The sequence below is a fragment of the Catharus ustulatus genome, chromosome 1, assembly GCF_009819885.2.
Source record: "Catharus ustulatus isolate bCatUst1 chromosome 1, bCatUst1.pri.v2, whole genome shotgun sequence".
Taxonomy (NCBI): Eukaryota; Metazoa; Chordata; class Aves; order Passeriformes; family Turdidae; genus Catharus; species Catharus ustulatus.
In genome coordinates, this window is record NC_046221.1 from 133346031 (window position 1) to 133418119 (window position 72089).

Below are 72089 nucleotides of genomic sequence, written 5' to 3' on the forward strand. Positions count from 1 at the left end.
AGTAAGGCATCTAATGCTGACACAAGTAGGATAATAATGTTAATTTTTTACCCAGGTAGAAAAGAGTGAGTGAGCAGTTAATAATGCAGAGAAAGAAATACTAGTTCTGGAACACAAGCTTGTTACAATTCAGACTTATGCTTAACCCCAGAAAATCTGAGGGTTCTTTGCCCAATATCTCAGCCTATCACAGAATTTCACAGTGAATGCAGAAGCTTTAATTTAGTGGCAGCTTGATGTAAAAGCATATAGCAAAAGAGATTTCTCAGTATCTTACTGTATGTTTTTCCTAGACAGAAACTTGAACAAACCAACAGATGTTTTGTCAAAATAAAACTCAACCATTTTCCCAGGAACTAAAATATGTATGCATTATGTCACTACTTCATCGATTTATTACATATTTGCAAACCTTGGCATGTTTCATTGCTGCTTTTAAACTATCTCCAATTCAGTGACAGATTCACACTAGCTAGCATTGTCCAGTTCAATTTGCAGTATTTCATTGGAACTAGAGGCCTTAGGTGTAGACAAAAAAAAAAAAATATTCCCTTGTGACATGACACTTGGAAGCTTTGCACAGTGCAGTCTAACTCCCACCCTGGGGCAACTGAGAGCTTCTGTGGAAGATCTGGGTCACTGCTCTGCACACAGTTCATCAGAGAACCTAACAGAATTACTCAGGTTCATACAATTATTAATGTATATGAACATTAATATGGTAATAGTTGACACCAAGGTAAATACTAAATTTTCGCACAAATCTATTTTCTGTTCTTTCTTTCAGCTGTACTTAGAGGTAAGATTCAATCCTCTTCCCATAGCTGTCTCTTAGCATGGGTAATTAAATAGTCCTCTTTTTTTTTGTTTCTATTTCTCTCTTCCTTAGTTCAATTTCATAAACTGATTTCCTACTTTTTTTTTTTTTTGAAAGATGCAAAAGCTTACTAAAAGCTTACTTTGGAACTCTCTGTTCTCTGTCTTTTGAAAATTCCCTTCTCATTCATGGCTGCACTCATTTTAGTGTTCCTAATTTGTAATTTTTGGTTAGTCCATATATGAGTATGTGCTACATCAACTACTTGTAACTAGAGCAGAGGACCAGAGGAAAGCCTTTCTTTTTCATCAATCAGTGTACCAGTACAATAAAAATGTTTTGTGTTCTAGCCAAAAGTAACTTTTTGGTTCCTGAACTTACTGAGGATCTCAGAAGGAAGAACCTTTTGGACGCTAGTAACTTTTTAAAAGAAGAATCTACAACTTGCTGACCTTGGTGGGCAGGAACTCTAGAGATAACACTATCTCCTCTATCTTCCAAATAGTGCTGACATCTCTTGGCAGAGGAATAGTAAGTGACTTCCCTGTGACCAGCTGGAAGCTGATGGCTTTGATTATTTTATAAACCAGTTTTAAATCCTTCGCATGTGCAGTGTTGTACTGTCAGACTGGTGAGCTGCTGCTGTTGCCTTGCAATATGCTCATGTGCATCCTGGCAATAGGCTGCCAGTGAGAGTTGATGCAAGTTTACCTCATTGCAATGCCACTTGCAGAAGGGAGGTTTTCAAAACATTATGGAGTGTATTTGCAGAAAGTTACATAGTGAGAAGTCGGGATCATGACCACGGACACATTCATGTGTGAAGAGGAAGGCACACTATCACATGAACAAGGAGATAGCACCTGAAACTGTAAAGAACAGACACCTAAAGGCCAGGTTGTGAGACAGTTCAAAGCATCATGGCAGCTAGTGAACCAGAAAATTAGCCTGGTATGACAAGACCCATACACAGAGATTTCCCTAAAGATGCAGGGCTTAACTAAAATGTCCTTATTGACATTATTTTTACACTGCACAGGGCTTTATCAGGTGGATGTAAATTCGCTGAATCATGACAAATAGCTTTTGTCTGGAAACAAGTTTATTCATGTAGTCAATGAAGCTTGTTCATTTTTACAGTAGAGATTACTTAAGTATGGTCTATTTCAAAGTGTATATGTGTATCTCAAAATGCATTAAAGTGGCTTGTATCAGCAATGTTTAGAACTCAGCAAGAGAGGCAGTCTCAGGCTTTTTCCACTGCACTGACATGTCACAAAGCATGCTTTGCTAGTACTTGCATTAGCCTCTCATTAAAAATCAGTAGGTAACCATCATTTCTGTAATACCAGAAAGGACTCTAACCTGACTGAGGACCAAGAACTACTTTTATTTTTGTAATTGCATTTAACTTTCACAGAATTGCTAGAACGAATCAGAGCACTGCAAGGTTCTTCTGCGTCTTGCTCAGCACTGAACAGTAACATGACTGTTGGTAAGAAAAGACTGCAAACAGATTTTCATAGTTGAAAATCTACCATGAAAATTAAAAGGTAGATTTAACCATAATCATTGAAGGCACTTCTGCTGAAAATGTCTAGCAGTGCCTGTGTGACATATCATCACTCTTGCACCTGGAGTACTACTAGAAGTTGGTAATTTATGAAGGAAAAAAAGACTTTGATATGGAAGAATCTGTGCCATTTTCCATCTGTACTGACATTTTCTGTGCTTCACAAGTAATAATCACAATAAAAATATATTTCAGGAAATTTCATGAAACATATAAAAACAGGATGTGCCCTTGGAGTCAACAGCTGTTCTGTGACATGTAAAACTTCAAAACAGAATTCAAGTGGGGCCTAAGTGGTGTGTAAGCTTTGTCCTGTCCTTTGCCCACAAATGAGTACCATAAACAACATGGAGATATTTGAGTGAGTGAAGAGCTTGCACTTACTGAAGCTGTTGATGCTGGTTCTATTTGTATTTAATATGATTCAAAAGTACCATCAAATCTAGAAAGACCAATTTGTTTACCACATTCAGATGTGATCTGACTCTAAGAAATTGAGGAGAGACAAAAAATAGCACCTGGTTTTATTAGTTTCTAAAAACCTTCACAGTATGTGGTACTGGTAGTGACAGAAAAGGGAGACAAGATTACACTGGCATCTTTTCTACCCAAAATGTCAATGGCAATCACGAGTAACCAAATGGTTACAGTAATTATCTAATCTGTTCTCTGTCTCTGTATTGCTTGAAATGTATTTATAATGCTTCTGTTGCCACAGGATTTGTGAACATGTGCTTTAGGATCTGCTCCTACACATTCTGTACATGCAAGTAGGCCTCACAGGTGTGTGTCATTCCGACTTCATCACAACCGTGGCAGAGAGGAGCAGCCGCATGGAGCATAGTTTGGATTTCTGTGAGAAGCCTGAACTGCTGCAGGCACTGAACTGCTGCAGGCACTGTATTGTGTCCTTTTGCTGCTAGCATGCCTTGAGCTTCACCCATGTGTAGTGTTATTTATTGTACCGTTCCTAGTATCTACGTTCCTCTCACGGCTAGCTTGTGGCTTAGTCTGAGGAACTGCATTCTGCCATAAAACCACAGTCACAGATTATGAGTCTGATGCAGGTGGGAGACAGAAAAGAAAGAGGCTGGAATCAACAAGCCCAACTCAATGCCAGGCTCTCATTAGTCCTCTTGGCATGGGCTCAAGCCTGCAAGTACTGCTGAATGATCAAAGAAAACAGGTATTTGATTTTAAGAGCACTGGACTTTCTATTTGTGGATGTATGTCTGTGTGCTTAGCATGTACTACATATCTACTCATAAGAAAACGAAGATTCAAGTAATTAAAAATCCCAGTCCCTTGGTGATGCTGGTGACTGACTTAATTTCCCTGGTAAGAATCCTGAGATCTTTTAGGAAGCCTACCATGCCAAACATTGTGTCATGTTTAATCCTGTACTTGTCCTTTATATGGAACTCCTATTGACGTCACTGGAAACTTGACTTGTGAGAGTACAGAAGAATCAGGCTGAATGGATTTTTTCAATAGTAGAATTGAATGGAAGGAAATCTTCTGAAAGGTACCAAAATCTTACTCCTTCTTACAACAAAAAGGGATTTTTTTTTCTTTGTTCTTCAAGGATGTTTATCTATATGGATTTGTGTATCTCTCTGCATTTACTGATTGTTGATATCCTGGATAGCACGACTGGCAGATTTGAAAGTGATCGATAAGTATCTATAATGAGCAAACAAGGAATGACTAATCAATGTGCGACATGCATTTGGTATTCTATATCACATGCCACAGCCATTTCTAAGTAACTTCTGTGTGTACAGTTTTGCCATCACATTTCCATTTTGTGGTCACTAAACCATATTGAGGCATGCAAATGTGAGGACACACACTGTGTTAATCACTAATAAGCTTTAAATATTTTCTGCTTATATTCTAAAGGGTCTGAGAAATGCTGGCAATTTTTGTAAGCAATTTCCAGCTGGTTACGTTTGCTGTTACCCAGAGTACCCATTACACAAATAGACTTTTCTCCCTCCTCTTACAACTACAAACAAAAGACACAGATTTTACAATGCTGAATGTAAATGATGAAGTCATTCTGGTGTTGTTATTCTAGATTTAGAATGACCTCACTGAAAGCAGAATCTAGACCCCTGTGGTTAAACCACAACAGAACAATATTAAAACCAGATTTGAATAAACCATCTTATGAAGAAAATGGGGTTAAGTTACAATATCATTTCCATACCGACAACTGCTCAGAGCGAGACGCAGCAAAGCCTTCAAACAGAAGCACCTCGGGCAGGAGCTGCCCCACGGCAGCGCCGGGCCGAGGGAAGCCGGCACGGCACGGAACGGAGCCGCCGCTGGAACGGCTGCCAAGCTCCGGTCCCTCCTGTCCTGCCACGGAACACCGGAGCGTTGCGCAACAGGAAAACATCTAAAATATGTATTGCACAGTTCTGTTCTCGTTAATCCAGCCTCCACAGCGGTAGCTGAGCCGCACTCGCAGTTCAGTGTGTAGTGCCCCAATGGTAAGGATTACACGTAAGCGCAGCAGGAGCTGCAGCTTCTCCAGAGGCGATCAGGAAAAATGCGCTATGGAGCAATGAGCGGTGACGTCCCCGTTCTTCTGAAGCCCCACCACAGCTGTTCTCAACTCCGCTGATCTCCGCCTCCAAACCCTGGCACCCATGCCAAGCCCAGGCTGCAGGACCCTCCACACGGCCGAGCTGCCCTGCCGGACTGCCCCGTTCCCTCTTTTCCTCGCGCTCCCGGCAGGGAGCAGCACCCGACCGCCGCGCGGCGCCGCGCACCCGCACGTACGCACACACACGAGCACACACGGAGGCACACGCGGACGCACACCCGCTCCCTGCCTCTCACCGCACCCTCGCTCCCGCCGCCCGCCCCGCACCGGCTCCCGGCGCGCTGCTCGGCCCGGCCGCCGCCACCTCCCAAGGTCACGGCGCCCGCACCGCCCGCGCAGCGCCCGCAGGTGCGCGATGCGCGGAAGGAAGGCGGTAGCGCGGAGGGAGGGCGGCAGCACGGACGGGGCGCGGAGGGGGCCTGGCACCTCCCGGCAGCCCCCGGCACCCCTGCCCCGCCTGCGGCCGCGCCGGGCCGCCTCGCACCGCCCGCCCGCCTGCTGGGGGCGCTCTGCGCCGGGCCCGCCGCAGCTCCGCGGCCCATCGCGGATTACAGGGACCGCTCTCTCCGCCCCCAGCGGAGTCTCCCTCCGCCCTCGCCCTCACTCCCCACCCCTCCTCCGGCCGCGGAGAAGGGCATGGAGTTGGCGGGAGCCTATAAAAGCCCTTGAGAGCGCGCTGGGGCCGCGGCGCTGTGAGAGCCTCCACGGACGGAGCAGGGCCTCGCACCATGTCCCACCACTGGGGATACGGCAGCCACGACGGTGAGTGCCCGGCGCCGCGGGACACCTGCCGGCAGCTCCCCGGCAGCCGCGCCCGGGACGTGCCCGCTGCCGCCCCGCGGAGCCCTCGCCCGCAGCGGCGGTGAGCTCGGTGGCGGCTTTTTCTCGTAACCTTGAAATGCACCTGCGCCCGGGCAGCGTGCCCGGCGCTCCGCACGCTGTGCCGGAGCATCTCCTGCTTCCCCGCTGGCATTCCTTTACTTCGGGAAGGGAGAGACGAGCGCTGCTCCACAGGACGGGGTGGCCCCGAGGGCTCGCCGGTACGAGCCCCGCCGGGCTGAGGGGCTGCCGGTGCCTCGGTGCCCAGGTGGGATCTCCGCTCGCCTGAGCTGCCGCTGCCGCCAGCCCGCACAGTGGTATGCAGTTAAAGGCTGGTGCGGGTGTCCGAACATCCCGATCTCCAGAGGGAGGGCTATCGCTTGTATCCCCCGAACTTTGTGTCTTTTCCCACTGAGTTGCTTTCCGCTGTCTTTCAGGACCCGCTCACTGGCATGAGCACTTTCCCATCGCCAATGGAGAGCGCCAGTCCCCTATTGACATCTGCTGCAAGTCCGCCAAGTACGACTCCTCTCTGAAGCCTCTTAGCTTCAGTTACGATGCCAGCACGGCCAAAAGCATCGTCAACAACGGCCATTCCTTCAACGTGGAGTTTGATGATTCTTCTGACAAGTCAGGTGAGACCTCACCTTCGTGTGCAGGAGGGGAATGGCAGCAATTGCTACTAACACTCCTACTAAAACGTATACTAAATCCATAAGGGTTTTTTAAGGATGAAAACATACCAAAATGTTCTGGCTTCTGTAAGGTGAGGATTCAGCAAAAGGGAAATTGAGATCGCATTAGAAGAAAACTAAGGCTTTCTAGGCAGCTAAACTCCAGTTAAGGGAATTGGTTTATTTTTGTATAAATCAGAAGGATCTGGCTAAGGGCTTGTCTGTGGAAAGAAAAAAAAATTAAAAGCATTTGACAGGAATAATTTTAGACATAGGTTATCACAAGCTGCTGATCAAATGGTTAAAAGAGGCAAAATGTAGGAAAAAATAGCAAAGGAATAGAATAGCAAAGGATTACAAGTTAACAACTTGAAGTGGAAATAGTTCGGAAATAGTTTCTTTGGTTATCAAAATATTATTTCATATTTCTGAAGTCAGTATGAAGTATGCTCCCCTCCCAGGTTAGTACAGAAACAGAGGAATGATTAGAAAATACCTCTTTGTTCTTCTGTAATTCAAAAAAGCATTATCCCTGGCATTTCTTAATGTTGGGCTTTCTAGATAAAGTGTCTGAGCATTCCTACAAAGTTTGCTAGCAGGCATTTGGTCCGCAGTGTCTTGCTGTTCTTTGTACTCTGTGATGAAATTAAGCACTGAATCCTGCAAACCCTTAGTAATCCTTACTGAAAGGAATGGCTTTTTTGATGGACAGACTGATCCAAGCTGTTCTTGCAACAAGGGTTCTGTACATTGTCTTTGATTGTAGATTTTCATAGGGCTGCATTTGCAGAAATCATCACCCTGTCACAATGAATGTGCCTTTATTTTAAATTTAGACAACAAAACCAGTCCTGTTGTAAGTCACTGACTTCTCTAGACACTGCCTGATTTAACTTGCTTGGGCAAGTGTCATGCTTTTCCTAAGTGTTTTGTTGGCCATGTCGTTTAGGGAATGGTGCTGAAACCAAATGATCTGTGCCTACTGAAAATATGAGGTTTTTGTAACAGTATAACAGACATTCAGCAGTGCTCTAAGAATTTGTGTTTAATTATAGTCTTTACACTGAACATTACTAAGTGGTCAGATATAAATGTGACAGTGTATAAATGCACATAGGTCCATATACAATTTACAAAAAGCATCAATGTTAGTATTTGTACGGTTTTAAAAAGGAGAGGAAAAAGATTCTGACCTCTGTTTATTTTTCTGAATCACTGGGCAGCTAAAGGAGCTGCATCATGTTCAATTTAATAGTGTCATGGAGAATAAGGTAAATGATCCAGAGTACAAAAATAAAGTATTCTTTTCTTACCATATAAGTCTGCTTTTTCTGCCATCCTGTTCTCACTGAGCCCAAAGGAATCAGGTTCAGGTCTCCACAGTGTAAAAAATCTATTGTGTTCACTTTGTGTATACTGAAGTCTGGAAAGAAATGTGAAAATCAGGTTGTGAGGAAAAAATGGCAGGAATATAAAATAATTTACAGAAATGTCTGTAGGAAGAATGTTTTTTATGAGAAGTCAGTGCAGAGCAAGAACATCTGTGATAGGGATCCTTTGACAAATATGCAGTGCCACAGCTTTCAGAGTGGGAGGACAGGAAATGCAAGTAGAAATACTCTCAGTATCTCTATTAGTGAATCAGAAAATTATTATTCTTTAGAAACAAAAACTACTAAGCAGATTTCTGTGAAGTTAGGTAAGGGTGGATCATTCACTGCTAGACTTCTTCTATTGACACTTACAGTGCATAGAATCTACCTGGCAGCACACTTAATAGCTTCATTTGTATGCAGTTAACTAGGTAACCTACTTTCCTTACACAAAATAGAGCTGTCTTTGACTTGTATCTGCTTGATTCTGAATCTGAGTCTCAGTTCTTGGTTAGACATCACACAACACTCACAGGGAGAAGCTGTGTGAGGTTATGTGATGTGCTGGTATGTTTTACAGAAGACAACGGAATAATATCCTGTAAATACTTCCCACGGGCTGTATTGCTTGTTTCTATGAGCTGTCCCATATGTGGTAATGAATTATCTGTACTAGTAGGCGCAAAGTGAAGTAATAAGATCATTGTTTGTGAATAATCTTCAAGATGAGTAACTGCATGCAAAGTCAATCCATTTCATTAACAGTCAGTCTCATGACTAATGACACTGGAGCAAACTGAACAGCAGTTCTAGGTCTTACTGTCTGTTAGATAACTCTTCCTCTTCCCAATATACAAAATGAGTTTCTTGCAACTAAAAACAAACCCAAACATGTAGTGATGGCATAATAAAAGTAGGTAAAAAAGCTAAGATGCATGTTTGGATAGAACTCTGTGAAATAAGCTTTTACCTATTTTGGTGTCTTTGCTGCAGAATGTATATTTTACATTACATGTATCTGTCAGGAAAGTTGGAGGAAGCTTCTGCCCATATGTGAAAAACAAAAATTTGGATTCCTTGAAATGATACCTATATTACTCTAAGTAAGAAAAAAAAAAGTTCAACTTTTTCAACTACAGTAACCTTGTGCGCAATTTATGTGACTGATGTAACTTCACATAAGAAAATGTTTTCTTCTTTGCTTTCAGAAGATTTATTTAATTGGTGGAGCTTTAAAGACATAACTGATAATTCAGATTTTAATTATGCTTATGACTATACAATTTTCTTTTACAATGAGTTTCTAACAGAAATTGTATTAATTCTTTGTGATAGCTGTAGAACTCAACTTTACTTTCATGTTAGTTTTTTTAGATCTGCCTAGATGCTACTAACAGTGCTTAGAAAAACCCTCTTCCTAAGTAATTACCTCCAAATCTTTGATTTCAATTCTTGTAGCAACTGTCTTGGATTGTGTGACAGCTGAGCAAAAACTCTCTTAATTCCCAAAGTGAATACCCTTCACATTTCACAGTCGAAAGTTGGTAGAAATGGTGTATGGATAGGATATTCAAAAACCAGCTTTTCCATGTTAATGAACCTTTTTGGTCTGGAAAAATTCTGTTTTTCCCTTACATAAAATAGTATTTTCTATTTTGTGTCCTTGGAGCATTTTAGAGTGCTTTCTTGAGTTTGTATGTAGAAACTGAACTGTGAACTTCCCCATTCAGTTGTTACTTAGTCTTCACCTTCAGTTGTTGCGGTTGGTTTCTTAATTTTCCTGTCCACTGTCTTTTAATAGTAGTGGAACATAAAGTATTTGTAGGCATTAATCTTTAAAATTCTTTAATTTTAAAAGTTTCTTCATTTTGACAGCAAAAAGTCATTATAAAAGTGTCAATCGGAATAAAACATTGCATTCAGGTTCATCCACTCTTGTGATGGAACCAGACCTTATATGTACGAGTGAAGCGATGATGATAATTCTTAAAATAAGGCATGTTACTATAACCCAGACATTTAAAAGCAGAAGAGTCTCCTTAAGGGTACTTCTTTTATTGTATTAAACACTGCATATTCCAGTCTTCTGTAAGGACTTGTGTATCCCTTCCCTCACTTCAAAAGACAGAAGTAAACAACGACCTCTCAGAGCCATAAAACCACAGGATGTGACTCTGCTCAGAAAAACCTCAAGAGCTTGAAAGATTTTGTAACATATATGAAGTGTGTTCTGAGTTTTTCCAGAAAGTCTTTGAGAATTTATCTAAGTTCTGAAATTCAAGTGAGACGTGTTCACAACAGTAGACTATGTACTCTGTATTTTCTGATCAAGTGTTTGATGAATTTATAAAAGAAAGAAGTCAATCAGCCATGAGTTTATTCTATAACAAGAATGTTAAAATGTCATGTTTTAGCTGTAGAACCTGACAGAAGTGAATTGCAACTATGTTGTAAAACTCTAGAGACTTTACAAAATGTGCTGGTAATTTATGCTTGTGGGTAAGTCTCTTAGTTTCCTTCTCCTTGCTACTGAACTAGAGTACTGAAATTCAAATTTCTCGAGTAAACCTGACATTTTTGCAAATACTAAGTCATAGTAGAACTTAAAAATTATGAGAAGACCTTGAAAATTAAAATACTGTATTTGCCTTGATGCTAGCTCCCCTTGAGAGTCTTTCAGTAGTTGTAATCCAATATATTACCTGAGTTTTTCTATAATTGTTAATATTAATGCATGCACTTCAGCTGTCTTGAATTATGACTAACTGTAACCAAAGTAATCTATTTTGTTACAGTAGTTATTGAAGAGCCAGTGCATTAGCACTGTTCAGTTGGCAGTGAGTTTCTTTGAAAAGAGTGCCACTGTTGCTCTTCTCCTACACTTCCACCTCAGCTAGTCAGTGGAAGAAGAAACATGTAGGTCTGCTGTCTTTAAGGCACAACTCTTAATCAAAGTCACTGCTACTGGTCTATTTTTAGGCTTCCCAGATCTAAAGATATAATATTAGCCATGCCAGAATAATATTGCATGTCATCAGTATAGGGTCATGGATTGATGGTCCACAGTGCAGTGTAGCTTAAGCAGTTAAGTGTAGCTTTGGATCAGAAATCGGAGAACTGATTGATTATAGATTTAGGGGACTGTACTCAGACACCTGCCTATGTCACAAGTCATGTTGTTCATGGCTTGGCTAAAAAGTCAGGAGTTTCAAGGACATGTGATCTTTAAGTCATTTTTCCTGTGAACTGGGATCACCAGAAGCTGCAAAGTCTGTATAAACAAGTGACTTGAATAGCTCCAGTATTTCCAGGAACTGGAAAGCAAGATGAGAGGGCATGAGATTAGTCCTACATGTTTCAGGTCTACGTTTCTTTACAGAAAAGTGTCCTTCTTCATTTACACTGGGGTGGGTTTTTTTTTTTGGTTTGAGTTGTTTTTTTTTAATGTTAACATGCAATTTCTGAGCAGAAACTTGACCTGGACTGTATATTTAACAGTCATGGAAAGGCCTCCCCTTTTGCTAATCCCTCCTCTAGAGGCACTTTTAATGCAAAACCAGGAGAAACTTGTCAGCTGTTATCAGCTGGGGCCACTTGGAAAAGTTTATTTTTAAGATGTGTGCCAGATGTCACGATTACCACTCTTCTCAGCTGATAATTTGTTTATTTACTTACAGGCATGAGGGACTGCTGCATACTTAGAGGCAATGCTCAAACCTTGAGTTTGTTAGTTCTTCATTAGATCTCAGCATAGTATGAACACTGTCCAATACACAATTTTCAGTACACTAAGCAGATTAGTATTTAAGTATTACTATTAGAAATTAAATTAGTTCATACTTTCAAGAGAATTTTAATGCTTCCAGCTTGGTTCTTAAAGCTGTTGTCAACCTGTGTGAAATGTGAGGGCTGAAGGCTTGTCAGAGTCTCAGCACAGCATCTTATGATTCTCAGAGAATTTCTGTTTAAGAGACTAGATGAGAAATAAGCTCTACTGGTCTCAGGGAGTTGGAGGAATGTTAAGAACATAAATGACTTGGTATCCTGAAGCAGGTCAGAGTCTTTCTGGCTGCTGCCCAGTCTGGATGAAATAGTTCAACTGAGGTGAATTGGAGCCACTGACCTGCTGCAGATACACATGTCTTCAGACTTGCTGTGTTTTGGCAGCTGTTTCATTCTGGTCTATCTCTGTGGAACATCCTTGTAGCCGTATCAGGTTAAATTTCTAGCAAGGTCAGAGGTTTGTTTTGTATTTTTTCCTTACAATATACCGATTTTTTTTTTTTTTTTCCCCTCATAGTGAAAACCATTACAGATGCTTTCTGCAAATATGAGCCCTGTAGTCAGATGCTTCAGTGCTGTCTTGCTCTTGTTGCTTGTCATGTTACAATGTCCTAGGAGGAATGTCTGAAAGAGATAACATAAAGAAGGAAGCATCTCACAAAATGTGACTCTCTGTATTCCACGTTTCAGAGAATTGACAGCTCACCCTAACTGAACTCTGGTCTGTCAGATGGGAAGCCCATCCTTGCATAAGAACACAAGGCTAATTCCTGAGCATCCTCATAAGAGCCTTTTTCATGTCATTAATAGTACATGGTGCTCAAGTAGGTTTTTTCTTGTCTCAAGTAATGCTTCATCTGCTTTGTCTCTTCATGTCCTGTTTTCCATTGTACAGATGTCTGTGTATACACAAAAGCTTACCAAATATTAACATGAATGTATGTACTATGCATATGTTTACATAAGCATACACCTAGAATGTTATTTAAACATCACATTTACTTTAGGCTGATACAAAATCATGGTTTTCTTTGTGCTAAAGCCGTGTGTGTGCAAGAGGGCTGATATCAAAGGTAGATGCTTGAAATGTCCTGCTGCTGGGTTTTTGTTTGGTGGAGACTCAATTGGAATTCATTCTCCAAGTTTGGAGCTTTTGGACATGTACTGTGCTCTAATGGATGCATTTTCTCAGCTACTGGAAGGAGGTTTGTAGTAAGTGGTTGTCATTTGTAGAACATTTCCTCATTCTGCATTTTTCTCAGGTTAACAAACTTTACAGTAGTATTTTTTCTTGTCACACTAATTTTTATGACAGGAAGGAGTTCAGTCTAACTCATTACATTGTGATTCCTCCATTTTGATTAATGCTTTGACATGTCTATTGGCTTGATGTTTATTAGTCTTCTGCTCTGTATAGAGAGAACATTCCATAGGAGTTACCTAAATAACAGTAATTCCCACAGTATTCCTGCAAAAATTCAGATGTGGATGCTGCCACTTTCTGAAAAAAAAGTATGAAGTGGTCCACAGTATATTTTTTTACAAGGCTATTCTGTTTCACATGGGAAGGATACCTGCCCACTGACTTGCCTTTAAATAGAACAGTGAAGGTGTGCAGCCTCAGTAAACAGCTGTACCAGATGCAGCAAAGCACCCTTTGATTTCTGTGTGTTTTCAGAAATCCCAAAAAGTGTAATGGAGTCAAAGCAACTTCACCCTCTGTATCCAAGAAATCCCACAGTTGGTATAAGTCACATAAGTGGAGGAGTTTGTGTGGTTATTTGACTTCCTGAATTAGTGCTGCTAATACTAGTGTTCATCTAATTTAGACCATGTTATAAGATCATTTAACAGTGAAATATAGTTACTGGATGTTACTGGTGTAATTTTCCATTAAAGGGTAGAAGATAGAATGGTAATGGAAAAAAAAATACTATTTCTTAATTTAAGGAAAGTAACTCCAAATTTGTCTAGTAAGTGTCTTATAGTGGAAAAGAAGAAAGAGCACTGTCAAACTGTCACCTCTTGGGCTGTAACACAAGACCAGGTTATGATGTAAACTGTCTGATGGAATCTGTGAGAAGAGAAAGTTTATTCACTTCTTGTGCTGTCTTCAGACAGTGTTGTACCTGAAGCTGTGCTATAAAACAGAAAGGATCACAGCTACATATGGTTTTCAACTACATATGATTTTCACTCGTACCGATTTCAAAAGTAATGGAGCTAATGATGAAATGCTCAAATATGGATCAGAACTTCTCCATCCTTTTTAAAAAAGGGATGGAAAGGTTGGACTTCTTTTCAATGTAGCCTCAAGTTGATATTCCTGTCGTGTGGAGCAAAGACAGGAAAGTTGGTATGAATGTTGTTCTGATTCTCTGTGAACTTTTATATTGGAAAAACTGGCAGCATTTATTTATGGTTTAAAAAGCTTGTTCTGAATTAAAAAACCAGCTCTATCATTCCTACTTAGCCTTTTGAGTTTTAAGTTTTGCTTTCTTGGAAGGGCTGAGAATTATTAAAAATAAAATAACTGCTTAACATAGGGTAGAACAAGAGGGCCGTTCTGTAATTAAGCCTGCTGAATTTGTATTCATTCACACTAATCTAATTATTACTTTCTTTGAATGCTCTGCTGTGAGTCAAAATAAGCTAGTGCTGGATTTGAGAACCACAGAATGAGAAAAGTAAGCAAAAACTGCAAAGAGATTTTTCTGCATCTTTTGGGGTTTTGAGATTATAACAAACTTTGTGTAGAGAAATAACACTGCAAATGAAGTCAAGAACATTGCATGGTTCTGCTTTTCAGCATGCTTTCCATTGGTTAGTAATGGCAGATTAACCTGTGCTGTGCTAGTGCTCTCTGAGGTCAAGGAGTGGTAGAACTTCAGTCCATTTGTACCTGCAACAACTGGCAAGGCAATGAGCTAAAGGAACTGAAACTGAAACATTGCAACTCCGAGGCATAATTTTAAAATGAAACACTATATTGAATGGATTCAATGATTTTGCACCTGTAAAGACACAGCAACCAGTTGCTTCATTTCCAAAAAGAACTAATGCCTTTTTATAGCTGCCATTCTGAAAAAGTACTCAGATTTGTAGTCCTGTGCTTGAAACAGTTATGTTTCTTGGCAACTGGCACATGCAGAAATGTAAAAGTAAAATATGTTCCTATTCGATTTAAGTAGCTATTATTCTTTGGATCACATAGCTTGGAAACAGGTAGGACAAGTCCTAGTCTTTTGACTACAGTATTGGAAATTACGTAGGTTGTTGCTGTGGAACATCTATTAATGTGTTTCAAATAAAAATACATGTTGCGAGACTTCTAAACTAAATATATTTAGCAAAGGAACTCTAAGCAAATGCTAGATTTATCCAGTGAACTCAAATTTTGCATGCATAGGGAACACTGGTGGAAACTAATGTGTTTTTAGGAAGTCTTACTTCATTTTCATGTATTGCAAATTTTTAGTGAAATCCTTCTCACCTTATTGTTTATATCCACGGCTGGTGCTGTCCATGCTTGTATATAACGGGACTCTTTTGAACCTGAACATGCAGCCACCTTTTCCAGTCAGCATTTGATGTCTGTTTTCACACATGCACGTATTGTGCTAGTGTCTAGACTAACTATAGACTTAGAGGAAAGCATCTTTACTCCACAGAATCATTTTGTGGCACATATACATATTAGAGCACACTTACATGTAATATCTGATGGTAACACTCTTCTGTCACTTTATTGTATATATATTTGTAGAGAGAAATTGGACTCTTAAAATATCTAACACTTCAAGTTACTTTTTGTTTCTAAATTTTTTAATATTAACAACTTAAAGATTTAATTTTGAATTTGGATTTGAGATGCTTGCAGGGGAAAAATAGGAAAAAGAAATCCCCAACCAAACCACAAACTGGTATGAAACCTTGCTCTGATAACTTCAATAAATAGCTCTATTTAATAGAACTATTTGTTATTATTCTGTGCTTTATGTTGCACTGGAGGAGACATTCTGTGCTCTGAGCATTTTGCAGTGATAGGGCTTGATCCTGCATATCATAGTGGTAATTGGTTGCTGTTGGGGTAGAAGGGTAAAACTAACAAGCAGAGAATAAGGGAGCTTGCTCTTGTATAATTCAAAGTGTAGCTGGGAACTTAACTCAGAGCAGTCCCATAGCATGAACAATGCTAGATAATGGAGATCATAAATAAACAACTTGTTTCCAATCCATGTTTTAAAAAACCTGTCTGTGTAGGCATTGCCATTTTTACCACAGAGGGAAGGACAAGATATTTGAATTCATATCACTGCACTGTCTTGTCCTGTGCCTAGTGCTTTACCTTGCTACAACAAGGCTAGCCCATAGCTAACAGGTGTTCAGGATAAATTGGAACCAAAAACATTTTACTCAATCCAATCTGCCACAGGATTTGCAGGATTAAGGCCTAAATGGATGAAGTGTCTAAAATGAAAGGACATTAGTACATGGAAGATGATTTGGTGTTCAAATGTACTTCCTTAAATGATTCTATGTGAGCCTCTTACAAAGGGCTTTTTTAATGTATTTTGTGACAGAAAAGTTACATCTTCCCTCATCACTTGTAATACTAGCATGCCTATTAAATTGCTGATGAGATGCTCACTGTAAAGTCACGTTTTTATGCATTTATTATCAATTTTGGTGTATTGCAGTAATGTACCATTGAGGATGATCTGGAGTAGCATGGCAGCATGCAATGAACTTTAAATCACATAAAAGACTTGAGATAGCTGTTTGAGTTTGAAGGGAGGCTTGATAACAAAAGTTATGTGAATTGCTAATAAAGACTTTCTTTGCAGTGCTGCAAGGAGGAGCGCTGGATGGGGTCTACAGGCTGGTGCAGTTTCACATTCACTGGGGATCCTGTGAAGGCCAGGGATCTGAGCACACTGTGGATGGTGTGAAGTATGATGCTGAGGTAGGACATGCTTTATCTTCTCCAGTATCCTCTTGGTATAATGAGGGGATTTTTAAAAAGTATTCTACCACAGTAGCACCTTCTCTACAAATCTTCATAGGAGAAGGTTACCGTAGAAGACTTTGGTATGATACCACCTTAGAACATACACCTTGCAAAACAGCAGAGACTAGAATTTTAATATTTCTTTTCTCAGCTACTTATGTCTAAAAGAAACAGAAAACCCTGCATTTATAATACCTGTTTTTTTTTCCCTGCTTTCTCAGTGACTTGTGGAAATTATGAAGAAATAGAATTGCTGCACCTTTGTACAGCAAATACAAATCCCCTTTTCCTTGCTTCAATTTTTAATATCAGAGGTATTTATAAATGCAGAAGAATAATTTTGGGGAAGATGTTTTTCATATTTTGCTAGCAAAGAATCAAGGGGAGCTATGGAGAGGGCAGACAGTAAAAGTGCAATCTTGGAGGCACTCTTTGTGATATCCTTTAGACTCTGGATGTCTCTCAGACCACTTAAGACTGTATTATAGTCTGATATAGAGACTGACTTCAGTGCCTTGCATCCCACTTTTTGTTGCCCCCTGTTTAGAAATCTACCTCTGATTTCTGTGGCTGGCTTCTAAAATATATTCATAAATAGACATTTGTGGAGCATACCTGTGATTAGCGTTTACAGATAAAATAAATTGCCCCACAAATTCATTGGCTCAGCTGCTTTTTCATGAGGGGGATAGCTTTTGTCTTATCTGAGAAACTTTCAATTGCCTTCTGTATTTCGCAATACAGTAATTATTTGTTCAACTTGACTTTCAGATGTGGGGAAATAACCTGATTAACTTAAGTTAGAAACAACTTGGAAATTAAAAAGAAAGTAACATCCTGGCTAACATGATCTGGAGATTCATTTCATATTATTTTCCAAGTCTTTCCAGAAAATGACAGGACTGTTTTTTAAAAACTTTCAAATTGTGAGTCAAATCTGTAGTTAACGTGTCTTCTCTGCTTCTTCTGACATTGGCAGTATATGTCAGTGTGGTAAGAACTCCAGTATATATAGCATTAAAATACTACATCGAAATCCTGTGGGCTGTATGTGGGAAAAACTTATGCTGAATATAACAGGAGTTTCACCACATGAAAAGCAGAATGTTACAACCACAGCTTGCCTTTAAAACTCACCAGGGAATAGGAGTGAGGAGCAAAATAAAATACATTATAGAAATCTCTTTCAATAAATGAAACTTTGAAATAGATAAATAATTCAACAAATTCTTAACTATACACAAAAGCTTTCAGACCTCAGCAGTAAAACACCATCTTGCTCTTAATAAATTACTTCCCTGCATCTTCATTTGTGAAGTATTCTGGATGGAATATTATCTTCACAGTGCTTCTTTTGTTCTTTTGCTCATAGCTCCATATTGTTCACTGGAATGTAAAATATGGTAAATTTGCTGAAGCTGTGAAGCATCCTGATGGTTTAGCTGTGGTGGGCATCTTCATAAAGGTTTGTTAAACTTTTTCTTTTTTATTTGTTTAACACATTCATTGTGTTGCAGAGGGGAGCCTAAGAGCAGAAAATAGAGAATAAGGCAGCATTGTGCTATGCTGCCCAAATCCGTAACAAACTAAGTGGTGCTCCAAATTCTTTCTTTCTTTTCCTCTATCTATGAAAGTTGTACACTGGCTTTGGAGTATGACTGCCATCCATTACTGTGGCAGCCCTGTAGCAGCATTCTTGCCTTCATCAAGGCAGTGATGCTACCATAACCCTTACCAGTGAAAGGTGATGTGCATAAGTGACCAAGTTGTGTGTATGTGTATGAATGTGCAGTGTGACCAGCCTAAATAACACCTATTTTCCTTTTCTTGTCATTCTTAAATGCCAGAGTGTTTTGTGTTAATTGAATTGTCTTCCCAGCTAGCTGGAGGAGATGTCTGCTCCAGCAGTACATAGTACTCCATCCTGGCCTCACTGAGGCTGGTTATTTTATTAGCAGGGTGACTTCCATAAAAGAACAACAGCTTAGGTCCAAAAATAAATCTACATACTGTAAATGAAAATAGCTTTATTCTGTCCAATGTCCTTGGCTGACCCGTTTGTACTCACTGTCAACTGGCACGATTTTTACAGAGACTGTTTTAGTCCCTTAGGCTGTAATACTCCTATTATGTAATGAAATGCAGCTGGAAAAAAGTTTCCTTGAGAACTCTAGCAGGAAGGTAAAGGTGTAATGAAGAATGCATGGTGATTTTTATTTCTATGTGGCTTGTGTTGCAGGTGGGAAATGCCAAGCCCGAGATCCAGAAGGTTGTGGATGCTCTGAGCTCCATTCAAACCAAGGTAATACGTGCTGTCTGTGTTGATGGACAACCATCACAATTAGGCTACGTTATCTTCTTAAAAAGTAAATTTTCTTTTTTGTTTCTTCTCAGTCTGCTGCATATATGAAAGTAAAAAAAACAAACCCACCTGCTGTCAGCCCAGGTGCTCCTATAATTCTAAAAGCAAAACAGATTGGAATGAAGTTGAGGTAGAGAGCATGGAGTACTAGAAACAGTGATTATTTCCTATCTTTGTGACTACATTTCTGTCTTTTAACTGTATTTAAACCTATAGGATAGGATGCATCTTCCTAGTCTAAACTACATTCCTTGGTGCCCTTTCTAGTTAGTGGTAACAGATGGAAAAAGCATTTCCCCTCACCTGTGCATCTGTGGGCTAAATTTCCTTTTTCCAAGAGGATGTGCTTCTCTTGGCTATTTCTAGAGAGAGGTCAGATAAACAGTTTGATAAGGATATATAATTTAAGGGAAAAAAGTCTTTCTGTATTTTAAATATTGTGTGCAGTGTGTGCATGATTTTAGGCTGAGTAATGAAAGTAATAGTACTTAGTAATTAGGTACCTTCATAGTGGGTAAGGGCCTGTGCCAATGAGAAATGTGGACAAAAAAGGTCAAAAATGAGATTATCTTTCTCATCAGGCTCCCTTTGAGGTAAATGGATATTGCTGCTTACTGCAATGGACTCTCCAACAGATCTCACAGGTTCTCTTTTTTCCAGTGCAGTCAGTGTACGTGGCATCTGAAACCTCATTGTTTTTCAGGCAAGGTCAAATCTTGTCTCTAAGACCAAGGAACATAAATGCAGCATCTGATATGAGAAGCAATATCTTGAAAATCTTGTAAGAAATACATTGCTGAGAGTATTTAATCCCAAATGTACTGTAGTTGGCATGCAACACTTGATGGCACATTTCTGCCTTCCTAGAAACTTCCTAGACTTCAGTGCTACACTCCCTGTGTATGTGGTCTCTCCCTGACATCAGCCCATCTGCTTACTTTATTGTAGGGAAAGCAAGCTTCCTTTACAAATTTTGACCCCACTGGACTCCTTCCTGCATGCAGAGACTACTGGACATACCCTGGCTCACTGACCACTCCACCCCTGCTTGAATGTGTGATCTGGCACGTTCTGAAGGAACCCATCACTGTGAGCCCTGAGCAGGTAGGTTTCCAATGGATGGTGCCAGTAGATGTGTACTGGAGTTACAGTGATGGCTTCAGTTCAGCCCACCACGTGATTTGTGAATTGGCAGTGTTAGTGCAGAGCTGTGCAGGGTATTAGCTAGCATCACATATCAAAAATAATTGTCTGAAGCAGTAATCCTCTTCTGACAGGACTCTGCTTCTGCCGGTGGATGTAGAGTTTGCTGTAGAATGTAAGGCTGTCCTGTATTTGGACACTCCAGGAAGATGGAGGGGAGAAGTTAAAAAAAGTATCAGATATTTTCCGGATATATGGTTAGAGCTGTCATGTGGTAAAAATCTGGAAAATTGGGGCATGCACGAAAGGACCATTTGCACATGCAGAGTTAGTCTAGCATGTATTGTGAGCATCAGCAGGTTTGCTGTACATGCAATTACCTCTTTGGGTGTACTTGCCCTGAAAAAGCCAGGTTTACAAAGCACCTGGGGAGCGTGTGTGCTGCATCCACACTATCACACTGTAGCGCTGTAGTTGGTCCGTTGATTTTCCAGCATTTCCAGGACACAGAGCTCTTTTTTGCAAGTTGTATTTGTCACAGAACAGACTGGGAAATCCTACGCAGATTTGTGATGATTCTAACAAAGCTCCCATTGTTTGGAAGAGGCAACATTTTCAGATTCCAGAAGTCTGCTGCCTAAGAAAATATTCTGTTGACCAGCCTGAGAAGGATAGTCTTCCTAGTAGGAAGAAGCTTGTGCAGATTAAATCACTCTTGGCCCTGGCTTTCTGTGACATCCATTAATGAAATTACGTCCAGGCAAGATTCCATTCTTGGGTTCAGATCTGTGTGCTTGAGAGATATAAATAGAATCTAGAATCTATAAATACAAGCCAGCCCTGAAGGGCTTTAGTTTAACCTTCAAATTCTTAAATATCTTTTATTGATGGCAATATGCTAACAAACTGCACCTAATTCTAGGGGGTTTGTTAATCTGATATGAAAGAAAATGCAACTGTGCTGTTGTAGAACTTAATATAATAAAAGATAGAATATGTGATGAGGAAGAACTATTGGAAGTTGTAACTATAGCACTGATCGATTGCCATTAGTAAACTGCAAGGGAGCATTCAAGTTGGCACTATTTGCTTACTCCAAACTATTCCTATTGCTGTTGATAATCCAAAGTTTGCAAATACGGTTTTATTATAGGGCAAAATAGTGGGGTTTTTTTTTACTATACCTACTCCAACCACCTACAAGTGGTAAACTTATTTCACACCACTTACTTCATCCCCACTTGCCCCTTGATATTACCATCAATATTTCCACACTATGTGGCAGTTTGATCTTTCTTTCTCATACTGATCAAAGCAAGAAGCCATATATGAGAGTATTGATGCAAAGTTTAAGATGGATAGGTTTTCCAAAGCTAGAAAGAAGCTGGGTATAACAGCAGGGTGTAGCAAGCCTGTCACCATTTGTTGTGCAGTTCCTGGCAGAGGTTGAGCTCTGAGCTGTGTTTTGGTTGGTCCTGAAGGTGAAGTCCAGTGTAGACAGGTCACTGCTGAAGCCTTTTTTCCTTGAATGTGGAAAAAACTGGTCTAGAATCTGACTTGTAGGAAATCATGTGTCCCTACATATATTCATCAGCAATTCAACCTGTGAGTTCATGTTTGGGGTGGGTTATTATTTTGGCACAATCTTTTTGTGAGGTTTGGAGATTCCTATTTAGACATAAATGTGCTTTTGTTACATCAGATTTTGCAAGCACCAGTTGTACTTTAGGAAAAAAGTACCATAATTATACAGTATGCTCCTGTTGGTGTGGTTTTCCCCTCTCACGGCATTTGAAAATCAGGATAACTTGAATTTATTCAGCAGTTCTATTTTGACCCAAGGGTAAAGCCATTTTTAATTTTTATTATTTCAAGGGGATGTTAAAAAAAAGAGCCAAAACTGTATAACTTGCAGAGGATTCTGAAAGGATTTCAGTTCATATCTGGATCAAGGACAAACAGGTTTTTGCTTGTGGGGTTCAGAAGACATGTGTCTGTGTCCTTGTTTTTTGTGCTTTCACAGCTGTGGCTTGCCAGGATATTTTGTTGACAGGAGAGGCTATGTCGAGGCTGGAGATGGTGTGGATGAAATGCAGACATGTGGGTGCTGATGCCATCTCTAGACTACTAGTATTGGCAAAACTTCGAGTTGGAGCTCTGGTTCAGGCCCAAGATGTAATTTCAAAAAGTCCTGAAATGAGAGGATGTATTTGAGTATATTTGTGCCTTTTTCCACAGATATGCAAAATCCGTGGCCTTTGCTTCAACGCTGAGAATGAGCCCGTGTGCCGTATGGTGGACAACTGGCGCCCATGTCAGCCTTTGAAGAACAGGGAAGTCAGAGCCTCCTTCCAGTAACCTCAGTGCTGAGAGTGTTAGGAATTGCTGTGTTTGTGAGGAACCCCTTTTGCTAAGCCCAAATCAAACTTTGCCATGTGTGCCCAGGCAACATCTTGTCTCCCAGATCCATTCTTTCTTTTGCTCTGCATCTGAAATGCCTGCTGATGAAATGTGAAAGGCTCTTGGCCAAATGGGAAAGGGTTCTTAAGGTGTGGGGTTAGGGGCAGCAGGGGGTGGGTGGCTGTGTGCATTCTGGTGACTATTACTGCGACTGAAACTTTGGTATAACAGTATGTTGGCTACTTGGGAGAGGATTTGGTGGTAGCAAAATAAGCCATTTTAAGAAACCTCATCCACTGGTGTGATAGTACACATAACTAACGATAACTTGAAGCTTTGTAAGAAGCACAGGAATACAGAATATAGCTATTATTTAGGAAAAAAGGTATTTTGAGAAAGCTAAGCAAAATGAATATTTAGAATTAGACTTCTTAGATTTTAAGAAACTGACATGTAAATATTTTTTGAGACTATTTTGCATTTTTACCCATGCTGTCAACAACCTTAGTTACATCTTAATGGTAGTGTTGGGTTTTTTAATTAAACATGTTCTAAATTAAATGTTATCTTTAAAAGTTGTTATTACCATAGAAAAATATCTTTGCATTGAAATAATATATGTTCTAATTTAAAAAGGAAAATAATATTGTATTTTAGATAACTTCTCTAATAAATCTATACTTCTATTTTTTGCTTCCCTGCTGTTATTTTAATTCCAGTAAGGAGTCACTAATCTGTTCACATGGTTGCATATTAAACATAATTACTAAACATGTACATTGGGAATTGGCTTCAGTGACACTGGACATGAATGCAAGACTATATGGGTATATTAAGAAATTTTCTCTAAGTAAGTATCTTCTCTTTGATAACAGAAGGAAGTGCTAATTTTGAGCAATAACTACAAATTACCATTAAAATTGAATGTATAATGAAAGATGCCCTCACAAAACTTTTCAACAAAATTATACTGAAGAATGGGCTCATTTGATTCTGGTCCTAGTTTTTATATTAATTTATTATGAGTTTGCTACCCCATTTGGAATCATTTTGTAAATTATAAGGTATCAGTTGGGCAGGCTGTGTTCTGGACCACCTGGATCTTGAAATGTGTGAGGTGGCAATGAAGATATCTCAAAATGCATACAAAGATCTTCAGAAAACTATCAAATCTCAACCTTTGAGAAGCTTCCACATTTAAAATGCTCACCATCCTACCGCCACCAAAAAAAAAAAAAAACCCACAAAAAAAAACAACACCAACAAAAAATTGTCCAGCTGAAAAATTATCCAGGCTGGTACATGACACAGAATGTGAACTAATGTCTGGTATATAAACCTGGAACTGCCCTGGAGGGTTCTAGCCACTGTGCAAGAAAGGCTTTTGTATCCTGTATTCCATCACACTTCAAGGTTGCTCCATAAATAATAGCTAACAGCAAAGACAATTGCCATCAGCTATATATTTATCATCTTGTTTGTGTGAGAGTTTACCTGGACTGTTGCCAGTGCCATATGTCTGGCTTTGTTGAAGATGAAGCACTTCTGTATGCAGCCAGACAGTGCAAGCTGGTGTTCCTAGGTCACATATTTGCATACAGGAAGAGCCTGTAGTGTGCCTTACCTGTGTGGTCTACCAGGGAGTACTGGCCTTCTTCTTCTTTTTTCTTTTCCTGTAAGTAAGCCAAATTACAAAACCACACCTCAAAATACAAAAAAAATCCCAACCCTTTCCAGCTCCTCTCCAGCATAAAATGATACATGAACATACCACAAATTCACGTTTTGCAGTTAGATTCTACTGCAATGGGTAGGTAACATTTTCCAAGTGAGATCTGTATTAAGTCTAACCCAGAAATAAAGAAAACAATTTCCCTGGCATTCATGATTCATTCCTTGAAGGGTGAGTTCAATTAAGATAACGGTGATCAGAAGCATCCAGCTCTTCTTTCTGGTGTTTGTTCTTATTTACATCTTGCTCATATGAAGAGTTTGTAATTAGGTCTTGCAGTTGTTGCACAGCAGACATAACACCCATTCTAAAATCATCCTGTTTTAACTGGAAAACTGTTGCTGAATTCATAATGTAAATTATGAGGCCACTGAGGTCATGGAACCAAAGATGTTCCAGTGTATGTAGTTGTGTTACTGTCAAGTAGGCAACTCTGATTAAAGGGAAATTCACATAGAAGGGGGAAAAAAAAGGGACTACTGCATTAATTTGAAATCATCATAGGATGCTCAGCCAGCACTTGGATGGGGGAACAAGGGAAGCACATTCACTTGCAAACTGTTCATTTTGCACAGTTTGTGATCTTGTCTGGCACTTGTCTGCCAACTCTGTGTGTTAGAACATTTTATGATTTTTCCACTGCTATTTCTAAGGCTTGGATGTGTCCTAGATTGACATGGGCGGGTAGAACTGTGATTAGAGATGTTCCCTGGAAGATAAGATTAATGATGCCCTGCATGGAGTCAGCAATATTTATAGAAGTCCAGATAGTTTATAGAAGAGTATCACTCACTAAATGACAGCTTTAGGATTTTCTGATTCTTCAAAGAAAAGCCATGCAAGCAACAGCTGTGTCAAATCTAGTACCATAGAAACAAGGAGTGATCAAAGTACAAGCAGTAGCTTTATTGAAAACCTCCCATGGACCCTCTAACATCCAATACTTCCTCTTCCAAACCACGGCACCCCATACATTCATGTAGCACCTGGTGACAGTTGCTTACACTGCGTGTTTGGTGTATTTTAAGTCTATTTAGGAACTGGACATTTCACTGCTGTGCACTTCCTCTTTCTGTATGATGGGAAACAGCTGTGCTGCCTTGATGCCATCGATGGTTCACTCAGGCCATGAGGCTCCCCAGCCACCAACTTCCCAAAGGCAGCTGCACAAAACTTTTCAGCGATCCCTAACTAATTTTAGACCACATTTCACTCTTGTTTTTTATCCAAGCCACAAACCAAAGCCATTTGGTTTGGGTACGTCCCCAGCCCAGTGTGGGTTACAGTGCAGTGATTCTCGCATTCACCCTGCCAAGGAGCTCTCCAGAATGCTCACTTTGTTCAGAGCTCAAAGCAACAGAGCTCTCTTGCCTGAGTAGCTCAGGGTAGCTGCTGCTACTCCTGGTAGAGTAGCTGTGCTGCTCCTAAACCCCAGTTAGTTTTGTCCAGTATGTCAGTGCACTCCAGTGTATTAAACAGTAAAAGGATACCCTTGGATCATTTGGAAAAAGGCAACACATGAGCCTTGTCTTTATAATCCTGCATGGTGTGAGGAATTCTATGTGTGTATAGAGGCAGACCCTGCTCTTTTGAACTCACACCCTGAAAGAGCAAAGAAATTGATACCATGTGCAATAAACAAGTAACAGGTGCATATTAACTACATAGTTTTCCTAAGAAATAGGTTTTAATGAGGCTTGTAATATTACTCAGAGGTTGAAGACCTGGAAAATTTGCTGCAAAGCACCGATCTCCTTCTGACTTGGCAAGCCCAAAATGTAAGGACCCTCATTACAGTGAGCCTGCAGGGTTCATCAGTGTAGAAACTGGAGCCCTTGACCATCGAAGGATCCTCTTGGTCATCCTGTGCCACCCTACCTTACACAGGAGAGAGCAGGCTGCTGTAATGATTCATGGGATATTCTCTCCCTTTCTGCTTTACAGCTGGGCCTTGAGGAGTCCAGTGCACCTAAGCAGGGAAATGGAGAACCCGTTCCAAAGCAAAGGAGGAAGGATACCCAATGATCCTGGGTTTGCGAAACTGTGTAGCAGCAAAACACCGTTGGAATTACTCAAAGGTTGGGGAAGACCCTCCTCTTTCCTTTGCTTAAATCCATCTTCAATCAGCTGACTTGAGATTGATTCAAGAAAAGGAATATGAGCATATTTAATAGGCTGATAGAGGATAGTGTGATTTGGATGGTGCATCTCTTCACCACTTTATTAGCTGTATAAAAAATTAAATCAAAAGTTAGTATAACTATTCTAATTGTGTTATTCTCAAATGACAATCTTATACAATATATTCCTTGCATCAAAATCAATACCTAAATGCCTCTAGGTACTTGCACTGAGCACGTGCTTTGGTTGTTTTTGTGATTAATAATCATACTTCAAGAAGGAAGGTAGAAGTAGTAAAGAAAACAAAAGCAGCATTTTGCTGGAACAAAAGAGAAAAACAAGGCTTGAAAATAAGCCATCCTCACTCTGAATCTGTTCTTGGGAGACATTTAAAAGGACAGCATTTTGCAGATCAGCTTAAAAGAGGGTGGTAAACATAATTTCCTCCTACTCTGTACAAGTGCATCAGGCTCTCTTAAATACTTTCTGACTAGTAATAGAAGTCATACCCAGACTGCATTTTGAAATTAAAGTATTTAAAATTATTTTTAGAGACATAAACAAGTGTTCAATTAATGACAATGCCTACAGACACAAAATGCAGTAGTCCCAGAATGAGTAAAATTCCCTTGCTGTGAGTTCATAAATGCCACCTTCTGCTCTGCATTTCCTAAGGTTCTCTCTCCCTGGAGAAGAACTCGTCACATCATCAAGTGTATGGGGGAAGAAACACCAGAAGTTAAGGCCTGATCATGAAAACTCTGATGTGACTAATCACTTACATGAGTAATCCTATCCATTAATCAAAGTTTAATTGGTTTCCCACACCCGTTGCACAGGAAGGACCATTCTCCTTCCATGAGTAGTAGAGGTAGGAGGCTGCATACTTAATAACGTACTTAATATGTTCCTTTCAGTTTCAGTTTAGGGATGTATCCTGAGGAACAGTGGAAAGGGGATAAGATGGAGGAATGGGGGTGAGCTAGGCTGTTAGGACTGTTCATGTGAAGAAATCTGAGCATGCTCATAAGTGACTTGCAGGATCCAGCTGCTAATTTGTGTTATCTAATCCTTGTAAAGTCTCCAGGTGAGTGAAAGTGTAAGATCATTCCCCTCTGAAAATCTGTTAATATTTCCCAGACGATATTGAAACTGAGCAGCTATCTAGGTTAGGGAGAGGGGACTGTGAGGTATCTTTGCCTTTCAGAAAGAAAGATAGCAATCAGGAAAAAAAAATCTAAACTTGTGGAGTATTGAGACTATTTTCATTTTGAGGAATAATGTCAGAGCAATTGACCTGGTTTGTCATCAATCATCATACTGTCTTTAATAAAGTTTTATGATAATAACAAATTATATGAAGAATGTTTTTCAGACCTTAGGCCTCATATCTAACTACTGCAATATATCTGACTGCATGATAAATGTCAATCCCAATTCATGAGAAGGAAATGTCTGCCCTCCTTCAGCATGTTATCTTCTCAGTAATATAAACCTTTGAAAAAGTGTTTATATTGTGATTCAGAGACCATTTTTCTTAGAGTGGATATGAAATAGAAAAGCAGTATACCAATTGCCACCCCAAACAAATAATCCTCATCGAGCTAATAAAATATTTTGTACATAGGAAATAGTTGCTTTATCTTTGATTTCAACTCTTTGCAATTTGACCAAAACTGTACCTTTTGAAGTGTTCACTATTCATAATAGGGAAAAACTGGGTCATATGTCTGCTCCAGTAAAACATACTGTGTATTTCAGACACCACAGGTTTGCTTATGGTTACTTAAAAAAACTAGAGATTCCTGCTTGGGTTGAAAAAACACTTTATTAACAGATGTTCAAGGACTCAAATGAAACTAATTGCCCAAGAGGGACAGGGAGACAAGAAAAAAGTAGGTCTAACATAGGCAGCTATCACTCCTAGTCATTGCATTCCCACTGACTAAAGAGCCAATGACACCAGACTCTTAGGAAATTCAGTGCCTGCAAGCTTGATTAGATAAGACAGCAAGTCTAATCTGCATTTAATGAATGATTCAGGAATAACTTTAAGAACCTGACTTTATGGTAGCAGGGTGTTGACAGAATTAGGTACATGCTCTATGTCTATCTTGTGACCTAGCTAATTATGGGTTTCTAAAAAAGTTATTACACTTCTTCCATCCAGTTTCATAATTTGTTGTCTGTTTATTCTGCCAGCTAAGATCTAGCATTTTGTTAAACTTGTGCTACCAGGAAAGCAGAAGCAGAAGCTAGAAAATAATGAAAGAAAAAGGAAAACTGACTAAACCTGTTATTTCTGCAGTGCAGTGTAGGCAGGCAGATATTTATGCCTCCATGAAGCCCCAGTATTAGTACTTTATTCACAGAGATCAGTAAGAGGATTTTGACCTATATTGGTCTGAGTGCTGAAAATATAAAAGTAAATGCAAACAAAGAATACTGATCAAATAAAAAAGAAGATTAGGACATCATCATTCTTTATAATCCTAATAATATTTTCTTTAAGATAGGGAAGAATGACAACTTATTGTTAAAAGGTGGTTCTTAGGTGTATTATTTTTCAAAAAGAAATGGTTTGTGAATAAATGTTGGCAGCATTGCAAAATGTCACCAAAGGAAAACTATACTGATAAGCACGACCTGCAGTGACACCATCAAGGTGAGTGTCCTTCCTGAAGTCTGAAAACCCTTTAGCATGCTCCTTTTGCTTTAGCAGGGAAAACTTGCTGAGACATATGTAAAGCTGACTCTGTATGTGAAGGTTCCAGCAGCGAGGTGTTGTGTTCAGGAGACAGGAAATTGCCACACTTTTCAGGCCTTTCTGAACGCCTTGGTCATTCAGCCACTGAAATGTGTGTGCAGAATTCATTCAGCAGGTACCACTGATGGTTGCCTCCCTGCACCTTGCTTCAGCTGTCATACAACCCTCACTTTCTCAACAGCCTCCATCACTTGCCTCCTTCCCTAGCTAGGACCACACTACAGTGGACTACCACATACTCTGAGTGTAGATCCCCATTTCATGTTCCATGTCTTTAAAAACACGGAGCCTGGGATAGCCAGGGCACAGTGAAACAGGAGTCATGCTCTGACAAGAAAAAAGTTGCTACCAAAATAATGTAGTGATAACCTACTGAGTGGCTGAGTTATGGCAACTGGCTTCTTTCTTGTGGTTAGCAGATTAGGACTCTCCTGTGGTTTTCTGGTTTTGTGTCCAATTGAATTTCTTTACTGCTTTGGACAGCAGTGTGGTTAAAAGCAAAGCATTTGGAACTATTATCTGCATTTTACAATGGATAAAATAAAAGCAAACACAGAAATAAAAGCGGTCTACAAAGTCATCCTCTGCACAATCACAAAAAAGTGCAAGGCTCATACATTAACTAACGAGATTATTTTTACTTCCCAGCAGTAAGAAATGAGCCACTGATTGGAAGAGCAATAGAGATGTGCTTGAGAGAATGAGGGCTCTCAGCCCTTTGAAGCAGTCAGGGGAATCTGGGTTAGACAGTGGCACCAGCAGTCATGCAGCCTGTGCTCAAGCAGCTTTCCTCCTGCAGCCTGCTGTACATACCACCAGCCTCATGAAGGCTGTGACGCAAGATCTCCGCAGACTTATATGGTTGGAAATATCCTCAACAGCTTCAGCTCTCACAAGGCATTTAAAGATGCACGCAAAACCTGCTGCAACAAGCCCAGTCTGGATGTGCAGAGCTGAAAAAGTGGCACACTGCGCAATATTTCTGTTAAAAATCCTCTGTTCCAAGGGACTGAAACGCAACAGTAATTAATCACTGCGGGATGGAGCTGGGCAAGAAAACGTTCCAGATAAGCACGCACTATTTTTCTTTCAGCAAAACTGAAAATACTGCACGTGTCTGTGAGAAACACTGGGCAGATTACTCCAGAGCCTTGAAATTATTTCATTTTCCATGTTAATAAAAATAGATTTAACAGCAAAAACTGGCATACCACGAGATTTTGAAGCAATGGAATTTCACCAGATAAAAATGCTATGACCAAATTAGAGCCTGTCTACCTCTGTTCCCATGTCTCAATCAAAGGTCCTTTATTTAGCCCTTCCCTCAGTTCTGCAGGGTTTTTACACACAAAAACTAGGCTTTTTCTTATGACTATAAACTAAATCAGTGCCATGAATTTCTTCACAGAGAGCCATTAATGGCCTTCTGTGATTTAGAGCTTTAAAATGTAGTCCTGGAAATTCATACACCTTCAAACCCATTTTGTGGCTGTGGCCCTGTGACTACTCTGAATCCTTCTGGTGCTCTGAATAGAAGTTGGTTTTGCTGTGCTTTTTTCTGCCTGTTTTCTCTGGTCATTTGTGCATCACTTGCACACAGACAACTGAGTTAAAACTCCTGCTACAACCACAGCATCAAGGATAAAAAGGGAAAAGAATCTATTCTGCAGGTAGTTCAAACCTGTTTCCCAAGGGAATGGCAGGTAGGAGTATATTTATCTGAGATTCTGTTCTTAGTTGTTCTGGATACAGAATATCTGTGGAAAGTTCACTGGTGGCAAAATAAACATGAGACAAGCATCACCCAGGTGGTGTAAGCACAAGAATCACTTCTTCTGTTGTACGGCACTGTCCTAGGGTGACCAGGACAGGCACATAATCAGGTGCTGTGCAAGAAGATGATGGGTGATTTTGTGATTACTTACAGCAAGTAAAGATAGGCTCTGGAACTGAAGTAACCATGGCCTCTGAAAAGTTCTGCACACCATGGACACGAGCAGCTGTAACTGTGCACCAGCAAGTCTTCTGTCACTGTTTATGTGCTCTTTGTTTCATTTCACAGAAATGAAATGTCACAAGTCATGTTCTTTATCCCTCTGTTTGCATAAAACTCAAGCTTTTTTCAACAGATTTGCAACACCCAATGAAAACTCAGTCATTCATATTTTGTCTATTCAAACAGAATGGCTTGTTCTAGTTGGGACTTTATTACAGTGTCAATCAGTCTCTTATGCCAAAAATATTTTAAATGTTCATCTTTAAATATGTGTTGAAGAAAGCTTGGCATTTATAAATTTTAAAGAGATAATATGCATCTTATGTCTTTTTTCTTTCCAGTTTAATGTTCCTCACCTGGATTTATTATGGACTAGGCCATGGTTTCATCATCACCACACAGAAAGCAATAAAAAAAGCCGCATACATTAGAGAGAGACAAATAGAAATGTATAAATATGTCAGTTATACCACGAAAGCTCTTGAATACAGCAAACCATGCACAGAGGAGCAAACTAGAGAAAAAGAGATGTCAGTAATAGCATTACTTTCTCATGGTAACCGATAGGAAATATTCTACACCAAGATTATTCTTTTTGGCCATAAAGATAAAATGCTATCAAGACACTAACTTTCAACAGTTTCCCACTACTTGAAGGTATTTATCCTCAAAATCAAAAATGAAGGTACAAATGAAGTTAATATGCTTTCAATTTTTAAGAGGTAGCAATAGACTCAAGCAGGAAATCTCTTCTAAAACCACAGCAGTACATTGCCCACTGTGTTGAGCTGATAACAAAATTGATAATTTAGTACTGAAAGTAACTTCTTTTTTCTGTGGTTGTGGGTCTTCTCTTTTAGAAAATGCATGAGCTGGAGTAACTGCTGCCCTGGAGTTTGGTCAAGAGCAGTGGAGTCTTGTAGCCTGTACTGAAATTCAACAAAAATATAAAAAGACTAAGGGGAGAAAAATTATTACTTGATGCCCAAACAGACAGTAAACCCCCTTTCCCCACTCCCCCTCATCTTACTGTCTTGCAGTTTCTTTATTATCATTGTAGACCAACATCTGTAATAGCATTCAGCATTAATTCAGGTCTATGGTGGCAATTCCTGAGGTGGGATAGGGCCTGAGATTCCCATCAGGAATTCATTAAGTGAATGTCCTCATGTCCTCACCCTGCATGAACACAGAGAGAGCTCCTGCTTTCTTGCAATGAGCATAAAATCAATTTTCTTACACCACTCTTTCCTCCAGAATCCCATTCAGACCCCTCAGAGAGCAAAGCTCTCTAAGAGGAGGTCTCGTACCTTCCACTAGTACTACACTACCTTAACACCAGTTTCCAGGCTTTCATTTGAATGTAGCAAGATGTTGTGGTGGGAGTAAATTACTCTCTGTAAAACTGAACATGATGAGGCATGTGAGGGCTTTTAAAAGGGCTTTGAATCATCTCAGTCATCTTCACACTTTCCCCACTGTTTGGCAAATGGTACAAGACGTCTCGTTTTTAAAGGTCTCTTGCAGGCTGCCTGGTACTACTTGTGATTCAGCCTCCTTTTTGCAGACAGGTTTTCTTCCAGCCTACACACCAGGGAGGCAGTGAAACAACTTCAATTCACTCAGTCTCTGAGTTATGGAGTCTAGTGGCAATTTTCAGGAATGTATTACTGCATAAATCATAAAAATCCTCTGGTATATCAGCAATGATTTGCTTCATTTTGCTACAGAAAAAAACCAAAAACCCAAAACCAGTCCCAAACCAAGTAATAAAACATCAACCAGCCTAAATTTCCCTATATTATTCTCTATTTTTCTATCACATGCAGCAGTGGTAAAAATGATTTTTTGACTCCAGTAACTCTGGAAACTACAACCATGAGGATGAGACCGGACTATCTTAAGGTACAACAGCTTTACTCACAGTAGCAAAATGTAGTAGTAAATAAAATTAATTTATAAGTATCTTTTTCTTTGTCAATATTTTTGCAAGTAAAATTCCAAAACAGAAGCCATTATATAGGGGCTAAATGTGTGGGACATTTTATCACTTCAGGCAATCAGCTCAGTAATGATCATAATGCTTTCACGTGTTTTAAGAACAAAAAACCAAACAAACAAAAGTTCTCTGGATGCTTCAAACAAAGAAGATTGTCTGAAATTGAGCAAAATAAATGAATATAAAAGACTTGGAGCCATTTTGATCTGGTTATTAAAAGTATCAGTTGATGGATTACTGTCAATTTACTGGGATACATTTATGCATAACATTCTGGAAGTACCTATTTGATTGTGCTAATATTTCATTCTGGTTTTGCTAGATGGAGGTACAAAAGTGAAATATTTTCAGAAGCTAATATGGGTTATGCCAGAATGGGGACTGAGACACTGACTCCATCGTTTGTTGGAGTAAAAACCTTCTGCTAATCACAGGAGGGAGAGAGAGATGTGGTGTTTTAATGACAGGGATTGTATTCAGCTTCAGAATAAAACACAACTGCTGTTGCAATTTTCAAGAGAATAACACTCATAGTATTCTATTATTTTACCAAAACTGACAATTACTGCATACCTACATTTTGTGATACTGTCAATGCAACTTTTCTTCTTTGACTTAGCACATAAAAGAGGATGTATATGCCCATCCTGTCTACAGTTACTCACCATATAATTGTAAATGTTATGTAGATGAGCACAAAATTTACTGTTCTACTTCTAGAAATGGAATAATCAGGGAAATAAATGAACAGCCCTACTGATTTCAGCTTGAACAAAGGAAGGACATTAAATAAGTACAAATTTTTCTAGTGTTGCTCATTGCATTTGTTTTTTAAAATTCTGATGTAATGGGCATTCCATATAAATATGCCTCAGATATCTTGAATTTTTGTCATGTGTATTAGCTAATGAGTTATGCTTTTAAAACCTATCCCGAGTTTTAATTTTTTTCATTGATCTGGGGGAGCCTATTGTCTCCTTTAGGCAGTCTCTACAAAGTTCAGCCTGACAATCAAATTAAGTTCTTTTGTCCTGTTTTGAAATGCAGAACATTTACATGCTAACGACAGCTATCCTGAGCTAATCTGTCAGTGAACAGATTCTCTGGGGATTGGGAAGGATGAAAGAAAAGTTATTTATTTGCCAGACTTATTCTACCTGAGCCTCTCATATGCACATATGAGCCATAGCTTTCCACTTGCTATCAGGCAGAACAGAAGCAGATGACTGACAGCTTTGTTGCACAACTGATGACACGATATAAGCAAAACTAATCTCTGCTCCAGATCCTGGACCAGGACCATGCTTTGACATGGTCAAAACGTGCTGATCTCTGAGATCAGTGAGACTCTGGGAGACTTGACAAAGCGTTTTGGGGAAGAATGGAGGAAAGATTCCAGGTCACTCTGTTACTGACAGCTCACTTCCTTGACCCATGGTTGATTCAACACCTATATTCAGACAGTCCCAAATAGCTCCAGGTTTTTGTCACCCAAGAATTAATCCTTCAGGGAAATATAACTACAAGAAATCTTAATATATGACAAGACTCCCAGCAGAAGTACTCCTCAGGCATGGCCACAGTGGTTTCTACTCAGAGAAAAATGTGTCACTGGCTGCAGAGATGAATTTGCCATGTCTCTGGTCTCTGAGCATTCCCTCAAAGGATTTCACAAATAACTGACTGGTCCTCTTGGGACCCTAGAGGACAGAAAAGGAATGTCATAACCACAAACGTGTCTTTGCAGGATTTTAATTGGAGAGAGGTCTGCTGCTCTTCACAGGTATTACTCAGATACAAGCTCTAACAGGATGACTGTGATACTTAGATACAAGCTCTAACAGGAACTGATGCACAGCCATGAATACATGCATCAGGCACTATAATTCATATGAGCAAAGACATTATCCTTACATGAAGGTCTGCCAATATTTTAACTTCAGGATCCAAGAAAATTGCCTTTCAACATTTATTACAGGCTGGCTGTTCCCTTAAAGATCAGTACTAGCCAAGCATCTTCTGTAAGAACAAAGAAAGCTACTTCTCATCTCTCAGAAGACATCAAATATTGATTGAAATCTTCATTTATTTAGCCACCCACAGAGAACCACATACAAGAGATCTTAGCTCCTGGATTGACCTTGACTATTTAATGAGATGTATAATGATTCCATTGCAGCAAGCAGAGCCTGGCAGGACAAATGCAAGCAGCCACTGCATTAAGATCTCTCATCTCTAAAGGCAGCTGTGGGGAAAACTGGTAATATTAGATGAAGGAAACAAATCTCAGCATGCAGAATCAGCATATGGTGGCACCAAATATCAGATGCCAAAAGAAGAATTAATGCTATTTGCTGTCCTATTTCATGCCATAGTTTTTTTCTGTGTGAGACATAGGAAACATGAATATTTTATGGTGGTGGGTAGCAACAAATTTGTTATTGCTCAAAATAAAATGTATTTAAGTAGTGTCTTCTCTCCTATTGTATATTTGCTACTATTTATATCTGTGCAAAGCAAGTGTATTTCACTCACAAAACAGACATCTTGAGATTTTTTTTTAGAAGTAGTGTTTGTCCAAGGGTTACATGACAGTGAAGGAATAAATCCCTTTCCAAAAGTCTTTCCAAAAGCAGCAGAGAGTATTACAGGTCCATTAAGCTTGTCATGACATAAAACTGCAAGATATGGCCCCTGCTCAGAAGACAGGTTTGCACTGTGTCCATACCTCTCCATCTGGAGACACTGTGAGGAAACTAAATGCAATTATAGTCTCTTGGGCCTCTTTATTGTACCAAGAGACAAAGCTTTCAGAATACAAGTGCAGAGGATGTTTTGCCTACTTTCTGGTTTTTTAAGTTAGCTTCTTTAGGAGAAATATTTGTCACAATTCTGAGCATGTCTTCACTCCAAAGTTTTCAGCTATCCACAGATGAGAATTGCTGATCCCTCTAAGCCTCCTCATTTGCAGAGTCAGAGGTGCTCTGCAATGTCATATATTACACAAGCTATAATGACACTTTTCCGACCTTGAGGGCTTTTAAAACATAGGCATTGTTTTTAGGTACTTAAGTCTGACTGCTCTTTATATTCGCCCATAAAGATGGCCTGTGTCATGTAGATATCTTGGAAGAGGTGCATATGAATGAGGGAGGTGGAGGTGGGAAGGTCAACTGCTTTACAGCTCAGGTCAAAGAGACATTTTAGTGAATGGGAAGGCCTGGGTTAAACAAAGTTCACAGTCTGATATGGGGAAGGGCAGGATCGAAGAGAGAGGCACATATGTTTAGGATAAGCAATTAGTAGGGATTTCCAAGACAAAAATGGGTTTATGTTTCAGAAAAAGACAAAAAAACCTTTTTTTTTTTTCATCAAAGATCCACTTTGATCATGAGTTTCATTGAGGAACACCTCTAATACAGAGATAGATCACTGAGAATTAATGGAGAAGGTGAATTCTCATGTGGGTTATCTCCTTTAAGTGCTTTCCCATTGTGTGAACAACCTCAAGGCACACTGTCTAACACAGATGAACTTCCCCATTCTGTCTATCTTACACTCTACTGAAAAATATGTTTTTAATGACCAGAAAGTTCATCTTCAAAACAGAGTAGTAAACCAATCTGTAGGTCACCTAACCCATTGGAAGTTGGTGGACTTTCCAAAGGAAGAGCATCAGGTGTAGAACAGGAATATCCCCACTGGAGGACATTCACACTCCAACCTCTCAGTACAGACCAGATTTTGCTCTTCCCTGCTGAGCCACTGCCCCAGTACCATGCCCCTTCTCTATCACCTGCACAGCCCCTTCCAAATCCTCCTGAGCCCTCTGTGCTCACCTCTGGGAGCATCATGTAGATTATGGACATGGGTACAAACAAGAGTGTATGAAATCCCAGTATTACTGAGGCATCTGAGGTGAGATTTTCCCCAGGTCAGCTCCTACCAGTGTACAATAGACACTTCAGCCTGGCCATGGCTGATGGGGATGATTGGAGTCACGGGTCAACCACATTCTTGTTCCTTTTGAACAGCTCCTAAGAAGCCTCTCTCACACTGAGCTGCCACCTCATAGAGGCACAGGCAGTACAGAGGGTAAAATTGTGCCTTGTACATTCTTTTGCCTTGCATGGCTCTGTAAGCCAAGCCACAGAGATTTTTACTTGTTCTTAGGCCTGCACAGTTTCATCATAAAAACTTTTCAACAAACTTTGCTGGAGATATATTATTTCTTCTTCAGTAGAAACTGAAAAATATTTCTATTGTAAAAGAGACTTTTACAAGTACTTTAAATCAGATTTGTCCCTGCTAGCCACCTAGAACTCCAAGTCAATTATTCCAGCAGAATAACACCACTGTGGCCTTGCTGTCGTGTTACATTCACTGTGCTTATCTCCATGGACATTTTGCAAACAAACAAAAAGCTACTCTGCTAATATCTACCTGTATTCAGTGGAACTTAGAAGTGCACTTAAGAGGCAAGATTAGAAACTACTTTTCAAACAGATTTCTCTGAGTTTTGGGGGGTTTTTTCCCCTCTTGAAAAATACATCTTAGAAGATAGGTGATGTGAAATAAGATAAATATATACTGGAATACTATCACTAACTTAATGAAGCAGTCAATAAGAGGGTTTATGAAGAGTTCTGTTATCATGCAACCATCAGGAACTAATGGTACAAACCCACCAAAATCAGTTTTCCTAGTTAATGTTTTCTCTGTGCAGTCTGGATAATAATTCCCAGCTCAAAGTTTGTTGACAACATGAGAATATCCTTCTGGATTGACAGTCCTTCGTGAGATATCTGTACAACATTTGCTTGGAAAAGTTTTCTTGTTGAAATTTCTTGATTTTCAGTCATATGTCAGAAGTCCTCTTGGGTTTAAGAGTCCAGAGATAATCAATGTGATCACTTACATTTTGTGTTACCTATTGTACAAACCAGAAGACTCAAATCAGAGACCAAAGCATGTAATATTTCTAGAACTGGAAATACTAGAAAAACTATTTCTAGAATGTTTAGATTAGTCCACCTAAATCTTAATATATCTTTAGTTTATATGGTCTTGACTTTGAATTATATATTATGAAAAAAAAATTATATAGACTCAGCAACCACTTTTTTAAGCAGCAAAATGGAACAAAGAATACAATATATCATTGGTAAAGCATGATTAAAAGTCTGGTTACCCTTCTTGAAGAATTCAGAAAGACAAGCCCAGACTTTCTATTCTCCTTTCACTTTTACAGCACAAAGACATAAAGAAAGCAATTACATCAACAGAATATTTCTAATCTTTGAAATCTGGGGAAGAATGACATGAAGTATTCCTGTTGGTAACACACAAGAGGCATAATTTTTTCTGATTTTGCCGGTAAAGGGGTCAGAAAGTTGTTCAATCTATGCATTTCTGGGAATAGGAAGCTTTTAGTGCATGCTTTTCACAGAAAAGATGGATGCACACATACACATGCAGCTGACCTTCAAGAGCCTCTTCTTTCTCCTGCTTTCACACATAAAGACAAAAGGTTTCAGATATTCTGAAAACTTGTTCCTTTCAAAGGGCTGACCAGTTGCTGTGCCTGATACCCCCAGGACAGGATTGGCCCACTTGGCTGCCAGGGCACTGCTAATCCACATACAACTTTCCATCAGCCAGGACCCCCAGGTCCCTTTCACCAGCATCTCATTCCCAGGCTGTCTGCACATCCAGGTTACCCCATCCCAGGTGCAGAATCCATCACTTTCCTTTGTTGAACCTCATGTGGTTGGTGATTGCCCAGCCCTCTGATTTATTGAGGTCTCTCTGCAGGGCCTCCCTGCCTTCGAGGGAGTCAGCAGCTCCTCCCAGTTTTGTATCTGCAAACTTGCCCAGTGTCCCTTCCAGTCCTGCACCCAAGTATTCATGAAGATGTTGAAGAGCACAGAGCTGAGGATGGAGCCCTGTGGAGCCCCACCAGTGACAGGTCCCAAACTGATGTCACCCCATTCTCTGCAGCCCTTTGTGCCCAATCTGTGAGCCTGCTGCTCACCCATCACATTATGTATTTATCCAGCTGTGGGCTGGGGATTTCATCCAGAAGGATTCTGTGAGATAGCACTGAAAGCTTTGCTGAAATCCAAAAAGATCATCTGGCTTCCCCTTGATCAGCCAGGTGGGTTACCTTGTCGTAAAAGGATATAAAGTTTAACAAGCAGGATTCTCCTCTCATGAAGCTGTGCTGGTTGTGGCCAATGACTGCATTCTCTTTCAGGTGTATTTCAATACCTCCTGAAATAATCTTCTCCATAATTTTACCAGGCACTTTAGGGAGACGGACAGGCCTGGAATGTCCAGGGTCCTCCTTCTTGCTCTTCTTGAAAATGAGTACAACATTTCTAGTTTCCAACCAGCTGGGACCTTTCTGGATTTCTAAGACCACTCAAAAATCATCAAGAGAGGTTTTGTAATGATATGAGCCAGCTGATTGAGGATTCTCAGATGAATGCCATCAGGCCCCATGGATTTGTAGGGATCCAGCTGGAGCAGCAGCTTCAGGGTCAACAGGGAGTTGATCATTCTTGCAGTCATGGTCCTACAGATCAGGGCACTGAGACTCCCTTGGTCTGTCATCTGTGTTAAAGACAAAGCATGAGTTAAACACCTCTCCTTTGTCTATGTTCTTGTTTTTGCGGTGACAATCCTCATCCTGTAATGGTAGTGTTGTTTTTGTACTGCCTTTTGCCATTAATATATTTGAAAAAAAAGTTTTTATTGTCCCCCACATTTCTGACCAGTTTTATCTCCAGCTGAGCTCTTGCCACAGGAATTTTCTCCCTACAAGCAACATCTCTGTATTCTTCCCATGTCCACTGGGCATACAGCTTTCTTTTTTCCCTTATTTCCTGTTCTGCCTCTCCTGTTTGATTTCTGACATTTGGGAATTTCCTGCTCTCATGCTCTTAGGAGGTGGTTTAAAAAGTGACCAGCACTGATGAAAAAACCTAAAGTCTCTGCTTACAGAAAGTCATGGGCCTTTCAGAAACAGCAGCAACGTACCCCTCTTCTCAGGTAGAACCATCCACCTCACCTACACAGATTTCACAGAATTTTCTGAGTTGGAAGGGATGCACAAGGACCATTGAGTCCAACCATTAAGTGAATGGCCCCTATATGGGTCAGGCCCACAGCCCTGGTGTTATTACTCTGCTCTAAGCAGCTGAGCTAACATTACATCCAGACCTCTTCCCAGAATCTCCCATAAAACAAAGAAAGGGAAAGTTGTAGGCTGGCTTTTCCACAGGAGAACAGAATATCATATGACTTAGTGAGCTCTAAGAACATGTGAGGACATCTCAGATAATAATTGCATATTTGAATATTTCCATGAGAACATCTCGTCCCAGCAGATCCAGAATCCTTCCTTTGAGAAATGAAATGTCTGAGCCAGCTACAGAATGAAAGAAAAGGAGCACTAAGGCAAAGCCGTGAGTAAGTAAGCGCATTTTTGTCAACCTACAACAAACCAAAAAAATGGTTTTATTTTCTGCAGTGAATTTCATTTGGATAAGAAATTTAGGAAAACTAGGAGCCTCTTAAAAAAATAAAATTGACAAAAGGGAAATATTTGTCTTTTAAGTGCTTCAGTTTATTATTTTAAAAACTTTCGTAAATTGTGAGATTTTACATAGCTGTTAATTCACTGCATCCTGCTGCTCTTTACTTCCTGAGCTAGTTCTATTGCTGGGTTAAACAGAAAAATATCTTAGAAGCAACACTGCTTTGCATAATGAGTCACAAGAAGGAATAGCTAAAACGAGCTCCACAATTTGTTCCCGATCTTAAATGGGATCTGAATTGGATCCTTTTGATCAAAGTGCTGCTGGAAACCTCCTCTTGTGAGCCATCATTAACACTTTTCATCTTCTTGTGTATTTCCCTTGAAGTTATTACAAGCAATAATCACTGAACTAGGGAATCAAATGCACATTTGAGGGAATCAAGGACATTCAGAGCATTTCAAAATGACTTTCACTTAGTAAATAAACAGATTCCACATAACAGAAAAATATCATGAGGTTTTGGATTGACCTGGCAGTTCAAAGTGCAGTGTCTTCAGTTATAGAGGGGATAAAAAGCAACATGTCAGGAAGAGAACAGCCATTCAGTAAGACGCCTTTGGAAGCAACAGAGTCAATATAATTCCATCTCTCATAGAATCATAGAATCATAGAATAATTTGGGTTGGAAGAGACCTTAAAATCATCCAGTTCCAACCCTCCTGTCATAGGCACAGGCTCTTTCCTTTAAACCAGGTTACTCAGGACCCCATTCAACCTCTCACACCTTCTCTGGGCACCCTGTTCCAGTCCCTCACCATTCCACAGCAAAGAATTTCTTCCTAGCATGTAATCTAAACCGACCCTCTTTCAGTTTGAAGTCATCCACCCCTTTCCTAACACCACATACTCTTTAGGTCCAGGCTGATAATCTCAGATAGTCACAGAAGAGTGATTAGAGGTGGGCTTGCATTGATTATCCATCTGTTAGGACTTTTAAAGGGAAAAAGTCCCTCAAAATTACCTGCCTAACAGCACAATTAAAATAATTCTGGGTTTTAAGATTGATGAAGAAGAGCTTTTTCATTATAAATGTTGCAAAAACACCCAATACACGTATTACAGTAGCTCTGAATACACAGCAAAGTATCAAGATGCATTAAAACCATCATCCTTTCAGGCTATGTATTTCCTTATCTCACTAATTTTTAATCTATTTTAAATCTACCCACTCACTGTCAGAATGCAATACTTCTCCAGTCAGCTTCCCATTTATAAGATGATGTCCTGAGAGCTGACATCAATGGAAAATGCAAGCATCCACTTTGCCAGATTTAGCCGCACACTGCTCCACAGCCTCATAGAAAACACATTTTTCACTACAGTAGCTGGCATATTTTATACTATAAAACTCCTAGAATGTCAGCTTCTAGTCCTGGGTTAAATTCTATATCCTTAAGAAAGAAACAATGAAAAGTTAGTGACTTTGCAAGCAACTGAGTAATAAAAAATGAAGTGTGGATAAACATTCTTATTTGACATACATGAGAACTGAGTAAACTGCCCAAATTAGAAGTGAGGAATAAACACTGCTAGAGTGAGTTCAACTTTAATATGACCTTTGACTCCAAGTTTATAAACCCTTTTGTGTTTCCTGCAAAATGTCCAGCAAGTTCCCAGATAAACTCCTTTGCTGGCCACACTTTTGCCTCATGCTCTTTACCAGACTTCAGAAAGTTTTAAAGATTTTTCAGGTATCCCCATTCCCCAAGCATCCTGCCTTCCACCTCACAAAGATTATTTTATGTCCATCTACACTTATTTTGTCAGGAAGCAGCATAAATGCACATTGCAGATGTGGTGTTCCTTATTTTAGCCAGGGCCTCCAGTGGGGATGAAGTGTGACCTGGAGCAGAGTCCCAGGAGATGGCTGTTTGCAGTCTGCCAAGCAGGGCTGTGTGCAGCACGGATGATTCACCCTGCCCATGCCGACTGCTTCCCAAACTCGGGAGAGGAGTCAGAAATGGCATGGTGGAGGAGCAGTTAAAGATAATATTCTCTTTGATACAATATCTTCATATGGAGCTGAATCACTAACAGTTGTGAAGAGTCAAAATGTTTGGTTCAAGCTAATTTTCTACAGTCTTTTTATTTAATTAATTTTTTTTCTTTCCCTTTTTTTTTTTTTTTTTTTTTTTACAAGGACTTTTTCTCTCTTCTCTGAAAAGCTGAACAAACAGTGAAATTGTCTAGCTAGGAAAGAGATCATTTCATGTGCATGATTGCAGACAGTCACCTCCAGTGTGGACTTGTGGTCCATTTGTGGCCACACCATTTTGCAACTCTTGAGAAAAGTCTTCTATATATAACCCTGAAGTCACCACTTGAATGGTTAACCATTCAATTGCATAAAACATCCACTGAGAGAGCTCACCTGGGAACTCACTGGTCCCTAACTCTTATTTTACTGGATTTTAAGTACCAGCTCCCTTTGAAAATTGCAGGTCCCTTTGATTTGTGTTACCTGAAAGGCAGTACAAGCCTGGCTATAATCTCTCGTGACAGCTCCATCCATTGAAACAGTAACACCATGAATCACAAGAGAAAAACCTGTATGTGCAGGAAGCAGAGTTTTCTTGGCAACTGGCCCACTGAGCTAACACTCACCTCTGGAAGGTGTCCAGAAAACTTGACTTCTTAACAACAGTATAAAATAGCTGTGATTATTCTGTCTTTCCTTCCTGAAATACAGCCATTTGCAGTGCAGCCTGAAAATGCAAAATCCAGATCTAGGTTTACAAGGAAGTTTTCAGTCACTATTGAAAGACCCAGTTGTCAGGATACCTCAGGCCTGAGTTGTATAGATAACTCCATGCATTGCTTCACATGCAATACATGGGAAAATGTAGGCTCTAGACATAGGATATCCCCAAGTCTACCAAGCTGGGCAGGTGGCACATGTTAGCCAACAGAAACTGGAGAGATTTAGATCACATCTCTAGCCTGTGTGGAGTCCCCTACTCCGGTATTGCTTTCAAACCACCAGATTTCATCTAGAGGTGAGTTCCCTCTTCCAGACCTCACCACATATGGCCTAAACATTGGCCCTATTCCAATGGTGGATTTAGCTGGGTATTTATGCAAAAGGTGCAACTAGTCATTCCTGCACTGTAGGAGGTTGAATCTATGTTTTCCATGCCCAAATTACATTGCCAATGGTACTCAGGTGGAAAAGATTCTTTTCAGTCACTGTCGTGGAAGCTATATCCATTATTAAATATTCACTGTGCCCTAGAAAAAAAGACATGAGTGAACATGTCACTATAGCTCACTGTTTTCTTATGATTCTCATCTGGGAGAAGAGAAGAATCTCACTTCCTGCGCTCTCTTCCAATTCAAAATTTAAATATTTGAAAAGAAGTACTCTCTTCCACAAGAAGCCTATGGTTTAGCCCCTTAGTGTTCTCATATTGCTCTTCTATCCTTCCTCTGACCTAATAAATATTTAATTTTTCCCTGGAAAGTGGAAGTTGAGAAATTCCCCTCCAGTCTACTATGAGTACTCTCTTAGAAAATGTATTGTGGGCCTTCTCCCCTCCTCTGTGATTGCTTAAAACATTGAAGGCCATTAAGGCACAGAACTGAGGCACTGCAACTACCAGCAACTTGAGTATTTTGTGAAGTCCCTTTTCTAATAGATGTGGTCTAAACTGCTTCTGAGTTGAGCAAGAGAGATAGAAAGAACCTCACCTGCACAGTCTGAGTGAGCTATGCATCATCTGGCTCCTTAGAACGGAATATTGAGGCATTTCCAACACACTTAAAAGTAAAACTTCAGAGATTTGCTAATGAGAACATGAGTGACTGTGGACTTGGACAACTCTAAAATAAGGCAAAGCAAAATGTTGAATTTTGAATACTTAGCTAGCAAAGACTGCTAAAGCCAACGTCCCAGTGAATTTCTTTTGTGCTTTTCAGACTGAGGATGCTAAGTCCTTAGGTTTTCTTACGCTCAGCATTGCAGTGACATTCCAGGGATTGTGTGCAAGGGAGAGCATCCCTGGTGTCCTCTCCCTGGAACTACCACAGATTGCTCTGAGCTGCCAATGCCTGCTCCAGAGTAAGGCACATGTTATAGTAGGGCAGATGTGCGGGGCTGTGTGAGGCAGCCTGGTAGGAGGCCCTGCAGGCACTCCTCTGACCATGGCAAATGGTACCAGGAGGAGCCACTGTAGCCCAGTGACATCCAATAAAACACTGAAGCTTCCAAGAACCTTTCCCCACATGACTTGAGGAGTTTAACTAGCAGTTTCATACTCTGTCATGACTGTATTACAAGGAAAATTCTGAAAATAGCACAGCTGTTTCTGATCCTGCTGCCAAAGGAAGAGATGGGATATCTGGCAGCAGAAAGCTGCTGGTTTTGTCACTGGGAGCACAGCCAGGAGACAGGGAAGAGTCAGAAGTTGCACTGGACACTAGGGCTCTAGGTTGCTGCTTACTTTGGCTTTAACTTTTCAGACTTGTTGCACACAATTAGAGAGGGACTCTGAAAATTTGTCCCCAGAAATGCAACAGTGAGAAGATTTCGCAACAGGAAGTTCACTGAATCCCTCTGCACTCACAGTATTACACACACGAAGTTTGTACAGCAAGAAAGAAATCTATGCAATGGGAAGTGCAACAAGAAGAGATCTAGCTGGTGGTAAACTCAATCAGATTCATAGAAGAGCAGAAATACAGAACCTTGGAAAACTGTGCTCCAGTCCTTTGGAATGAAGGCGGTCAATGGTCTATATCAAGATAATTCTGAGACCTTTTTGTCTAACCCATCCTAAAAATCTCTGGTGAAGGATGTTTCACAACTTCCATAGAAGCACAGTTTCAGTGTTTTAAGAGCCAAAAAGAAGTTTTCTCTTATACCCAGTGAGATAATTTTGGTATAATTTAAGCTAATTTATGTTTTTTCTTATCCCATTGGCCCTGTAGAATTACTTATCATCATCTTCTTTACAATAACATTTTATAGCAACAGAAGGGAGAAAATGTTTTTCGTCTTACTGGGATCAGGTAGAAGGAATAATTACCTCCCACACCTTTGTCAGCTCTTGTGTGAATGCAACCCAGAGTAAAATTTGCCTACTTGGCTACATTGTGAGATTATTTTCACTCATTTTACTCTGTATGCATACTGCTTCTTCTATTTTTCTTTTTGTGGTATCCGGCAACTAAAATCTTGCCTTTCTCTGAATAACATCTTGGTACTGGTTGTATCATTTCATTGTAAATGAAAATGTTGATAATTTAACTTTGTAAAGGAAAAGTAGAAATTACTGTAAATATGCAGGAATGTCCATGTCCTTAATCTTTCTTTCTAGAACAGACCTGCTTTTCTCTCTTAAGAATGTTTAAGTTCCCACTGTGCTGGAAATTACTCAGCATAAAGTGTTATAAAATCAAGGGGTAACTGTTATTGTTGCAAAACTTTTATTTAAGGCTGAATGCTCACATTCTTCTGACTTATTCATTTATTAAGTTTATTCATTAATACCAGAGGCATCAGTTTCTGTTCTAATTTGAGTAAGCTTTAGAAAATTATTCTTACAGTCCCACAGGAGATCATTAGCCATCTTCACAAATGGAAAATTCTGAAAGAAAAAAAGCATATTTTAGACCTTCACTAACTCAGATTTCAGGAAGAAGTAATTTCTGCATCTGCATCCAGAATCTGCAGTGGTACAGAATTAGTCACCATGAATATATATCCAGTGGTTTCAGTTGGAGGGAATCTGTAGCTTCAATACTTCAATTTCAATATTTTATAGAACTTGTTGTATTTTCTTTAGTCTCCCATTTTTCTCACTTGCAAGGTCCTATTATAAAAAACACAGCATAAAAGGGAAAATAAATTCAAGAATTGAAACAATAAAGTAAGTTTCTATTCTTATTCAAAAGTGTTTTATTGTTGTTGTATTTTTTTATAAGTTACAAAGTTAGAAACCTCTCTCTGTTAATCTGGAAAAGCTAGGTAATCAAGAAGGGGAATGAAAGTGCATAGTCTGAAAATTGCCTGAATTCTCTGTATTTTCTGTTAGAAACAAAGAAAAGGAGAAAGAAGAAAATCATTAAAATCTTATGAAAAATCCCCCATGTCAAATGTGTTTTCGTGCCTCCATAGTAATTTACCTCCCAACTAATAAATAATGGCTATCTAGAAATAGGAGGAGTCCATGACAATTAAAAGTATAGTACACAGAAATCCTTTTTTTTTCACTTATTGTTATGACCCAGACTCTAAGGGTTAATGAGGCCCCCTTATTGCTAACTAATGAATGTGATGTATTTTAAAATCTAACCCATGATTCAGTGAAAAGTCAACCATTACAATTTCCTCCTGAAAGTAGAAGGAATGTTTTACAATCAGTTGTTCTGGAAGATATTTTAACATGGTTTGGTAGATTTTCCCTAGCTCATGTGTACTGCAAGTCTAATAATGTACTGGAGGCTTTAGAAATGGGATTTACCTTCTGGCAGAATTTTGTTTTGTACACATACATCACTATGATTTAATAAAAAACTCCTTGATATACCCCCGTGGGATTCCTGACCACAATATAGTCTTGCTGTTACAGAAATGAAACAACAGAATTGAAAATAAAGCTTTGAAAGGCCTAAAAATATGGTGCTGTTGTGTTAAAAATGGTCTGTCCTCTGTGGCAGCCTGGTACAGCACATGGACCTGACTGGTATCTCGCTCTTTACCTTCACAGACTAAAATTAATTAAGGAAAAAAAAAAAAAGTTTGTAATAAACATGATCCAGGATGTGAACAAACAGATAATTAAAAAAATAAAAAATGAAAGGTTTATTAATTTTTCTGTGAAGGAGAATTTGGTTCTTTGCATGTTGTTCTCTGACTGGCCTGCACTGCTCTTACCATTCCTGCTGCAAATGAATCTCAGCAGAAGGAGGGAGAAAGAATATTAAATCTAATCCACAAACTTTAATTCTGTGGTTGTGCCAGAAAAACATTTGTCTATACCCAGGTGACCATTTATATCCACGTCTGGATGGCAGCACTTATGATACAAGACACTTACGGGCAACAGGGAGGTAGAAATGCAAACATGGATGGCAGACTGAAACCCAAAATATGAAATGGATCATATTTTGATCTCGGGCTTCAAAGCAGGAAGAGTTGAGTGTTCAGGAATGAAGAAGCTCTAGACTACATGACAGCAGCCACGTGCAGTATCTTGTAAATAAAATGATTTATGGAAGCCTATTATATGTTATGTTTATATTGCAATAGTGTTTTACCTTTATGTAACTTCCTGATTCCTCAACTGCTAAAGGAAAGAGAAAGTAAGTAAATGCAAGTAAAAATGTTATGATTCCTGAGTATCAATAAACAGGATATTCCGCATACAGAACACTGAGCTTTAAGAAATTCTAGTAAACAACATTATCTTCAGTGAAACTGCTGGGATCAGTACCTAATGATCTGACCTAGTTCAGCAGCTGATATGCTGCTGATATGCTGAGCAGTTGACTCATGCCTAGCCTCAGTCAGAACACCCTGTAGCCCAAAGAGAGGATACAGTAGAAGTCTCAGTTTGTGCCCATGGGATGTTTTTGATAGGCTGCACTTCTTTCAGTTCTGATCGACTGATGGGGAAACTTTGAAATATAGTAATATTTACTACATTCACTTCTCAGTAAGAAATCTGCCTTTCACTGGTTTTCAATATATTATCTTAGAATTACATTGCTGCTTTGAAAAACCAAAGGTGGCAAGGAGAAAGGGGGAAGGTTTAAAGATCCTTCGATTACCTATAGAAACCTTAATCTTGCTGTTAAGAACATTATTCCCACAGGACATTTTTCATTTTCACCAGAATACAATTTTCCAAAATTTTAGTCAAAAACTTTAACCATCCAGGAAATGCACTGCCATGCTGCAGCCTAAACAGCATAAACAGATTTAGAAATTAAGATTTAGTTTCTCTTCAAGCTGTCATTCTCAGTGAATATACTGGTATAGTATGTGGTTTTCATTTAATACTTGGCCTGATGTGCTGTATTCCTGTGGCATATTTCAAATGATGGCAAAGGCAAACAGCACAGAATGCAGGAAAGGTTGTATAGGCCTAGTAAGTAGAACATATGGATAATTCCTATTTGGCTCTGACACTAATGAAACCTCAAGCTTTGCCAGCTATTGCTTCATAGAATTCTTGATCTGACACAAACACGTGTTTGGACATGTCTTCAAAATCCAAAATACTGCTCTCACAGAGAAGAAAGTTTTGCAAGATGCATTAAAATAAAATTTTAAAGAGCTGGGAAAAGTGTGAGCTAATCTGCCTAATGTGAGGATATACTATTTGTAAGTCTCAAGTGGTTCACATGTTGGAGTCCTATAAAAGATAGACCAGAGGTGAAGGGATAAACAGAGAGTGGAATAACCTTCTAGATGATTTTTTCATGGCTTTTCACACACTCATTCTGATTTCATATCATTCAATTTTCTAGAAAAATATTCCGTTTCTTTCTGAAAGTCCTCCGTTTTTCAGTGTGCATAGAAGTAATAAAGTCATCCCTAACTATATATACAGAAGCATCTTTCCATTGTGATTCAGCCCATATCTGTGCACAGCTATCAGAACAGCTGCTGACTGCATGCATAATTCAGTGATGGACAGAATGCCTTAATGAGCAGTGCCATTACACACCAATGTAATATGGCTGAGGATGCAAACATAAGGAGCTGAAGATAAATATCCTCCTGGAATTGTAACTAGTCACCAGGATAAATAATCAGACAGCACATACTAAGAAGCAAATATATGGCTCTGTCATGGTTCCTGGAGCATTTCCTGTAGCTCCCCTGGAACAGGTGAGCAGTTAACAGATATTATGCACCAGAGGACAGGTTAGATGGAAACTGCCTTGATTCATAAGCAGAGGATGGGGATTCAGAAGTTTGATGTCCAGATCTGCCACGTATTAACTGATATACAGAGGATAATTCAGATAGCTATTTTATGATCCATTTTGTTCACATGCAAACTCAGGATGGTACTGCTGTCCTATTCAACCCTATTGGGTCCCTTAGACACAATGTTTTGTGACTGTGCTCATAGCACCAGGGAAAAGGCAAGGATTTGGAAGGTCAGTTACATCCATGCTACTTTACTCTTTAACCTGGTAGTACCTTCAGGGATTGTGTTTACACCATACTTTTGAGGAAGGCTGTAGAAGCTAAGTACACTGCATTGCAGTCTTCAAATTAATTTTTCTGCCCTCCCAGTACAGAACAGATGCAGTAAATTATTTTTCCCCTTTTCATTCCCAATGCGCAGCAGAAGTTATAATGCCATGTTCATATTTACAGTATGTATACCCTTTTAAGCTTCTAACTACTGCAAAAGGGTCCATCAGTAGAGATGGAAAACTTTTAAAAAATCCCTACAGGAGTTTATATTTGCAAATCTGAAAATGTTACAAATTTCCAAATATTCTGATTCTATCGTGAGCTGTAAAAAAGAAAACAACTCTCCCACGCACTGATGCTGACTCATGCACTGCAGAATTACTGAAACATGGCATCCCTGGAGGATTATTCAGCTACTCAGGGGAAACTGTAGGATAATTGTCCCTCCTTTTTCATGACCATTCATGAAAACACCTACTGAATATTTTGTTGCTGCTGCAGGCAAACTCTCTGAGCTGTGTTCTGGCAGGAAGATACTCCTCCTCTTCTAATTTAAAGTTTTGATCTTCAGAAATGAAAATGGTCTGAGAAACCTAGTGAGCTTTCTATCTGTCCAAAATCTAAAGAAAGACCATGCCTATTGCTTTTGGCTGCTTCAGACAGAAGGCTGTAAAATAGGTACTGCAGATTGCTTTTAATTTACTGTAGACCCATGATGACTGTTGAGTTTCCAATGTGCAAGTTTGAGCAATAGGAAGACAGCAGTGAGAACAGAACCTTGCCTCTTGCAGATGCATGTCAGATATTAAACAGATATAATTAGGCTATTAATTGCCATGGAATGAGTTTGCAATAAGTGTTTGCTTTTATTAAGGGTTTGCTTAGTCGACATGAAGAATTCAGACTTTCATGAACTGCAAAGTGATTTCTGAGGCTAATGATAATTAGAGTGTTGAAAGAGAAGGATAGCCCATTTCATTTAAGAAAAATAGAAAGGGAAAGGTTAACTCCTGGAAATTGCTCCAAAAGTCAGTCTTGGAAACATGCTATGAAATGCTCACCACCATCATAGAATTAGACCTGAACCTCCCCTCAACCAAGTTTTTCTGTCAGCATATGTTAAGTGCCCAACACCAAAGCATTCGTACCCATTATTATCTTTACATATGCCTATAAATGTTTAGCAATTGTGTTGATACAAAAATTGATTGTTGATTGTTATTGTACAAAATTTTTTCCTTTCTCTAAATCCTGAAGAATAAGGAATAAATTATGTCTCTATAGCATAAAATTAATTAACTCCCCAGGTAAAATAGATTTTCATTGGTGCTTACTGGTATTTAATAATTTTTTTAATATAGTGGTGTCAATTTTACAGAAAAGATTAAGAAAATACTACTTCATATGGCAAAACTATATTTTCTTAGGGCTACTGTTTCCTTAAACACACTCAGGCTGATTTCAAAACCCAGGAGCATTAAACCTGAAGGTTGATTCCAACACCCTGAAGAAATCTCTTTGCTGTTTCTTGCTTGTTCAAATCCATCTAATTCCCACTCCCTGCCCCCTTGCTCTCAGGTAAGTGCTGTGGGCATGGTTTTCCTTTCTTCTTGTGCTGGAATTCAGCCAGCATCTTCCTTCCTGCTGGAAGACCTTGTCTGGAATTCAGGCACCTGTGAGCCAGCTGCTGCCTCCTCTGCTCCTCACCAGTGGCTCCTCCAAGAACATTTCAAAAGCCATGGAGAGGATCCAGTTTGCCTCAGGCTGTCCTACCCAGCAGCGAGGCACAGGTTTGACTTTAACTGCTACTGCAGTAAGGTTGTTATGTGCTTGCAGTTAATAGGTGCATTATTAAGTCACGAGGATCAGGCTCAATGAACATGCCCTCACTGGCCTGTGATGTTGCACTTACTGGGAACTGAAAAGAATTTTGAAACCACAGTATTATTTCTATTCTACTCAATTACAAATTAACCAACTTTCATTACTTTTTGTGATATCTCTATAGAAAAGCTATCACCTTCTCTCATTGAATTATTTTTTAAATGTCTTACTTTAAATCTCAGTGTTCTCTTGTAGATGTATAAGTAGTAGAAATTGTGCTGTGAAATTAAGGGTATAACTAAAAAATACCTTTACCAAAGCCTCATTTCTGGCCAAAACTTCTTTTCAGTGGGAAGCCATTTTTAATTTATCTTCTACAATCAATAGATTTATCAATATCTAGACAGCTTTTGCCTTTTCATCACCAGAATGCTCAAAAAGTCAGTGTTCTCCAGAGGATAAAGAGAGGGGCTGCAATTCCAGATGCCATCAGGTCTTCTTCAGAGCACAATTAAATATTTATTCAAGGTTGCAGACCACTATACCAAAGTCAATACAGCTTTGCCATTTCTATCTGCTAGAGCTATAAAGTATTTGCTGCTCTTAAGAGTTTGCATCCTTCTCTATTCTTTAGGCCAGGCCACTTTTAATCAAAATAATTTATTTTCCTCTATAATCTGTCATTATAGGAAGCATGTAAGACACCTATTTTTTCTGGTTTTTTCATATTAAAAACTGTAACATTAAAAACTTTAGCATTATGGGAGAAAACACATTAGGATTCTCTAGGATTGTCCAAAAAGAACTCTGGTCTTCCTTACCTGAACCTGCACACTCCTATTGCCCTATTCTGTCACTTTTCTCCCATTCCCATTGTTGCTATCCTTATGGCATGGTAAGTATTTCAGAAGACTGTAGCTGACCAGAAGGTCACCCCTAAACTATTATAGCCTGTGAAAATTAGAGAGAAGTTTTTCTGTGCACCAAATTAAAGACTGCCATTTTGATTTAAAAAGAGGCTACATTTGACTTTTCTTCATACCACACTTAAAATTCTTTCACATCTATAATTTTCCTCTGCTGAATAAACCATGTACTGGATGTCAGCTCAGAGTTCAACTGAATCTAAACTTGAGTCTGTCTTGAATATTGAGTTTTTCAATCTTTTGTCCTCTGAAAGTTGTGTAGTATCAGCAGTGTTCATGCTGTGATTGAAAGGTAAAATCTTGGTTCCATGAAGTCAATGTGGATTTTACCACAGGATTCATTGGGGTTAAGGTTTCACCCAATCTATTTCATAAATATCCTTTCTATTTTGTTCTATCTTAAATACATTCACTGCAGTTTATAGATTTAGCTCTCAGATGAAATGCTTTACTTTCTTTGTCAGATAAAATGAAATAGGTGCATTTTAAGCTGTACAGTGTGATGCCTTTTAACTACTTGAAGAACAGCAAAGGACAAAGCAGGGGGAAATCTGGGTTGGCTTATCTATTAAACTTTAATGCTCGGTATCAGGTTTATTTTCCAGACAAAATTGTGTTATCACTGTAAAAGTAAACAGGATACTTTCAGAACTGTACAAAGTATAGGTATTGATTTTCTGAAGCATTGCATTATGCATCTCTTGCCTGAAAATCATTCTGGATATATCATCATGCAATGGTCTAGTCTCTGTTCAAAGACTTACTTGTACATTTTCCTGATGAAAGCACTAAATTTAATACAAAACCAGCTCAGTTTCTGTATGAGTTACATTGTTCTGCCCTGTGTTTAGAAATTAAATGAAATTGCCTTGATTTGAGGGTTAAAGCAGAGCTGCTGTCTCCTTCTCAGACTGAAGAAGGAAAGAAAAAAAATCAGCCTACCCTACCTAAAGCAGAAGGCCTAGCATGCCTTGTAACAAGGAAAGCAGGTGCTTGGAAATGTGCTTTTCAGAAAGGCTGCTCAAAAATGTACAAAACCTGATGGAAATACAAAGAGAATAGTCAACCTGCACTCAGATTTTTCTTGGGGGCCGTGGGGTGTGGAAAGATACATTCCAATTATCTCAGCTGGAGGGATGGATTTTAGTTCAGTATCTCTTGGAAACCTTGTTTGAAAAGCAAGAACACATCACCTGCAGGAGCAGGGGAAGGAAGGACCTGCTGCCCATGCTGTGGCTGGGGAGCAGTGCAAACCTTCCCTGTGCAGTGTGGGCTTTGCTGATATCCCCTAGGGAAAAGGTCCTTACTGTGGCCTCTGCTGCTGTAACTCATCCCTCTCAGATGAGGCTGGATGGTGCCTGAGCTGACCGTGGATGCAAAAGGAACTTTACTCTCCCACTGTACTTTAAATCAGAGCTCGTAGAGTGCAGAAACAGCTGGTGACAGAAGAGTAAAGATGTCATTCAAGAAGCAAAAATCAGCAGGTGAGTTTGCCTTGGACATCACAGAATCACAGAATCTCAGAATCTCTATGTTGGAAGTGATTATCACTGAGTCCAACCCATGCCCTAATACCTCAACTATACCATGGCACCAAGTGCCACATCCAGTCTTTTTTTAAACACATCCAGGGATGGCGACTCCACCACCTCCCCAGGCATTCCAGTACTTGATCACTCTTTCCATAAAAAACTTTTTCCTAATATCCAACCGATATTTTGCTTGGCACCTGTTTAAGACTGTGTCCTTCTGTCAGCTGGTGCCTGGAGAAGGAGACCAACCCCCACCTGGCTCCAACTGCCTTTCAGGGAGTTGTAGAGAGTGATAAGGTCACCTCTGAGTCTCCTTTTCTCCAGGCTGAACAACCCCAGTTCCCTCAGCCGTTCCTCACAAGGTTTGTGTTCCAAGCCCCTCACCCGCGTCATTGCCTCCTCTGGATGTGCTCAAGCGTCTCAAGGTCCTTCCTAAACTGTGGGGACAGAACTGGACACAGCACTCAAGGTGTGCCCTCACCAGTGCTGAGTACAGGGGAAGAATGACCTCCCTACTCCTGCTGGCCATGCTATTCCTACAGGCCAGGATGCCACTCAGCATTGTCATGAGATACATGCGGCACTGTGGGAAGGGCATGAGCATTCCTTGGTTGTAAATTAACCTATTTGTGTGAGTTTGCTGGTTTTTCTTATCATTAGGCCTTATTTTAGCTAGCAGGCTTTTAGTGTACTAGTTCCCCTGTAAGTAGGATCTTTTTCACCAGTCTTCCCTTGGTTTCACATTTCAGATGGATAATACAGCTGCATTAGCATGTTATCCGATGACAGAAGAGATGTACTAGCACACCTACCAGACAAAAGGCAGAGACAAGTCAAATTAGAATTGTAAAAAGACAGAAGGAAAAGAGAATGGAAGAATTTACAGCATCATTCATGCTGCTTCTAGAAAAGCTGTAAAAAACTTACACTATACAAGTAATTTAGATTTATTAGCTGTGCATATAGTACTCTTATGGCAGAGATGGTGTGATAGCAACTTATGCATAATGAAAATGATGTGTAGGTGTCCAGAATATCTCATCACATTCTTTTACTCAGTTTTTTTAAACATTAACTTTTTAATTTTCTACAAATGAAAATACTTGCATATTACAGTATGTATAAACACAGGGTGAGGAGATACAAATATATATAACATCTTAACTCCACATGCAATTACTTACCTGATTTTTCAGTCTGTGCAGTGTCTGAATTTGACATACCTATAGGTATCAGCTTTGGGTTATTAGGCTCTATTTTTATCTATTTAGAATGGTAGAAACAGCTTGGAGGCAGAAGAAATAATCACTCAACTCTCATCAGAAAAAATCATTCTGTAAAACAGCCACTTTTCATACAACCTCAAAAAAAGCTGTCATTTTGTTCTTACTTATGCTACAGTCTTCATCCTCTCCACCAGCATTTTGAATAAATCTCACAGCTGCAAGAAACTGATGGGGTTCAGGTTCATTCCTTATGCTGGGTTTTCATATTGGCCAAGGGAACACCTAGAAGCACATGTGGGACTAATGCTTGCCTTTTGCAGCAATTTTTTTTTTTCTTTTCCTCCAGTCCTCCCTTTCTTTGTCAACACTATCTATTCCCTACCTCCCCTCAAACATTTCCTATATGTACTTATCACTCTTTTTTTTCCCCCTTGTGGCTACATATACAAACAGCTGCAAAAATATAGTTGACATTTTAGTCTCAGAGTGGACAGGCTTCCATTTCCATTTCCCTCTGAAGATGTGTGAGGAGGTAGCTGAGAAAATTTTGTTTTCTGCTTTCACATGTTATATGCTTAAGGTCAGTGGGTTTGGCATTTCTGGAGAATAAAACTGTTACAAATAAACCTCACAGAGGCAGGGGAGAGGTGTTCTTTATGAAGTTGAGATTGAATTAATGAGAGCCTTTGAAGATTAAGATGAAGGCCCTGAGTACAAAGAAACAGCAACAAAAAAAGCTTCATTTCCTCTGGCTGCGTGTTGGAAGGCTCATCCAAGTCACTGGGAGGTGCCTCAAAGTTCTGTAGTGATAACAATCCTGTTTGCATGAGCCCTACATATTTCTAATGCAAAAAGAATTCTAGCTCTGTTTTAGTAGTTATAGATGCTTTCTAGGAAACCAGGCTAAAAATACTAGGAGATAATATTACATCACTGCAAGATAAAGTCTCCAAACAAAACAAGTTCTATCAAAGCTGATTTTCATCAGCCCTGGTGAATATTTGGGGTTAATTCTCTATCACTGAGATGTTCTTGCTGACTTAGCTGTGGAGGGGCAAGAGTCACTGACAGCCCAGGAAGAGAAACATAGACATAGTTGTAGAACAGGTTAGTGGTCTCAAACAAGACATGTGTACACTATCTACTTACAGCTGTGCAGATGGAGAGTTAACTATGGCATTGAAGTCCTACGTGTGATACGCTCTGTTTGCAAGGAGTCAGGACTTGCTGACTGCATAAATGCAATGCCAGTGTTTTAATGGGTTGGGCTACATTAAAATTAGAGTGCAATTAATGTGCATAGCTCACTGAACCCTAGGAACACTGAGGACTGAAAACAGGCTCAGAAACTATTCAAATTCAGCTGAAACTATTGTCTCAAGTATTTAATTGCCGAGTGCTTAACAGTTTCATGGCTATAAAAGAGTAATTTCATAGGCATCTTTAGCAATCTGACAATAACAGGACTTACTGTTACAGCGCTATGAAAACTTCTCTTTGCTCATCAGTACTATAGCGTAACATTTCTCATGATAGTGTGATCGTAACAGAGACTATTTTCCACAAAAGTGGTTTCTGTGATTGTTGTTCCAGTCTGTATTTGTTCCATCCAGTAATCTCACTCTATTCAGTAATAATTTGTTTCATTTTTGTGGAATCCCTGTGAACAAATTTCATCTTTACTTCATTACTGGAATTGAGTAAGCAACAAAGAAAAGCCTTTTATGTTTCTTTCTTAGAGATACTCTGAACCAGACCATTTGGTGTACTGGTTACAGAAGAAGGATCCAAAAAAAGAGGATCCAGTCACAATAATATCTTGCCACCAGCCACATCTGTGTTTTCTGATGAACTCACAGCAAGCTGCTTCACTGAGGACTATTCCCCAAGGGCTTCAGCTGATTAGCTTTAGAGAATTCATAGCTTAAACAAATACTATGTACCCTTGAACTGGTACTACTGAAGGCTCATCCAAATACCCAGGTTCCTTCCCCATCCTACGCTAGGACAAGTCTGATAGTCTGCAGTTCCTTCTGGGCTCTTCCTGATCTCAAAAGCTGTCTTGAGGGAAAAGGAAACAGCACCTGCTATCTACTCTAGATAATTAGTTTATGGCACATACTTTATAACCATCTGGAAATTCACCATCTACTTCATTGTTGCTAAGGATAAACAGTGTTTGTTATTCTGCTGATGATTTGAATTTTCTTCCTGATTCTGCTGTACTTTAGAATTTCACTAATATACAAGTGTTTAGTATCTTCCTCTTACTTTTTCTTTTTTTTTTCCCCAGTGCACAGTCAAGTGATAATCACAGATTGTTGGATTCAGATGAAAGGAAACTCTTCTTTTAATTTCCTCCGGTGCAGCTGTCCTGTGCTGAAGTCATCAACCATACCTAGTGATGAGTTCTTGCTGTGGGAGCACTATGAGCTTCGTGCAAGCCTAATAGAAGTTTCTGCTAAACATTGCAAAAATCACAGCTACTGTACCTTAAAGTTTAACACCCTCTCCCTTTCTGCTCCACTTCATCTTTGGTCAGCCTTTTGCAGAAAACTCATGAGACTCAGGGTTTGTGAAACTAGGGGAGAGTTCACCACAGTTGCTGACAGATGCACTTTGTGATACAGATACCAGTATGTTAAAAGAAAGCATTCCCATCCTGCAGCGTGGTATTCCACCAAGCAGGGAAACAGCCCAGTGACTATGGATAAATCATAATAGAAACTTGTTTTGCACAGAACACCAAGGGTCATCTGTTCTTGGACTGAGCTGAAAGAGAGGGTTTTTTCCCCACTGAATACTGGCTGAGTGTAGTATTAGTTCCTCTGTTAAACTGGAAACAGACTGTGCTGTCTGGCATGCAAAATGTTGGCAGAAAGCAGGAGAAAGTTTTTCTAGCAGTGAGTTCAAGGCTATGCACCTGTACTGGGTGGACTGAGGTGGCTCAGGATCCTGTGTGATTCATATTTCAGAGCATTAGCTTGAAAGTAGCACAATCTAAATGTATATTGGGGCCTGAGTGCTGTATATGCTGTGACTGTTGTTACACTACACTTCATTGCCGGTTGCCTCTAGAAAACAATAATCACATCAAAATTTGATTTTTTTTTTTAAGTGTAGATAGGAGGTTGTGAAAATGCAGCAAATGTGCTGTGAGCAAACTTAAGACATGCAAGTAAAAATAAAAAATCCAGTGGTTCAAAATGTATGTGCAAGGAAAAATATGACAAATCAGACATTTCTTGGAAAACCTTGGTAGAAATGTTTTTCCTGGAGATCCTATTATCTATTGCCAGGAAAAGAGCAGGCAAAATACCAGAGACCAATGGATTCTTCAAAATAATTTTCATTTGTAAGAGTCTTGAATGCCTATCATGCTCCATAGACCATGTCAAAAGAAAGGCAGCAGGTTTCCTTGTGGATCAGACACACTTCTAGCTGTAAAATGGGGGAGAGTTGCACAGCCTCCTCGAAAACTGTATTTTCACACCCACTCTGGGGTTTCAAATGCATAAAAACAGTAGGGCTAATAACAAAATTAATGAGGCTTAGGATTCTTACTGTTTACAATGCAAAAATGCCCAAAGCACAGTGATGGAAAACTGAAAGGAGTTCACCATGTGGCCAAATTGCACATTTTTCATAGGAAGAGTGATGTAATTAAACTCATATGCAGGATATTATTCACAGGCTAGAGGTCTATGTGTTCTACCATCAACAGAACTTCCCACATTCCCCACTGGCTTGTCTTATGAGTAGACAATTCCTGCTAAGGTTACTTTTTACTGCCAGAAGACTATGATGTATATTTATGAGACTCTAACTTTTCAGAAAAGACTATTTTCCAGGAATGTGGTGAAAGGTAATTATTTTGGTGTAAAGGAAGGAGGAATTCAGTTACCATTTCCAGATATTCTGCAAATCTTAACATCACAAGAATCTACTCTCAGACTGTATTTCTTTATGTGCATTTCTACATATGTACCTCATGTATGAACATCATGTATGAACATATATGTACATCTATATAGGTATATATGCATGTGCAAATATATGTAAGCAATACGTGCACATATATAAGTGTCTGTGCTTAAGGTAAGGCCGAGAGTTGTTTACTGAGCCACAGCAAAGCTGTACAGATTGTGTTATGTAAACTGGTGGTTAAAGCATTCACTACCTGAATCACATTTTGTACAACTATTACTCAGAAAACCACCATTGTTTTGGCTTCTTTTCTTGTTTGGGGACTGGATCAGATTTCTACTTGACATAGCATGACACTTCCATTTTTGGGGGTTTTTTGACAGTGATACAGCATGAGCAATTTAGCTGCTATCTGATGGAAGAGAACTTGCAGCTGTGTAGGGTGTATTTTGAAAGCTTTTTTGGTCTAGGCTGGAATAAAGTAGGGCACTCATCCATACACTGCCCTAATGTCTTATCATTATAAACAAGTTTTGAAGGATACTAAAAGTCTCATCAAGGATTTGTAGGAAGCTGACAGTGTAAGAAGGAAATCTTTCACCCACATATCTATTAGAATCACAGATCTAAGCCAACCTCCTGCTCAAAGCAGAACTAAATCTGAAGTCAGACTGTGTTGTTCAGGGCCATGACCAGTCATGATTTGGAAATTTCCAAGGGTGGAACTTCCATAGCCTCTCCACAAGCCTATTTGCACTCAAGGATTTTTGTCCTTTTCTTTAGCCACAATTTCTCTTGCTGCAGCTTACAATTGTTCTGTCTCCTTCTTTCCCTGAACACCTCTAAGGAGTCTGTTTTATCTTTCTTTTGGGTAATTTCCCACTGATCATTAAAGACTGCTAGTTCTCCCCTTAGACTTCTCCATATTGAACAAGTCCAAGTCTTCTAATTTCTTCCTTTAGGCATTTATGTCAGGCACTGGATCCATTTCTCTCTTGTACTGGCAAGCCCAAAACACAATTTTCACTAGAGTTGAAACACCGACATTTCATTAACCACCCAGATGATATACAGGCAGAATTACTTGCCATGTAAGTCAAATATTGGGTTGAAGGTGTAACAGGTGTTAGCAGTTTCCAGTAGTGAGTCAGCTTAAGTTTCTGAGAATCTAGTTCAATAAGAAGTCTGAGATCACACAAGAGGTCAACATCCAAATAATAGAGAAAATTTTATAACAGAAACTCCTCTTTCTCTGTTGATGGTTTGTGCTAAGCTATTTTTGTTCCTTGCAAGATGACTTTTTCATACCTTGGTGATTTCAAACAAAGTGCTATTTAAAATTGAAATGTCAGCTTGACTGGAAAAAAGTTATCCAGAAATTGCTAAAAGGAAAAGCCTGTGAGGGATTTCCCCCCCCCCCCCCCCCCCCCAGCCTTGCCTAGAATGTTGACTCCCTTTTTAAATTCTGTATAGTTTGGCGGTATATGGAAAAGGCACACAGGGGGCGTGTAGATGACTTCAAGAAAAGAACTCATACTTTATGCAGCAGCTTCTATATTTTAGTATAACTCCCTACACAATAATTAAGATATGAACAATTTCATGTTGTAAACTTCCCTGGTGTTCTTTTCTTTTGGTTGCTGGCATAATATGCACTATTACAATGTGGAAATACAGCAGTTGCATTCACCTTTCATCAGCACACAGCCAGTTGGCTTAAAATACAGTTGCTAAGCAAAGCAAAGATTTACCTTTTGAAGTGGTAATCCTTGTCTCAAATGCAGCCAGAGTGTCGATACAATCTTAACAAAAATAGCTGTCCCCCATAATTTCAAAAGCCAACCATTAAATAATATTTTTTAAAAATGTTATTCTGACACCTACTCAGCATCCCATTCTTGCCTGATTCTGACAAATGCTGATGCTGATTTTGGTTTGACTGTTATATACAACATTGGCGCTACTATGCCACAAATGCCCATATGCACGTTCTGCAATGTTGCTTTGGAATATTTCACACTGTGATATCGACAGAAAATTAATCTCCTCATGTCTGAAATTGTGTTTGTGAGGTTCTGTGCCTGAGGCCAGACTGTCTGAGTAATAACTAACATAGTTAATAGGTGCAAGGACTCTGCCCCATATTTACTCAGGAACACAGTTGCAATCTCCTTGCTCTCTGGAGGGAACAAGCCAACCAAAGGGAGAAAGATATGGCATAGGACTGCAACACATCTTTAAGATTTGTTTTTTCCTGCTTTGTTCCAGGAGATCATTCTCACCGGAAATGGAGTAGTCTCTGCTGTCAGAAACATACAGACACACCATTATGTCTGGCTTGCTATGGGGACAGCTCCTGATACACAGAGGCCAGTGGTGGCTGGTAGTCTTAAACAGAAGGGCATGTCAGCCAGTCATGCTGTCCCCTCTGTGTCACAATAAAAAATAAAGTAAACATGAGAAATAAATTATCCTTGGTGTGTTTGCAACATATTTTGAAAGGTCCTATAAGGTTATGAGCATTATCTGGAAAGCCAGCTGTGTCCTTCACTCCTCCCTGTTCTTGATAAGCTCCTTACTCAAATGGTGGACAGGTTGAACGTCGTTTACTGACGTTTTGAACTTTATCTGCTGGTTCTTATCTCTTCTGCCACACAAAATGCGTACATGAGAACCTTAAATTCTGCACGTTAGCAGCAAAAGAGTTAAAAGAGATGTGTCTTTCATTCAACTGTTCTCAGACCTGAATGCTAATGAGTGATTACAGTCCAGAATATTAGCGAAGAATGTCAGTGTAGAGCACACACTCCTTCCTTCAACAGAATTAAAGACCTGGTTGATGCTGTGTTTTTCTCAGTGTAGGTGGTGCAGGATGTATCCTGTGTCAGTGGAACCCAGTACCAGGTTGCTGCTGCTGTTGCTGAAGTAGAGTGATGAGTGAGGCTGGATCACAGTAGGCACTTCACACAGACAGAAAATTGTTAGCCTCCAAAAAGTTACACTCAGGACCAGCAAGGCAGGTTAATGAAGGTGAGGGGATAAACAATACACAAGGAATAGAAGACCATGCACCTAGCTCTCCTCGCAGGGTCATGTCCCTGCTGGAAACATTCCTTTCAACCTACACTTTGTGACCATATGGTAAATACAGGCAGGGGCCTGTTGTGTCCAAAGGGCATCTGGAGCTCGCAGTGAAAGACAACTCACATCCATCAGTTCACCAGGCTGCCCTGGCCCTTCCTTCACAGCCATGGCTGTCAACAAGCTCATGTGCTCATTGCTGGCAGGGAGCTTCCAGCTGTTTGTGGAGCTCAGCTTTGATACAAAAGCAAAAAGGAGCAGTCGTATTTGTGACACCCCTTTCACTTGCACCAATGTGTCTGACTTTCTTATCAGACGAATAACGAAATTAATAAGTGTTTTTTCTCTTAATAATGAATGCAAGTAAGATAAACATATGGTCATGTTTTTACCTAATGTTATTTTTAAAGTATTTAGGATTTACTTTCTTGACACAGCAACACAGTTTGATGGTCTTGGAGACAATAAATAATCTAGATCCTTGGTAAAATAGAACTGTTGTTCAGAACACCTACACTGGGATCAGTGACACTTGCAGCTGAACAGGAAATGTCTAATTTTTAGTGCCTAACATGGGGCATAACATTATATTAAGAATTGTAACTATTCATCACAGTCAGTACATGACTTTTAAAATTATGTTTTAAGCAAAAAAAGCCAGTTTCTAAATCCTTTAAAGTGCTCCACAGTTAAAACTATCTTAGGTACCAGAAACAGAGCATTTTTTGCAATATTTTCAGGAGAAGGCATTTTCAGTTTTGCAACGGCATTGATGAAGCCACTAGCTTGACAGATGAAAACATTACCATTATTTGAAATAATACTCTACATAACTTCATATAGACTATACTCAACCATGTGTTAAAAAATGCTTCCTTATGCTGACAAATTTACACTCAAAAGCACCACATGCAATAAGTTCAGTATTTTACTAGTGAGAGAGATGGTGGTGTGTATAGCATTGTGCACAACTGCAATATTTTGGGAAAATATTTGACATTACAAAGCTTGAAAAGAGCATATTGTATTTAGTGGAAGTGAATCTTTTATGCTAACAGATATTATGTTTCTTTTGGAGACAGATAAGTATTTTGACTGTCCATTATTTGGAGGGAGGATATCCTCTTAACCAGATAGCCTGGTATTTATAAACAAACATTTTAAGAAAATGTTTCTGTGGGAAATGTTGGTGCTCCAATGTCAATATCAAATTGACATTGCCCTTTATTGTTGAAAGGGCAGTCAGATACAGAGGTCTGGTTGCAGCTCATTGTAAAGGTTTGGTTGCAAAAATTGCATGCAGCTTTTGTTGCTAGTGTCACTATCATTATAATCTGATTTGGTCTTGCTTCTTTTAAAATATGCATTTTTAAAATCTAATTAATTTTACCAATGTGAAAGAATCATTATTTTACCCTGCAATGTTTGCGGCCAGGTCTTTGTTACAATATCAAAATTTCTTCTGTTAAGAGAAGAGATTTTGTGAGTAATTTAGAGGCACAGTGAAAGGGATGGGACTCATCATGTTAATGAAATTCAGGTTTAATAATTAAATCCTAGTAACTAGAGGGGAAGGTGTACTTTGCAAGCACTCCTTCAAGGCCTATAATTCTGTAATTAGTGTGCGGTTTAAGCCCATTACAAATTCTCTGAAGTTGGCCATTAGACATTTTTACCCTACATTGCATAACAAATCATAAGCTGTAGTGTGCACTATGGTGAGCTCCCTCGTGGTAATGGTAGCACTGAACATACTGGCATTCAGTGAGCCTTCTACATGTTTCTCAGGCCTCTGCAACAAGTTACTCCTGCCTTATGCCAAAACCTTTGCTTTGGCAGGCTTCACTTAATGGCAAATTGCCTGGGTAGGGACAGCTGTGAGATGGCATTTCTTTACATTTCAAGTCAAGTAGCACTTATCTCTGCACAAAGGGCAGTGCTGGTAGTATTGAAGAGAGGAAAAAAGAAATAAGAAGCCATTTGTTAATGCTAGGAGTTTTTTGTATAACCAAATAAATTACTCTGTGTGACTGAGTTCATAGCTCTGAGCACAGGATGTGCTGCATTAGATAACTGTATATTATCCATTCTGATGGATCAATAGCACTGAGCACTGGTCATGTATTATGTGGTTTATTCCTTCTTTCAGTCAAGGTCAGGTCAGTTAATTTGGCAAGCATTTGAATGATATTTAATTAAAATAATTTTAAATTTTATTTAATTTTATTTAAAATTTTAAAAAATCAATTTTCTCATACCTTTTACCATTACCAAAAGTATTCCATTTGCTAAAAAAGGTTCTCGCTTGGTCAAAAGCTGATATTCTTTAACTTAATTTCTGCCCTGAGGAGATCCCTTTTGTAGAAACTCCAGCTCAGTAGTTTTGAGTTTGTGCCATCTGGAATGTTGTGTAATTACAGAGCATCATCAATACCTGTAGCTGCATTATTGTAGTTGCTCATTTGATAGGTAGTTTTCAGTTGCAGACCCTGGAATAGAAGACTAGAGTTTATGGAAAGGATTGTTAAAAATCATATATTATGTATAATATACAAATGGCTGTGTGTCCTTCTCCTCTGCTGTACATGAAAGTTCAGTGAAATATAACAAAAGCTCCGTCCTTGCTTGGGTGCAAGCTCAGGGAAAAATACATCAAAAGTTTTATAAATTTGCAAGTCTTCTCATATCAGTGGGAGAATACTGTAAAAAGTGAGTGTTTTTAAAAATGCCAGGAGAAAGCAAAATTATACAGGTATTTCAAATACTGAATTTAATAATTCTATTAGAAGGAATGAGGTACTTTGAGCCTTAGGATGTTATGTTTGCATGCATCCACATGTGTTCACATGCTGCATCTAGTGTGGGCCATAGAGATATAAAGCATATTTAAGATCTTATTATGGAAACTTTACACTTTTTTTTCAACACTATGGCTCACTCGTTCCTTCTGATGAGTTATTTCTGTGCTACTGCACATCTGTGATAATGCAGTCATCTGGGGCCAGTCTCTACAATTTTATCATGCTGAGGCCAAAAGGCCTATCCTGCCCTAACACACAAATATTTTATTTATAGGCCAGTAGGACAGAGTCCTCCCCATTCTTTATCTTTTATAACACACCACATAATGTGATATCAGGTAGGGAAGAACTTGAAGTTAAATTAGCTCTATGGATAACCTTTGGCATGAGGACTTAAATACAAAGGCAGAGCAGAAACAAATAGTGGGATGCTGCAAGAGGGGAACAAACTCTCCTGCCAACATCTCTGAAGTTGCTGCCTCTCTGGAGGCAGAGTAAGTTAGCACTCATTAAATTGGTTACTGGTGTCTCCTTAGGGAGCCTGCAATACAAATGACCTGAAAGAGGCAGGGTGTCATACATCCTTAAAAAATTCCAGGGTGTCCTTACAGTCAAGCAAAGAAAAAGTATCAGGATCATGATTCCCACATTTCTACTTGGCTTTTAGTGACTTCACAAAACGAATAAGTGTAGCTGAGCCAAATAACCAGAAATTAATTTTAATTGTACACTATGTTATCCTAACCTCCTGGTTATGCTACCAAAATCTGCATTGGTAGATTTTCCACTCTTGTGTAGCCCTGAGAGCTGCAGACAGATGGTACTGGAGAGAAGGCACTTTGACCTGTAGTACTCCTGCCCCGGCTTCACAAAGAAAACCCAGGATTGTCCCCAAACTGGGCCTCTGCTTAGAAAAGATCAAGAAGATCCCCTAATACTTGCTCTAATCCTTGCTGAAGAAAAAAATCCTATTGCCTTAATTTGATTTTTGACTTGAGTCCTCCTGCAGGCAGCCCATAATAAAAGCCTTGAGATTGTTGAGCTGTTTTTGCCACCTGAACCCCTCTGATGTTTCTTGTGTAGCACCAGTATATGTACCTGCATGAAAAAGGGTGGTCTGAGACTCCCTGTTATAGCACTTCATACTTCCTCTCTCTGTCCCACAGGCAACAGTTTAATCTTGGGGAAGTGGAGACCTCCCACAGGTTGTGTTTCCTGTACTAGCCATAGAATTAAATCCTAGAAATGAAAAAAAACCCCAAACCAACCAAACCAAAATGCCAGAAGCAAGTAAAAATATAATTAAGAACTGACGCATTACTTTTGCTATGTTTCAACATGAAATAGAATAGGTTTTGGTTGAGATGAGGTATCTCATGCTAAATCATGCCCTTGCCTGCTTAAATGTAAGGAAAAAGAAATTTTTTAAGCCTTTTGACCTTGCTTTTTTTCAAAGATAGTATTAATATTGCCTGAATCAATGTTCTGTTTCCATGAATAGCTATTTCAGATGCTTTACAGAGATTCAGCATTTATATTTCTAGAAGCTTTAACAGCCTATCTCAGAACTTTGAAAATGACAGATTAAAGGAAAGCTTTCAAGGTTGCTTACTGTTTTGCAGGACTCAATTCTTTGCAGCATGCATTTTTTTATTTATCAAAAACATCATTGACGTTGCTACAGAAATAAAAGTGATGACTGAGAACTATATTTTTGCACTCAGGTTTAGGTCATTTTCTAAGTCATCTCTGTGAGTTCAGCTGCAGATTTTATCTCCTGCAACTTTACATTACTGATATTTTACTGGGATCTTCTCAGGCTCAGAGGTAGTGTGACATTCCCGGAGAATCCTTTTTCTGTAGCCTCAAATTATAAAGTCATCTCAGGCTATGGGGTCACAGACTGGTTGTGCAGATCACAGGGTACCAGCAGCAGCAGCCACTCCTGTAGCGGAAAAAGTGTAATCCAACAAAATAAAAATGCCAGTCACTGGGGAGTGTGATTAGCAATGTACACATGTGATAAACAATGCATGTGCAAATAGAGATAGCAGATAAAGGACTCAGAGGACATCCCTGAAGAAGAACGACCTGGCAAAGAGCATGTACAGGAAGAAAGGAAATTTTCTTTAATATATCTGCCACTAATGCCACTAACTCTTATAATAAAACATCCTGGGAAGTGACAGAACCACACTGTTGAATGTTGTTGTGGGAACTAACAATTTACACTGAAAAATGTGTGCTTCTCATTCACATTTTAAACATTTCTCTTTTAAATAGATTAATCTTGAAAATAATTAACAAACAAGTCTGGTTTGTCAAACTTTTATATAATACTACAGTATTTTAATTTGCAATTTTTTGCCTTTATATTATCAAAGGTGCCATCCAATTTTGCTTGTATTTGTTCTTCAGTAGATTATGACTAAACACTAGAAAGTAACGTTTTTTCAGAGCACATCATAGAAAAAGTGAGGAAAACAAAGGATAAAATCTCCATGAGAAGGGACTAAGAGAGGGTGTTCTGCACAGCAAAGAACCTCCTGTTTCTGCACCTAAAATCTTGCCAGAAGCAGTAAAAATGTCACCCATAAAGCTCTTTAAGGCATTCAGTGACAGATAAGAGCAGTGAACCAACAGATCCATGACCTGCACCCTGGCAGGAGCAGACAGCAATAAGGCAGGCACAGAAAGGGAGGTGACTGCACTGAGATCACTTTCCTGTAGGAATACAGGGTGGACCTGTGTGCTCTTCAGTCACACACTTCAAACAAGTCCTATAGCAGCTCCTGTTTGTGTGGTGTGAAGAATTGCAGCGTCCAGTCCAAAAATCACAGAGTCAAATATTTGCACAGGGATAGCTGTGAGGTGTGTACAGCTCAGCAAGCTAAGTTTTGAAAGCCTAGACAGCACAGCCTTGCTGGGCCTTCAAGGTTAGCACAGAAGCAGCATCCTTTAAATGGACAAGCCTTGCAAAAAGCCTGATGCTCTGGTGTCCCAGGCAGTCACAGATATCTGTGAGCTTAAAGCAGCCCAGAGAGCAGCATTCCTTGAATACAAGACAAAGCTCAGTGCAATGATAAATTGGGCTCACTGCCTCAGAAGTTCAACAGTGTAGCACATACAGCACAAAACCCCACAGCTCCATAATCATGTATAACAAGGTGCAGTGTTTGATTTCTAACAGATTAGCAGCTCCTACTGCTTGTTCTCTACTTGCTGTGGGAGTCTCATCTGATCTCACTGGCTTTTGCAATAGCAATAACAGAGTGAGAGTCTGAACTCCAGGGATCTGTGTTAATAAAACAGGATTATGATCTTCATGAATCTGGTCAAAAGCTGAGGATTACTACTTGAAATATAAACAGCATGCTTAGATAAACTGTTCAAAAGTAAAATTCTTTTGGTAATTGCTTCTAGTAATGAAAGAAAAGGAGAAGAAAATTATGTGACATAGATGCCAAGGCAGAATGTTTCTCTTGGGTGTTACCAACCAATATTGTGCGGGTACTTTATCCTAGATAGACCAGTATAAATAATTTGTGTATGAAACCACAGTTATCATTGAAGAGTTTAACTGTTATTTCCCAGCTCACTGCTAGTGGTCAGCAGCCACGCTTTCACTCTTGGATGAGACCTCCATGAGGGTTCCCAGCCCCCTGCTTCGTGCAGGTGTTCTCTCAGGCAGAGCAGGCAGGATGGGTGTCCCTCCTTTCTCTATGCCATGCTCCCAGTAGTATTCTTTCTGAGGTATTTCAGCTAAATTAAGAAAAGAACTGATGCCAGGTTCAGAAGTGCCAAACCCACCAGAAAGCTGTGGGAGTTCAGGGGCTGGGTATTTAGCCAGAATTTTGTGCCTGTGTATGAAAAGGGATTCAGATAGATTCTCTACAATTCTCAACGTGCCTAGACTCATCAGCCTCTTGACCTGCACACTCCTTGCTCTGTCAACTCTCCTGCCTGTTCTGCTGACACCCTAAAACACCTTGGGAGGGCCAGAGATTTAGAGTTTCCCTCTCTCCTGTGTAATTTGACTTTGGTAATGCAGTTTAGTAAAGTGGGGTACTGTATCCAAAAAAAGCAGAAGCTGGTGATTTGAGGATTGTCCAATTCAGAACCTGAAGTCAGTAACCAGTGATCACAAAGTGAGCCTTTAGCATGAAGAATTGCTTTTGAAAATTTGTCTCCCTCTTCCTTTTCTCCCTTTGATTCATTCTCCATCCTGCTTTCTTCTCTTAATATTAAAAAAAAAAAGTTACCTGTAGATTACGATTAAAAAGTCTGAAGTTATTCTAAAGGACATTCTTATAATTTCACACTTGCTGCACATTGTAGCAGATAAATTATAACAAGCATTCACTTACCAGCATGCTCCAAACTAAGTAAAAACAAAAAATGTCCTGTCTTGATGTAAATTTATTTATTTGGTGACTAATATCAAGTCAAGACAGAGATTAATTTCTCTGATGCTCTCAGCCCAGAAAGACAGTGGAAATTTGTCTGAACAGAGACTTCTGTGTCTGAACAGTGCAACAGGTCAGATGAAGGCTGAAAGTAGCTATTCTAAAAATATATATTCATAGTAAAAGCCACAAAAAAGATGGCCTTTACTATCAGGAGTGTAAAAATCCATGGGAAAGAACTAATTTTTCCCTTGATCCTCATAAAATACCATTAGTGGTTGCTGCACTTAACAGAAGTAGGTTTCCTCTCTGTATAAGGAGAAGCTGTGTGTGGGAAGCAGTGAAAAAGCCTGAGGTACTTCTTCCTCAGTGCTTTCACAAGTAGCTCCATCGAGTTCACAAATGTCCCTTTAAACTCTTTCTTTCAGCTTTGAGAAATCAACAGGATAATCTTAATACCAGAAAACAAATTATTTAGAGCTACTGAACCGAAATTTTTTGAGGAAGGGATTGCAAGCACATGACCACATGGAATTTTAAATTGCATTAAAAATGTTTTATGTAACTGTCCTTCCTGTCACATTTTCAGACGTCCAGTATTGTTTCAGAGAAATAGTTCTACACAGTGAGAAAAAATACATCACGGGACACTGCTCTCATAGATCAGAAATGTCTTAGTTTAATTGTCACCTAAATAAATATTCCCTTAAAAAATAGAACAATATTCTTAGTGTCATGTGCTGAGTCTTTTGAGTCACTTGGAAGAGTAAACAGAGGCCCCCTGCCTGTTCCTGCTTCCTCTGACTCCTGCTTCCTTTCCCACGTGCTTTATTTCTCTGACTGTTTGACCCATGCCTGGGCCTTACAGGTTCCATTGTCCTGTCTTGTCTCCAGCTAATTGGCTAATGAGCCACCAAAATGAGTTCTGCCACTGGGAAACCATAGCTGAAACTTTGTGGGAAATATTTCCATGTGGGTGTCAGAGGCACTGGGTCCTTTCCACAGAACAGCATAGTCTTCTCTTATCTTGACCTTTCTGCCCCTTCTTGCACTCCCTACATGTTTCTGTTTTTTTGTTTTTTTTTTTTTTTCAGCTAGTGGGTTCTTCGCTAGCATTACTGTTTGCTACAGATTATACATGTCTTAAGATTTAATTTTTTTAACTGAGGTATTCTGAGGGAAGAACTTTTTATTTCAGTCATGATAAGAGCTAGACTAAAAGAAAAATATTCTTTTTTTTTTTTTTTCACATCCTTCCAATGCCTAAATCCAGATTTCGTTTCCAAAAGCAGTTTTTCAAGAGGAAGTGAGTTAAAAATATGATAGCTCAGAAAATGCTTCGCAGTTTGATTGCTGCTTAAACAATGTGTAAAATAAGTATGTGACAAGACAACGCCACACTTAGAGGAATTTTTCTGCTTTGAAGTTACATGTGGCTGGTCCCTGTTAGAATGTCACTAATGATACAGTAGAATGTCACCTATATTTCTCTTTTCCCTTCTTCCACTCATTTACCAAAAAATTATTATACTCAGTGCTTACTACCCTATTGTGAATGTATTTTCACCATTACATACATCTTCCAAAGACTTATGGTGAATCTTGAACGGTAGAACTTTAAATGAGTATTAAATATTGAATGGTGTGTGTCAAACAACAGTTCAAGAATGAAGCAGGAAATCTTGTTGATAATAGCTCATGGCTATATATGGCAAACAGTGATAACACTTTCCATGTTAATACACATTATAAAACAAGTCTCCAGAAATTACAAAGCCCTTGTGTGATGATTTGTGACTTTATACATATACGGGCCATGATACCAATTACATCATCCACCAAGGCTGTTTTATGAGAATACACCAATTTTTAGTCTGAGCTTTTTACTGAGGCAGAAAACCTATTGATTGGATTCAAGCAGTAGCCATATTTTAGCAGCTCCTCTTATGACTTTTTCCAAATTCTTTTATATGTGAGCTCCTACATATTTGTGATAGAGGTGTGGATTAATAAAGGTATGTTCCTCTCAGAAGCATTTGTGTACCTGCCACAGCATACAGGAATTTTATTTTCCTGCAATTTAAAGGCCTTCTAAGAAATAATCCACAGATTTCAAAGATATCCAGATTGTAGGATGAAAAACCCTATTCTAAGATATAATCTTTGGGGTATTTCCCTCCTGAATTACATGCATTTCACAAAGTAAGGTATGATTATTTCAAGCCTGAAATAGAAATTACACCTAGAACAGGGATGACCAAAAGGCAGAAATGGCAATAAAAGTCCACCAAGTTGATAAAAAACTAAGAGGTTGCAGTTGTCTATGCAGAGAATGAATATCCAGATCTGCTGAGTTGCAAGATTCACAGCAAAAGTTGAAATTATCTAACCTAATAATGTCAAGAAGAACAAATTTCTGTTGAG

The 72089-nt window shown here is 39.4% G+C and overlaps 1 protein-coding gene across 2 annotated transcripts; it reads left to right on the plus strand.

The window, feature by feature from the left end:
- Positions 1-5523: 5523 nt before the first annotated feature.
- Positions 5524-23255, plus strand: LOC116995864 (carbonic anhydrase 2). 2 transcript variants are annotated; one of them, XM_033058938.1, is made up of 7 exons: positions 5524-5766; positions 6261-6458; positions 16501-16619; positions 18037-18129; positions 18904-18966; positions 19975-20130; positions 22408-23255. In XM_033058938.1, the coding sequence occupies exons 1-7, from the start codon at positions 5733-5735 to the stop codon at positions 22525-22527; spliced, it is 783 nt and encodes a 260-aa protein (XP_032914829.1). In that variant the 5' UTR covers positions 5524-5732; the 3' UTR covers positions 22528-23255. The 2 variants fall into 2 exon arrangements, with proteins under 2 accessions (XP_032914829.1, XP_032914838.1); XM_033058947.1 differs by lacking the exons at positions 5524-5766; positions 6261-6458 and adding an exon at positions 14296-14340.
- Positions 23256-72089: the final 48834 nt, after the last annotated feature.

Bases quoted from the DNA above. Each gene is read 5' to 3' on its own strand.
- LOC116995864 (XM_033058938.1), top strand. From the start codon at position 5,733: ATGTCCCACCACTGGGGATACGGCAGCCACGACG. The intron at 5,767-6,260 runs GTGAGTGCCCGG...GCTGTCTTTCAG, and splicing joins GGGATACGGCAGCCACGACG to GACCCGCTCACTGGCATGAG. The intron at 6,459-16,500 runs GTGAGACCTCAC...CTTTCTTTGCAG, and splicing joins TGATTCTTCTGACAAGTCAG to TGCTGCAAGGAGGAGCGCTG.